Source organism: Mobula hypostoma, chromosome 10 (assembly GCF_963921235.1).
Source record: "Mobula hypostoma chromosome 10, sMobHyp1.1, whole genome shotgun sequence".
NCBI classification, from domain to species: domain Eukaryota; kingdom Metazoa; phylum Chordata; class Chondrichthyes; order Myliobatiformes; family Myliobatidae; genus Mobula; species Mobula hypostoma.
The window spans coordinates 48,502,165-48,565,670 of NC_086106.1; the positions used below are offsets into that span (position 1 = coordinate 48,502,165).

The 63,506-nt window shown below is 43.8% G+C and overlaps 1 pseudogene; it reads left to right on the forward strand.

The window, feature by feature from the left end:
• The first annotated feature begins 43,983 nt into the window (after window positions 1-43,983).
• Window positions 43,984-44,856, forward strand: LOC134352533 (sin3 histone deacetylase corepressor complex component SDS3-like; annotated as a pseudogene).
• Window positions 44,857-63,506: the final 18,650 nt, after the last annotated feature.

Below are 63,506 nucleotides of genomic sequence, written 5' to 3' on the forward strand. Positions count from 1 at the left end.
CACCGTGGTTGGTCCCAGACGGCAGGTCGAGGTGGTCAGAGGGGATCGAATGGTGAAAAGAGGATCGTTTCTAGAGCTCCAACTGTTTGTGCACGAAGAGGTTGAACTTGGATAAGTTTGGCACCTTTTATTTTACTTTTATATTTGATCTCTATTAATTATATAGTTCCAGTAATATCTATAAATTGTAATCAATTAATTGTATGTGGTGTATTGTCTGTTATTTGGCGGGGTGGAGTACATCACACAGCATCCACACAAACTTAATTACCCAGTTTGGCGGGGCTGAGGGCCGCTTTCCCTAGACGAAAGCGAGCTGAGCGAGCCTGAGGCTTACCAGGGTGACTACCTATATATGTGTGTAAAGGTGCCAGACAAAGGGTATAGCTGCAAGGCAGTGGAGGTTTAAGACTGGAGTTTTCCTTCTCCCAGATGAGCTGCTAACCATGACTGATGAGCCCCATCTGCCGAGCAACAGGTTTTAAAGCACCTGTAACACACTTTTGCTCCTTCTCCTGTCAGCAGAAACGGTTTCACCAGGCTTAGTAGCTAAGCCAGGAGTTGAACTTAGTCCACTGTCCGCCAGAGAAAGCAGGACTGAACACCTACCCTCTGTCCACCAGAGAAAGCAGGATCTCCCAGTGGCCACACGTTTTAATTCCACGTCCCATTCCCATTCTAATATGTCTATCCACGGCCTCCTCTACTATAAAGATGAAACCACACTCAGGTTGGAGAAACAACACCTTATATTCCATCTGGGTAGCCTCCAACCTGATGGCATGAACATTGACTTCTCTAACTTCTGTTAATGCCCCACCTCCCCCTCGTACCCCATCTGTTATTTATTTATATACGCACATTCTTTCTCTCACTCTCTCTCTCCTTTTTCTCCCTCTGTCCCTCTGACTATACCCCTTGCCCATCCTCTGGGTTCCCCCCCACCTCTTCTTTCTCCCTGGGCCTCCTGTCCCATGATCCTCTCATATCCCCTTTGCCAATCACCTGTCCAGCTCTTGGCTCTATCCCTCCCCCTCCTGTCTTCTCCTATCATTTTGGATCTCCCCCTCCCCTTTCAAATCTCTTACTAACTCTTCCTTCAGTTAGTCCTGACAAAGGGTGTCGGCCAGAAACGTCAACTGTACCTCTTCCTAGAGATGCTGCCTGGCCTGCTGCGTTCACCAGCAGCTTTGATGTGTGTTAGTTGAACTTAGTTGTCAGTGGCCATTTGAGATGCAATTGGGAGCATTTAATAGGTATTGGGAGCTTGTCCCCACTACTACCCTAAAGAACCCAGAGAGCTTGGTTTTGTACATCTATGCCCACTTCCTTCGGATGTGCGGTAGTGAACATTCTAACAAGCTGCATCACTGTTTGGTGCAGAAACTGCAACGTGGCAGACAGGAAAGCTCTACAATGGGCAGTCAAACTATCCATTGCATCACCGGCACCAGTATATCCACTATCAAGGAGTTGTATACAGAAAGGGCCAGTAACATCATGAAGGATCCCACCCACCCTGCTCATAGACACTTTGTCCCATTCCCATCAGGGAGGAGGCTATGTAACTCCACGCCAAGACCACCTGACTGAAAAACAGTTACTTTCCCCAAACAGCTACCTCCACCCATTAACCCACTACTTTATCATTTCCTGGCAGAGTCATCTTATATACTGACACTTTGTGCTGGTGTCATTTTATGGACATATAATCAATCTACGCATACAAACTATCTGATATATTTATACATATTGTGTTGAATTATTATTATTATTATTATTGTCTCCTTTGTCTTTCTGTGTTTCTTTTTGAGCTCATCGGATCTGGAGTAACACTTATTTCGTTCTCCTTTACATTTCTGTACTGGAAATAATAGTCAACAATCTTGAATTGTTGAATTATATAGAACCTTACCAAAGCAATTTGAAAGTCCCCTTACACCTCATTGGCTGCATAACCCTTTTCAACATTATCTGTTATCTCATTAAAATATTCTGTCGACTTGGTTCAATATAATTTGCCTTTAAAAAAAATCTGTATTGTTGGCAGCAACACTGAATCAGAAACAAAATAGACCAGCATATGTACAACACATTTCTTGTCTTTTTCAGTACTTCTCAAGTCACTTTATTGTAAAAGAAGCTGATCTGTAGAAATGTAAGAAATGGCACAATTGACACACAAGTTCCCACAGTAGCACATGACAATGACCATGTAAGCGCCCTTTGAACTTGTGCATGATCTACTCACTACTATTTTAAGTAGTGCATGTGTTTTCTATCCCACTGAAATCGCTGATGACTCTTCAAGCTAAGATCCATGTGAAAGACTTATCTCTGGTATTGGGGCTAGATTGTCACCCTGGATTTTTGTGCTTAAATGAGACTTTCTGACTCAGAGATGAGATTGGTGCTGACTCAGCTACAGTTAATACAGTTAATGTCATGTTACAGTTAATGCACTGCAGTGTTACAGGGGCGATTACATTTCAGAAGTACTGAACTGGTGCAAAATGAATGAAATGATGTTATACAGAATTGAGTCTTTTTTTGTGCTTGTTAATCCACTTGACTAGGTGTAAACTATTGAGCAATTTCAAAGGCAAAGGAGATATCCTGAATACTTTTCCTTCAATTTCTCACTGGCAATGTTTTCTTCCACTTTGTCTTAGAAGGAGATGCAAATTATATTAACATTGCTATTAGCACCCTCTTATTGGTGTGGTATGTGAATAAAGTCGTAATCTCCATTTATTGTAATAGTTAGCAGCATTTAAGTATTAAACATTTATGCATGTAAATAAGTTGGTAGATATGGTCAACTGATGATATTAATAATTGAAGTTACAATAATATTTCAAATGTGTCACCACAATTCAGCATTACCCAGCTATTTGTAATTTAATTTTTAAATTAATTGTTCGAGATTGATATAAAGTTGGTTGGATTGGGTTACAATTAGACTCCTTATATGGCTAAGAAATTAACAGATCTGTTGGATATGTTAAAGGTCCTATTCATTTAGCCTTTTGAGTTGCTGCCACATGATTGACTGATTAAATATTTGGATTGATAAGCAGGTGCACAGGTGTACCTAATAAAGTGGCCTCTGAATGTAAGTGAGATAGATTTAGCTATAGTTCTCTCCAACAGTTTTATGTGAGGAGGCTGAATGCTCTCCAGCAGGTTAACTCTGAATGGAGAGATATTGGAAGTGTACAGCTCCCAACCAGTACTTAAACCACCAGCCACAGGAGCAGAATTATGTCATTTATCCCACTGCTCTGCCACTCAATCATAAATCATTTATTTTACCTTCCCCACCCCATCCCCCTGGCTTCTTCCTGCAACCTTTGACAATAGAAGTAATCAAGGACCTATCAGTATATCAATACCTTTATATCTATGGAGGGAAATGGACAATTAACATTTCAGTCTGAGGAACTTCTGAATGAGTGACAAGAGCTTACCAAGAGCCTGCCCAGCCAATTTTCTGACGAAGGGTCTCGGCCCAAAACGTCGACTGTATCTCTTCCTAGAGATGTTGCCTGGTCTGCTGCGCTCACCAGCATTTTTTGTGTGTGTTGCTTGAATTTCCAGCATCTGCAGATTTCCTCGTGTTACAAAAGTACACATAGACTAAGATGTTAACTGTCCTGGGCTAGCACCAGTGGGATCAACAGTTGATCTGCCACCCATCTTCAGGAGAGAGAGATAAGTAAGACAATGGAGCAGCATTTGGAAATGTTAATGAAGAGACGAGAGAGTTTAATGGAAGGAGACACCGGTCTGAGTATTGTCAAGACCGGCTCCTTTTGAACCCTGAACCGTTTGAAGTGTGATGGACAGGCGATACCCCAGCAGGGAGATAAAAAGGGGCAGGTTAGCTAAGACACCACACACGACACCACAAGGTAACAAGACCCTGGAAGCGGTGCGCCCCCACAAGTCGGTGGGAGTTTTGGTGTCTGGTCGCGGGACCAGCCATAGACGCACAGGGTGGAAAGATACGGTCGGCGGGAACCTGGTGTGTGTCCGCCCTTGCCTGGGTGCCGGGTTCACCGCTGAAGAATGATCGTATCTGAAACGGAGGGGTCACAGTCGGTGACCTCAGAAGACGTTACAAAGGGCTCGCCCGAAAGCTAACTGCGAGGAATATCGAAGGTCTGTTTGGAATCTGACTTGCATATTCATTCGCTCTCCCTCTCTCTCCAACGGCACGACGGCGGTTACTGCGAACTGAGCTAAACTGAACTCTGTCACTTGTGATTGATCATCTTACCCCTAGACTGCAATAGAGCTCGATTGACCCTATTATCCTAGTTCTGTGTACATGTGTGTTTATTCATTGCTAACCTGTTGCATTTATATCCTTACTATTAGAGTACTGTGTTGCTTATTTCTTTAATAAAACTTTCTTAGTTCCAGTAATCCAGACTCCAACTGAGTGGTCCATTTCTGCTGGTTTGGCAACCCAGTTACGGGGTACATAACATAAGTGGGGGCTCGTCCGGGATTTCGAACACTAAATTTGGGACGGGGTAAATTGATTGGGGTAAAATTCACGAAAGAAAGAAAAGGAAAACAGCAGAAATGGAGGTTGAGGAATTTCTAAAGGCGCCGACCTTGGAGGCATTGGAGGATGCCAGGAAAGCGGAATTGGCAGCTGTGGCCAAACGGTTGAATCTTGTTAAGGGGAAGTCGACAATGAGGAGAGAGGAGATACACAGAGCTATCGTAGAGCACTATGTATCTAAAGGTGTGTTTCCCCAAGGGGAGCTGGAGGTGATATCTATTGAAAAACCTGGTGGAGACGCAGTACAGGTGCAGCTTGAAAAACTGAGACTCGAGCACGAGTTCCGTGTACGGCAGCTAGAACACAAAGAGAAACAGTTAGAACGGCAAGAGAGAGAGAGACAGTTAGAACGGCAAGAGAAAGAGAGGCAGTTGGAGCGAGAAGAGAGGCAAAGGGAAAGGGAATTCGAGCTGGAGAGGTTAAAGATGATGGGAGAGCAGGGGCCCATGCCGAACCAAGGTGGAGGATTCAGGGCGACCCAGGAGGTTAGGCTGGTTCCCCCATTTGACGATACCGATGTGGATCGGTACTTTCTCCATTTCGAAAAAGTTGCTGCAAGTCAGGACTGGCCGAGGGATAAGTGGGCTGTTTTGCTTCAGAGCGTACTAAAAGGGAAAGCCCAACAAGCTTACTCGGCTTTGTCTGCGGAAGATGCCCAGAGGTATGAGGTGGTGAAAGAGGCCATCCTCAGGATTTATGAGTTGGTCCCGGAGGCATACCGGCAGAGGTTCCGGAATGCGAGGAAACAGTGGGACCGCACGTATTTAGAGTTTGCCCGTGAGATGCAGACATATTGTGAGCATTGGTGTGCCTCGAAGGGGGTAAATGGGGATTATGACAGACTGCTACAGCTGTTCCTGATTGAGCAGTTTAAAGGTTGTGTCCCTGAGGGTATGAGACCCTACCTAGATGAGAAAGAGGCAGCCACGTTAGCCGCAACTGCTAAGTTAGCGGATGAGTACGCGTTGACGCATAAAATGAAGTTTGCCCCGAGTAAAGGCTACCAGAAGGGTAGTCAGGATGGCGGGGAGAGTCCGCCAGAAAAGTCAGAAAATAAGCCGGGGACTAGTGAGAAGGATAAGGTAGACCGGGAGCAGTCTGGTAGGAAGTCTCCTGGGGTCGTCTGTTATAATTGTGGGAAAGCCGGACACTTTGCGTCCAGGTGCTTTGCCCCAAAGAAGGAGACGGGAAAAGGAAAAACGGCGGTTCTGACTGGCTGTATTGAGCTGGTAAACAAACCGCTAGGAGAGGAAAGGTCTGCCAAAGTTCAGGAAGGGCGCGAGAGGTTTATCTCGGCCGGATTGGTGTCGGTGAAGGAGGGGTTAAACCCAGTTCCAGTACGGATTTGGAGAGACACGGGAGCGTGTCAGTCATTGATATTAAAGGGTGTGTTAGACTTTAGTTCAGAGAGCGAGACTGGGAAAGTCAGGGTCATAAAAGGCATTGGAAAAGGGACTGAGGCAGTCCCTTTGCACCAGATACACCTACAAAGCAACTTGGTCTCTGGACTAGTCACGATCGAGGTGAGGCCCGAATTACTGATGAAAGGCGTGGAAGTCTTGCTCGGTAATGACCTCGCCGGGGGAATTGTGTTCTCGGCAGTGAGATTGACAGGTCAGCCTGCCAGCATTGAGGCCCCGCCCATGGACTCACAGGTTCATCCCATTTGCGCAGTGACTCGCTGTATGTCCAGAGAGACTGCTGAGACGTTTCTACCAGCCTTGTACGAGGAGGGGGTAGAAAGTGAAAAGAAGGAGTGTAATGAAACAGGAGGAAGTGGGGAAATTAAGGTAGATTTATCATTAGAAAAGAAAGACTTTATACAGGCACAGGAGCAAGACGAGGAAACAACTCTCTGTGAAACAGAATTAGGAAGGGAGCCAGTGAATTATGGTGTGAAGGGGGAGGTGCTAAGGAAGGAAGGGAGACCAAGTACCGCAGATGAGGAATGGGGGGTGGTGCAAAAGAGTTATGGGGATGAGATTTTTAACCTGGCCCACAAGGTACCCCTCGGTGGACATTTTGAGGTGCTGAAGGAAACAGTCGGCAGAGCCATAAGAGAGTTTTTCTGGCTGCACAGGAGGAAGGATGTTATTGATTATTGCAGACGTGAACTGAGACGGTCACAGGCTTTTGATATGCTAACAAACCTAGTCGGTGTTAGCGCGGAAATCAATGAAGCTAGGGTGCCACCTGATAAGGGGAAAAACCATTTTGAAAAGATGAGTATGGTACCGACCAGATGGGAGAAGGCTATTGTTTTGGCCAGCTCTGCTGATAAGGTCTCTCCCTTAATCCCCGAACAAAGCGACCCTTTAGGAGAGCTAATTAAACGGCTCGCACATGTGTGTTTGATTGTCCCGAGGCGATGCAAAGAACTGGGACATTGGGTGGTGTTTGTCACGCTAGGTCGGCCTAGTGAGCAACATTTCTATAGAATGAGTAATTCAGTGAAGGAAGGGCTAAAGAACACAGAAGTGTATATTGGCGATGTAATACGGCTGTCTGAAGCCAGCTTGATAGTGAACCTTGAAAAAAATGAGTTCGGCCACACGAAGGTCACTTATCTGGGAATTGTGGTAACACAGGGGCAGCAGGCAGCGATGCAAGCTAAGGTGCGGGCTATCTCTGACATCCCAACCCCGACAGACAAGAGGGCCCTCAGAAGGCTCTTGGAGATGGTGGGGTACTGTAGGAAGTTTTGTAATAACTTTGCAGGTACTACCCCTCCCCCTCCTACTAAGCCCTTGCGAAAGAAAACTAAGTCGGGATGGGACGACCCTTGTTATCGTGGTCCGGGACAAAACCCAATGAGAGGCTACACTGATCACAATTCATCAGTGTTTTCAGCCACTATGAAGTTTGCTAGGTTGGAGCCTGGTTTAGAGGATTATTAAAATAACACGTATAAAAGGGACAGAAAATGTGATTGCTGACTGTCTGTCAAGGTGTTGACAACTTAAAATTCTCTGTATTAGCCAAATAGCTGATGAAGATGTATATCTGTGTGTATCTAATAATGTATTTATGCTTATAATTTTTACCCCGGTAAAAATACTTAAAGGGGAGGGGTGTGACGAAAGAGGGTTACAAAAGTACATATAGACTAAGATGTTAACTGTCCTGTGCTAGCACCAGTGGGATCAACAGTTGATCTGCCACCTGTCTTCAGGAGAGAGAGATAAGTAAGACAATGGAGCAGCATTTGGAAATGTTAATGAAGAGACGAGAGAGTTTAACGGAAGGAGACACCGGTCTGAGTATTGTCAAGACCGGCTCCTTTTGAACCCTGAACTGTTTGAAGTGTGATGGACAGGCGATACCCCAGCAGGGGGATAAAAAGGGGCAGGTTCGCTAAGACACCACACACGACACCACGAGGTAACGAGACCCTGAAAGCGGTGCGCCCCCACAAGTCGGTGGGAGTTTTGGTGTCTGTTCGTGGGACCAGCCATAGACGCACAGGGTGGAAAGATACGGTCAGCGGGAACCTGGTGTGTGTCTGCCCTTGCCTGGGTGCTGGGTTCACTGCTGAAGAACGATCGTATCTGAAACGGAGGGGTCACGGTCAGTGACCTCAGAAGACATTACAAAGGGCTCGCCCGAAAGCTAACCGAGAGGAATATCGAAGGTCTGTTTGGAATCCGATTTGCATATTCGTTCGCTCTCCCTCTCTCTCCAACGGCACAACGGCGGTTACTGTGAACTGAACTAAACTGAACTATGTCACTTGTGATTGATCATCTTACCCCTAGACTGCGATAGAGCTTGATTGACCCTATTATCCTAGTTCTGTGTACATGTGTGTTTATTCATTGCTAACCTGTTGCATTTATATCCTTACTATTAGAGTACTGTGTTGCTTATTTCTTTAATAAAACTTTCTTAGTTCCAGTAATCCAGACTCCAACCGAGTGGTCCATTTCTGCTGGTTTGGCAACCTAGTTATGGGGTACGTAACACTACCCCTTAAACCTGGATAGTGCATGGACAAAATGATCTACTTCTAAAGATAAAATACACATCAAGACTAAATCTAAGCTCCCTAAGTTAATGAGGGAAAAATGCGAGGTCTTCTTTCTGAGTATTTGCTTTTAAAAAGATCAAATACTTAGAAGATTCATGAGCCTTGAAATTCGAACAGGTACAGCAAAGGAGCATCGAACTGAACTGTAGTACAATTGGTAGCTGAGAACAGTTTAATGGCCTGATTGTTTTTTTTCCAAGGCCACAGGAGGGAGGCTGGGGAGGAGAGTGGGTATGGCATTGGGTATTCCATGTCATACAACAGTCCAGCAACCATCTCCTGAAGCAGCCACTCTATTTTTTTTTTGGAGACTGCAGGCTTTGGAACCTGGAAGTACACAGAAACTGCTGAAAGAACTCTACGAGTCGAGCAGCATCGGCGGGAGGAAGGGAACCGTTGACATTTCGGGCTGAAACCCTGCATCATTACTGAGAGTGCAGAGGTGAGATGGTCCTCAAAGTGAAAAGGGGAGATGCAAGAAAGTATTCTGAGATGATTGGTGAACTGAGGAGGGGTGTAAAATGTCAAACAGGTAGTTCCATGAGGGAGTGGCAGGTGGATAACAGATGGAACAAACAAAGAGAGAAATGAAAAAGAAAGAAAAACAGATACAGCGTGGTGTGGGGGGGGGGTAGTGGAGTGTGAAGGTAGAAGAAGCTGCTGGAGAGAATTTAGCAAGAACACCAGTGCTGGCTCAGGTAAGTAAAGGAGATGAAAATGGGAACCATTAGGAGGCAATAGGAGAGGTGACTGCCAGTTCGAACCAAGTGGTTGGTGGAGGGGGAGGGGCATACAAGCGAGGGATAGACTGTGGGAGAATGAGTAGAGAAAAATGGGAGGATAAGAGGATTAGCAGGAAGGAAGAAAGGAAAAAGTGTGGAGGGGTTAAGAAAATTGGAAAACTCAACATGCATTGCCATTGGGTTGTTTCTCCTCTAGTTTGTGTGGGCTTCTTTCTGGCAGCCAGTCTTCTCAGCCTCCGTACATGCCACTCCCCTACTCCTCTTTATGTTGGGCATTCACGTCTTGACCCTCACTCCTGACGCAGGGTTTCTTTCCTCCCACTGATGTTCTCCGGGTAGATATTGTGCTTTTCTGATTTCTGTCATGCAGAGGAAAATAATTCAAGAATGTGCTCAAGGCTTCAATGAAAAGAAAAATTACATTCTTTTGACTCTTGGGAATCTTTGACTTTGAGAGGTCAAATTGGAGAAGGAGTATTCCAAATGATTTAGAGATCCACATGACCATGTTTCAGAGCACACAGAAGCCCTTCGTAAATGGTAGAAGGAGCAGACCTCTTCCAAAACCATCCACCCACCTATTCCATCAAGCATTTCCCATCCCATAGTTATATCAACTTCATTAGCCTCTATTAGAACCTACAAACCAGAGAAGAAGTTATCCTTGATTTGGAGGGACAGCCCAAGAACTGGAACTGCACAGACAATACTATTGATATTCCCTTCTCGAGGAGAGGAGCGTTCTCATTCTCTTTCTCATTAAGCAGAGAGCAATAGCAAGCACAGACATATATATTTGCACAGACTGAAGATGAGTCTTTCTGAAGTTTAGTCAGTGTTAGAAGGTACTGGGTCTATTTGTCTATCTGGATCTTATAGTCAACTCAAAGAGTTGCGACTACCTGAATGTGTTAATAGGGCATTGTCAGAATTTAACTATGGTCACAAGGAAAGTTCATATATTCCTAACTTGAAGCAACCCTCCCATCTTACAGATTTTAGCCAACACACAGATGGATATATGTCTTTTGGGGTCAAAGCCTTTACCTTGACCCAAAAATACGAAAACATCCAGTGTGGTTTTAGTGGGAGATTGGCAGGAGTCTTTCTAAAGTCTGGGATCCTGCTAATCTCCTGTTTTTTCCTCACTTGCTACAGCCCCGCTGTCTCATGATAATCAGAGCAAAGCTCTTTCCCACCATGTCTGCCACATTCAAGATCAAAGTCCAAAATGAATTTATTATCAAAGTACATATATGTCACCACATACAATCCTGAGATTCATTTTCTTGTCGGCATACTCAATAAATCCATAGAATAATAACCATAACAAGCAAATGCAAGGGAAGAGGATGAATAAGAGGTGAGGTGCAAGGCAAAGAGGAGGTAGTCAGTGAAAAAGGAAAGGAAGAAGCCTGCAGTAGTGATGAAGAGAGTTGTGTTCTGGATTCTGCAAATCCCTGTGGATCTCATTCTGCTGGAGGACGGTTTCCATGAAGAGGCAATGCATGCACTAATGTAAACACGAGGAAATCTGCAGATGCTGGAAATTCAAGCAACACACACAAAATGCTGGCGGAACGCAGCAGGCCAGGCAGCATCCATAGGAAGAAGCATAGTCGACATTTCAGGCCAAGACCCTTCGTCAGGACTCATGCACTAATGTTATGACTTTGGCAATAATCAGACAAGAATGATGATAACCAATTTCACCTTGCCTCACACTAGTTTCTGGCATCGACAATCCCCTAGAATTCCACTGCTAATCTTCCCATAAATATTTTGCAGAGTTCATCCATAGAGTACACACAAGATCTTCACTGAGACTACTCTCCATTTGTGAGTATGAATGCAGTTTCACTGACCGCAAAGGTTACTCTCTACAGCACTCTTTACTTGCACAAGTTTATATCATCCAGCATGTAGCAGATGTCCACGTCTCTTCCCAAGCCACTTCACCTCTCCACTTCGGCATTGTGGGAAAGAGCTTTGTTCTGATTATGAAGAGATGGTGGGACTGTAACAAATGGTGACAACATAGATGATTGGCAGGATCCTGAACTGAGATGAGCATCTGTGAGTAAAAGTTTTGACCCCTGAAAATGTATAACTCCTCGGTGTGATGTCTGACCCACAAAAAATGTGGAAGAACTCAGCAGGTCATGCCAAAATGTCAATTGCTTATTTCCTCCATGGATGCTGCCTGACCTGCTGAGTTCCTCTAGACTTCTGTGGGTGTTGCTCCAGATTTCGAGCATCCGCAGAATCTCTTGTGCCTCGTGTCCTGGCTGAAACCTTCCAGACAAGAAAGGTTTCCTCAGGTTTTAAAGCACCACGTGGACTTTTTGATGCAGTCTGTCTCTTCATGTTGCCAAGTCTCTGATGGTGGTCATCCCAATGTCCCCACTGGATCCAAGTAATGAAAGTTAGAACCAAACAAATCACCTTGCTGTACATTCACTGAAGACTAGACATGTACAATTATTGTGCATCGCCTTAGTAACTTCTGTGTTGTGCACCAGTTGTGAATGGTTGTTCCTTCAGACAGAGTAGATTGCAGAAGACATGCAGGAAATCACGAAGAGCCCAGGGCCTAAATTCCTCCCTGTATACTGTACTTTCATGCCATGTACCTCGCATGGCTAATCATTTGAGACATACATGTTCATAGTGGTTCCAAGATCTCCATGACATACAGTACCACTTGCTGAAGCTTGGCAGGTGCAGCATCACAGACTTAGTGCTCCTTGGTTACTAGCTGCCTGACAAAAAATATAAGTACCCTTGTTTCTCAGGATGCTTTCTGATTCTCAGTTTCCACAGGATTTTGCTCTTACAAAAAACTTCTCATCATTAGCAATATTTAAACTGATATAGTATTCACTGGACACATTTAAACAATCAAAATTACTATGTTATTGATCAATTTAACATGAAAACATTTGCAGACATGTCATTAAAAAGTGAGAAAAATATAATTTTCCACCACCACTGCTGGCTTTGAATGGTTATCATATAGAAATGACAAACACTGAGAAGTGACTCAAGGGATGGCTGATGAAAACATCATGTTTTGCACACAACTGTAATGCAATGACATCTTCATTTTAAAATGTCTTCTCTCTATATGTTCCACATTAATTCATTATCTATGCTGCTCACTCCATTAATTCTGCTAGTGTTATTACCAGAGTGTTGATGCACATTTCTGGAGCTGTGACAAGCATTTTGAAAGCTAATCTGACAGCTAATGACTTCATTAAGTGCTGGATACTAATTGGTTTACATCAGGGGCCTTCAAGTAATTGGTGTAAATAAATTAGCACCTGAGCATTAATAACCCTAGCCACCCATTTAAATCAATAATGCAGGTTACTCCTTTTTGAGCTGAAAGCAGCAATAGATGGACCATATACCAGCAGAATAAGCAATTAAAACACCACGCAGGCAGCCAAAAGGGAAATTCAACCAGGTTGGAATAGAATGTCAGTTTTGTTTAAAAATTCTATATTGTTTTAATTTGATAAATATTAAATTTAAAACAATCTGAATTGGATAAGAGATTTATGTGAACAAAATGTCAAAGAGGTGTCAATTGACTTCTGAAGCTTTACAAAAGAAAATATGAGTTTGGACATTTTCTGCTATTAAATGACAAAATTTAGAAATTTGACGAGTAACCTATTTTACCTATTGTGTGTAACTTTGAGTTTGGCTTGTGATGTCACTGGAAAATTAAAGCATTGCTTTTGTTCATGAAAGGCAAGCCTTCGAAATGTGCACATTGATCTGACAGGTCACTGTGAGATATTCACACTGCTGTTTCTTGAAATCAAACAAAAAATAAATAAACTGGAAGGACAAATGTTATTTGTTTCCATAAAATAAATAAGTAGACCTTTTCTTTAGCGTGCAGACCTTCAAGAAAGTGTCCCACCCCTTATGGTCATCAAAGGTTTCAATCTGCAGGAATTCCAAAGTAACGTCATAGGAATATGGTCATTGGTTAAAAGGAAGGGCAGGCCAGGCAACCAGAGGTACCCACTTCTCAAAACCAAATAAGCAAACATCTTGTTGAACCATAAAAGTCAATGTTCATCCCTGAACTAAACCCAAAGCGAGAGCTAGCTGTAATAATCCAGCAATGTTCTTTCTTGTTGTTGAGGAATCATCTGTTTCTGCATAGTGCTGAGGAATTGCCCAAGTTACTCGCAGTGCTGCGAAATCTGCTTTGACTTATTCCCTCCATTGGGGAGTTCGAGACCACATAACTGCAGGTCTTCTTACTCAAACATATTGAAAACTATTTTTATGTTCTCCCATGATGGGTTCACTAAATGTGAATGTAGTACGACTACATAAAACACATGCTTCATTTTATGACTTTCAATCATATACTTTGCACTAATATACAAGGGGTGATAAGTTCGTGGCCTAAGGTAGAAGGAGTCAATTTTAGAAAACCTAGCACATTTATTTCTCAACATAGTCCCCTCCTACATTTACACACTTAGTCCAGCGGTCGTGGAGCATACAGATCCCTTCTTTGTAGAAGTCGGTGTCTTGGACCTCCAGAAGTGGTCCACAGCAGGGGTGATTGATAAGTTTGTGCCCTAAGGTAGAAGGAGATGGGTTATTAACTTCAAACTTTTTGCATAATCAGTCAAAGAGTTGAACTGCATGTACATGTAACGAGAGCTGTATAACTCATCTCTTTCAACAAAGACGAAAGCTGATTAACAAATTTCATGATACATGCCGGTGATAATAAACCTGATTCTGATTCTGAATCAGAAGTAAGAATTGGAATATGGTTAAAAATGGGCTAAAATTGATACCTGTGCCCAGCTGGAACCTGAGAAGAGTTTATTCATCAATAGTAGCTTAATAGAAATCACTGTAACAGAACTGCATAACATCTTTGCTTGAGAAAGAGAGCGTGTGGGTCTGCGTGTTTGTTGCTGTCCATATATGCATAGTCTGTGATGAATATTTAATAAACTTAGACATAATGTCCAGAGTTTTTCTTGGTTCCTTTGTATTACTCTGTGAACTCTCCATGTTACTCCACACGGCACCAACACGGGCAATGAGGGTGGAATGAAATAGAATTAAAGCTCTCTAAACTAATGAAGTTGTTGGATTCTTTGAACACAGTTTCCTTATGGTAATACGATCAATTGGTAAATTGAGAACAACTATCAGTAACTTCAACATAAAGTCTTGAAGCGATTGGACTTGAGTTCAGATGAGCAAAGAAGAAACAAAGGGCGGTGCGAGCTGATCATCGAATCAAAGCACTGAAATCAAACCACAGGTATATGGTGACAACTCAGTCTCCAACCAGCTACTTCTCAATTTGATAAAGTATGTCCACTTCAGCTCTTATGTAGAATTGTGGAGATCTTCCTCAGGACAAGTAGTAATGCTGAAATCCTCAGCAAGGGCGAAACAAAGCCATACAGCAGCATAAAGAACCAACCTTACAAACAGAGAGGCTGCGGTATGTTTTTCACTTTGGTAAACTTCCGCACACCATGACACACAGATCTTGTCCTCAATGTGGACACTGCAGAATGATGTTAATCTTGCACCTTTAGGGATTATAAAAAGATACAAATTCAGGACCTGACACCAGGCAGAGATTACATGCCTTCTTATTAATTTTGAAGAGGATCTTTCAAATCTGTATACTTGGTACATTGCTGAAACAGGCATAATGGTCACATATACAGTATGTGCAACTTAACAGAGTTGAAGATTTGGTCGATGCTATTGAACTAGTGAGGCTATGCATATAAAATCCCACATTAAAGGAGATTGTTTCCAAACATGCAAAAAAATTTTGACAGGGTGCATCATGTCAGTGTGAGTTTGAGTCACACATGAGTTTGGTGTGGAAGGCGAGACAAAGAAGAAAAGTTGTAATGAAGTACACCGGTCCAAGAGATATGAAACATTTCAGCTGCAGTAAGAAAGTAGACACCATTTGGCAAACCAGAATAACGTCACCAAAGGAGGTTCTCAATGCAAGGGTATTACTTAAACAGAAAGTCACAAAGCAAAACAGCAGTGTGAAGAGCATAACTCAAATGAGTGGGTGGTCCACTGAAGAAGTGGAGTTTTGGGGCTTTGTCTCGAGAGGTTTTGGCAGTTGGACTGTGCAATCAAGTCAATCAAGATTTGAATAGCTCAGACTCAGCAGAAAGCAGTTGATTGGGCCATCTAGGTCAGGTGACCAAGAAGCTTGAAAAGCTCAATCAAATGAATAGAGAGGTAGCTCAAGCGGAGCGGCCAGTGAAGGAGTGGAGCTTTGAGGCTTTGGCTCAAGAGGCTTCAACGAGAAGAGGCAGAGGATGAGCTTGTTCCCAGTTAGGCTTTACAATGCCTCCTGAGATGGTGATGTGCCTCTCGTGTGAGATGTGGATACATACATGGAATTATGATGTAGTGGCCATTAACAGAGACTTGGCTGGCACCAGGGCAGGAATGGACTCTCAATATTCCTGGATTTCAGTGCTTTAAAAGGGATAGTGGGGGAGGGGGGCGGAAGGGGAGGAGGGATGGCATTACTGATCAGGGATACTATTACAGCTACAGAAAGGATGTGTAATGTAGCAGGATCCTCTTTTGAGTCAGTATGGGTGGAAGTCAGGAACAGGAAGGGAGCGATTACTCTATTGGGAGTATTCTATAGGCCCCCTGGTAGCAACAGAGACACCGAGGAGCAGACCGGGAGGCAGATTTTGGAAAGGTGCAAAAATAACAGGGTTGTTACCATGGGTGACTTTAACTTCCCTAATATTGATTTGCACCTGATTAGTTCTAATGGTTTAGACGGGGCAGGGTTTGTTAAGTGTGTCCAGAATGGATTCCTGTTACAGTATGTTGACAGGCCAACTAGGGGGAATGCCACACTAGATCTAGTATTAGGTAAAGAACTGGGTCAGGTCACAGATCTCTCAGTGGGTGAGCATCTGGGGGACAGTGACCACCGCTCCCTGGCCTTTAACATCATCATGGAAAAGGATAGAATCAGAGAGGACAGGAAAATTTTTAATTGGGGAAGGGCAAATTATGAGGCTATAAGGCCAGAACTTGCGGGTGTGAATTGAGATGATGTTTTTGCAGGGAAATGTACTATGGACATGTGGTCAATGTTTAGGGATCTCTTGCAGGATGTTAGGGATAAATTTGTCCCGGTAAGGAAGATAAAGAATGGTAGGGTGAAGGAACCATGAGTGACAAGTGAGGTGGAAAATCTAGTCAGGTGGGAGAAGGCAGCATACATGAGGTTTAGGAAGCAAGGATCAGACGGGTCTATTGAGGAATATAGGGTAGCAAGAAAGGAGTTTAAGAAGAGGCTGAGGAGAGCAAGAAGGGGGCATGAGAAGGCCTTGGTAAGTAGGGTAAAGGAAAACCCCCAAGGCATTCTTCAATTATGTGAAGAACAAAAGGATGACAGGAGTGAAGTTAGGACCCATTAGAGTTAAAGGTGGGAAGATGTGCCTGGAGGCTGTGGAAGTGAGCGAGGCCCTCAATGAATACTTCTCTTCGGTATTCACCAATGAGAAGGAACTTGATGATGGCGAGGACAATATGAGTGAGGGTGATGTTCTGGAGCATGTAGATATTAAGGGAGAGGAGGTATTGGAGTTGTTAAAATACATTAGGACGGTTAAGTCCCCGGGGCCTGACGGAATATTCCCCAGGCTGCTCCACAAAGTGAGGGAAGAGATTGCTGAGCCTCTGGCTAGGATTATTGTCCTCATTCTCCACGGGAATGGTACCGGAATATTGTCCCCTTGTTCAAAAAAGGTAGTAGGGATAGTCCGGGTAATTATAGAACAGTGAGCCTTACGTCTGTGGTGGGAAAGCTGTTGGAAGAAAATCTTAGAGATAGGATCTATGGGCATTTAGAGAATCATGGTCTGATCAAGGACAGTCAGCATGGCTTTGTGAAGGGCAGATCGTGTCTAACAAGCCTGATAGAGTTCTTTGAGGAGGTGACCAGGCATATAGATGAGGGTAGTGCAGTGGATGTTATCTATATGGATTTTAGTAAGGCATTTGACAAGGTTCCACACGGTAGGCTTATTCAGAAAGTCAGAAGGCATGGGATCCAGGGAAGTTTGGCCAGGTGGATTCAGAATTGGCTTGCCTGCAGAAGACAGAGGGTCGTGGTGGAGGGAGTATATTCTGATTGGAGGGTTGTGACTAGTGGTATCCCACAAGGATCAGTTCTGGGACCTCTACTTTTCATGATTTTTATTAACACCCTGGATGTCGGGGTAGAAGGGTGGATTGGCAAGTTTGCAGACGACACAAAGGTTGGTGGTGTTGTAGATAGATTGTCGAAGATTGCAGAGAGACACTGATAGGTTGCAGAAGTGGGCTGAGAAGTGGCAGATGGAGTTCAACCTGGAGAAGTGTGAGGTGGTACACTTTAGAAGGACAAACTCCAAGGCAGAGTACAAAGTAAATGGCAGGATACTTGGTAGTGTGGAGGAGCAGAGGGATCTGGGGGTACATGACCACAGATCCCTGAAAGTTGCCTCACAGGTTGATAGGGTAGTTAAGAAAGCTTATGGGGTTTTAGCTTTCATAAGTCGAGGGATAGAGTTTGAGTCGCGATGTAATGATGCCGCTCTATAAAACTCTGGTTAGGCCACACTTGGAGTACTGTGTCCAGTTCTGGTCGCCTCACTTTAGGAAGGATGTGGAAGCATTGCAAAGGGTACAGAGGAGATTTACCAGGATGCTGCCTGATTTAGAGAGTATGCATTATGATCAGAGATTAAGGGAGCTAGAGCTTTACTCTTTGGAGAAAAGGAGGATGAGGGGAGACGTGATAGAGGTGTACAAGATATTAAGAGGAATATATAGAGAGTGGATAGCCAGCGCCTCTTCCCCAGGGCTCAAGACAAGAGGACATGGCTTTAAGGTAAGGAGTGGGAAGTTCAAGGGGGATATTAGAAAAGGGTTTTTTACTCAGAGAGTGGTTGGTGCGTAGAATGCACTGCCTGAGTCAGTGGTGGAGGCAGATACACTAGTGAAGTTTAAGAAACTACTAGACAGGTATATGGAGGAATTTAAGGTGGGGGGTTATATGGGAGGCAGGGTTTGAGGGTCGGCACAACATTGTGGGCTGAAGGGCCTGTACTGTGCTGTACTATTCTATGTTCTGTGTTCTATGTTCCCAGCATCTGCAGGATCTCTTGTGTTTATCCCCATAAATCTCCTCTACACTCAGAATCAGAATCAGGTTTATTATCACCGGCATGTGACATGAAATTTGTTAGCAGCAGAGGTTCAATAATCTAGCAGAGAGAAAAATAAATAAATAAAATATAACATAATAATAACAAATAAACAAGTAACTCAATTACGTATATTGAATAGATTTAAAAAACGTGCAAAAACAATACTGTATATTAAAAAAAAGTAAGTTCGTGTCCAAGGGATCAGTGTCCATTTAGGAATTGGATGGCAGAGGGGAAGAAGCTATTCCTGAATCGCTGAGTGTGTGCCTTCAGGCTTCTGTACCTCCCACCTGTTGGTAACAGTGAGAAAAGGGCATGCCCTGGGTGCTGGAGGTTCTTAATAATGGATGCTGCCTTTCTGAGACACTGCTCCCTAAAGATGTCCTGAGTACTTTGTAGTCTGGTGCCCAAGATGGAGGTGACTAGATTTACAATCCTCTGTTGCTTCTCTCAGTCCTGTGCAGTAGCCCCTCCATACCAGACAGTGATGCAGCCTGTCAGAATGCTCTCCAAGGCAAAACTATAGAACCTTTTGAGCATATTTGTTGACATGCCCAATCTCTTCAAACTCCTAATAAAGTATAGCTGCTGTCTTGCCTTCTTTATGACTACATCAATATGTTGGGACCAGGTTAGATCCTCAGAGATCTTGACACCCAGGAACTTGAAGCTGCTCACTCTCTTCACTTCTGATCCCACTATGAGGATTGGTATGTGTTCCTTCGTCTTACCCTTCCTGAAGTCCACAATCAGCTCTTTCGTCTTACTGACGTTGAGTGCCAGGTTGTTGCTGTGGCACCACTCCACTAGTTGGCATATCTCACTCCTGTACACCCTCTCGTCACCACCTGAGATTCTACCAACAATGGTTGCATTGTCAGCAAATTTATAGATGGTATTTGAGCTATGCCGAGCCACACAGTCATGTGTATATAGAGAGTAGAGCATTGGGCTCAGCACACACCCCTGAGGTGCGACAGAGTTGATGGTCAGCGAGGAGGACATGTTATCACTAATCGGCACAGACTGTGGTCTAATGGAGAGGATCACTTCAGAGGGAGGTACAGAGGCCCAGGTTCTGCAACTTCTCAATCAGGATTCTGGGAATGATGGTATTAAATGCTGAGCTATAGTCGATGAACAGCATCCTGACATAGGTGTTGTGTTGTCCAGGTGGTTTAAAGCCATATGGAGAGCCATTGAGATTGTGTCTGCCGTTGACCTATTGTGGTGATAGGCAATGTACAATGGGCCCAGGTCCTTGCTGAGGCAGGAGTTCAGTCTAGTCATAACCAACCTCTTAAAGCATTTCATCACTGTCGATGTGAGTGCTACCGGGCGATAGTCATTAAGGCAGCCCACATTATTCTTCTTAGGGACTGGTATAATTGTTGCCCTTTTGAAGCAAGTGGGAACTTCTGCCCATAGCAGTGAGAGGTTGAAAATGTTCTTGAATACTCCCGCTAGTTGGTTGGCACAGTCCAGAATGTACAGTAAGTCTTTGTAGGCACACACTCATCCATGAAGTTTTTAATGAAGTCGGTAACAACTGCAGCATACTCATCCAGATTCGAAGATGAATCCCCGAATACAGTCCAGTCCACTGACTCAAAGTAGTCCTGTAGGCGCTCCTGTGCTTCCCTCTTCCATACCTTCTTGGTCCTTACTGCTGCTACTGTACAGCTAGGTGATCAGACTTCCCAAAGTGAGGGTGTGGAATAGCACAGTAGGCATTCTTGATGGTGGTGTAGCAATGGTCCAGTGTGTTGGTTCCTCTGGTATTGCAAGTGATCTGTTGATGGTAGTTGCTTAGTGATTTTTTCAGACTGGCCTTGTTAAAATCTCCCAAAACAATGGTGAAGGCGTTAGGTTGTGCTGTTTCATGCATGTTGATCCCATTACTCTGATCATCTAAAACCTGCCTGAGGTGGAATGTAAACTGCTACCAGAATGACCCCAGAGAACTCCTGTGGTCAGTAAAAAGGATGGCATTTTACTGCTAGATATTCCAGGTTTGGTGAGCAGAGTTGGGACAGCACTGATAATTTCAGTGATAATGATGAATGTGATCTCCTGAGCCACTGAATGCATGATAGAACTCAGAACCATTTTTGTTATGACTGTTCTTCCAGAGAAAATGGTCTGCAGGATTGGTAATTTCAAATTGAGCATTTGTGAAGCAAGATGGGGCAAAGATTGCTTCACATCTGTTTATGTCTTGAACACCTCTTTCATATCTGCCTCCACCTCCACTGCATACAGCACATTCCAGGTAACCACCACTATCTGTGTAAACATTTTGCCCCACTCATCTCCTTTGAATTTACACCCTCTCACCTTAAATATATGCCCTCTGGTATTAAATATTTCAACCCTGGGGAAAATATACCAGCTGTCTACTCTATTTATGCCTCTCATAATTTGTAAACCTCTCTCAGATCTCCTTTCAGCCCCTGTTGCTGTAAAGAAAGTAACCCATGTGTCAAGCCTCTCCTTACTGCACATGCACTCTAAACTAGGCAACGCTTCTGCACACATTTCCAATGCCTCTATATCTTTTCTGTAATAGGGTGACTAGAAATGAATACAATACTCCAGATGTAGCCCAGCTGAAATTTTGTAAAGCTGCAACATAACTTCCTGACTAGTCGGTTCCTCGACTAATAAAAGCAAGCATGCCATATGCCTTCTTTTTTACCCTATCAACCTAAGCAGCCACTTTCACTGAGTTATGGACTTGGTCACCAATACTGTTAAAGGTCTTGCCATTACATTTTATGTCACAAAATGCCCCCATCATCCCTCCTTCTTTAATCCCTCCCACTCTGTTGCGTCTACAACAGCAGAATGCTGGAATATTGAGCTGCCAGTCTTGCCCCTCCTCCAACCAAGTCTACCAATGTGTACGATATCATAATTCCAGGTGCTGATCTAGGTACAGAATGCCTTGGGATTTTCCTTAATACTAATTTGGAAGGACTTCTCATGGTTCCTCCTCTCCTAATCGCCTCTTGAGTTCTTTTCTGGCTTATTTATAACCTTCAAGGACGAGATTTGATTTTAACTTCCTAAAATCACTGGAGTATTGTGCAGACACAATAGGAGCGTTCCCATGCAAGTTCAACAAAGAGCTTGAAAAAGCAGCAAGATTTTCGGCGGGAGTATTGATTGGAGTACTGCGCAGATGAAACACAAGCATTCCCACACAGTTCTGACAAAGATTTTCGATGGGAAGCCCGGTCTCTATAAAAGAGAGGTACCCCCTAGTGGAGTGGTTATCATGGGAGTGGTCAAAGTCGGAGTAGTCTGAGGCACAGTTGTAAGGCTTTAATGAGAAAAAGCGGAGTCCAGGTAAGTTCATTCCTTTTTTCTTATTTAACTCGAGAGAGAATATGTCTACAGAGTCGGTGTAAGATGTGGGATTTCCAGGAGACTCCCAGTCTCCCCAGTGGCCACACCTGCACCAGGGGCATTGAGATGCATCTCCACAGAGACTGTGTTAAGGAATTGGACCTACAGCTCGATGACCTTCAGCTTGTTAGAGAAAGTAAGGCAGTGATAGACAGGAGCTAAAGGGAGGTAGTCATCCTGAGGCTACAGGAGAAAGATGAAAGGTGACTGACAGGAGAGGGAAGGAGGAATATCAGGTAGTGGAGAGCACCCATGCGGCTGTCCCCCTCAACAATGACTCCATTTTGACTACTGTTGGGGATAATGACCTACCTGGGGAAGCAGCCGTGCCTCTGGCATTGAGTCTGGCCCTGTGGCTCAGAAGAGTAGGGAACAGAAGAGGATGGCAGCAGTGATAGGGGTCTCTATAGTCAAGGGGACAGATAGGCAATTCTGTGGACACTGAAAGGAAACACAGATGATAGTTTGCCTCCCAGGTACCAGGGTCCGAGATGTTATGGACGCATTCACAATAACCTGAAAAGGGAGGGTGAGCAGCCAGAAGTTGTGGTACATATTGGTACCAATGACATAGGAAGAAAAAGGGAGGAGGTCCTTAAAAAAAGAATATAGGGAGTCAGGAAGGAAGCTGAGAAGCAGAACCTCAAGGGTAGTAACCTTGGAATTGCTGCCTGTGTCACGCAACAGTGAGGATAGGAATACAATGAGGTGCCAGATAAAGGCGTGGCTGAGCGGGGTCAGGGTTCAGATTTCTGGATAATTGGGACTTCTTCTGGGGCAAGTGGGACCTGTATAAAAGGAACGGATTGTACTTGAATCCAAGATAGACCAATATTCTTGTGGGCAGATTTACTAGAGCTGTTGGGAGTGGTTTAAACTAATATAGCAGGGGGGTGGGAACCAGGATGATAAAGCTGAGGATGAGCCAGCAGGTTTACAAGTAGATGATGGGTGTAACATGAATGTAAGGAAGGACAAATCAATGACTGGGTACAAATGCAGACAGAGCAAAGAGTTAAATCACACCATGGAGACAAAATTCAAAAGGGTGAAGAATGCAGGACTTAAGATACTGCATTTAAATACGTGTAGCATTTGGAATAAGGTGGACCAACTTGTGGCGTAATTAGAGATTGGTCGGTATGACATTGTGGGCATCAAAGAGTCGTGGCTGAACGAAGGCCATAGTTGGGAGCTTAACATCAAAAGATATGCTTTGTATCAAAACAACAGGCAGGAAGGCATAGGCAGTGGTGTGGCTCTGTTGGTAAGAGATGGAATAACATCTTTAGAAAGAGGTGACATAGGGTCAGAGAATGTTGAATCTTTGTGGGTGGAGTTAAGAAACTGCAAGGGTGAAAAAACATTATGGGAATCATATATAGGCCTCGAAATAGTAGCCAAGATATGGGGTTGAGATTGCAAAGGGAACTGGAAAAGACATGTAATGAGTGTAATGATACAATTGTAATGGGGGGACTTTAATATGCAAGGGGATTGGGAAAATCAGGTTGGTGTCCAATAACAAGAGTGGGAATTTGTTGAGTGCCTACGAGATGGCTTTTTAGAGCAGCTTGTGCTCGAGCCTACTCAGGGATAGGCTATCTTAGATTGGGTGTTGTGTAATAACCCAGATCTTATTAGAGAGCTTGATGTAAAGGAACCCGTAGAAGGCAGTGATCATAATATGATTGAATTCATACTGCAGTTTGAGAGGGAGAAGCTTAACTATCACAATGGAATAAAGGGAATTACAGAGGCATGAGGGAGGAGCTTGCCAGGTGGATTGGAGGAGAATACTGGTGGGATGACAGCAGAGCAGAGATGGCTGAAGTTTCTGGGAATAGTTCACAATGAGCAGGATAGAAATGTCCCACAGAGGAAGAAGTTCTCAAATGGCAGGGGTAGGCAACGATGGCTGACAATGGAAGTTAAGGACTGCATAAAAGACAAGGAAAGGGCACATAAGATAGCAAAAGTGAGTGGGAAGTTGGATGATTGGGAAGTTTTTAGAATCTAACAGAAGGCAACTAAAAAAGCTATAAGAAGAGAAAAGATTAAACTTGTTGGCAGACTAGCCAATAATTTAAAGCAGAATACTAAAAGTTTTTTTCAGTTATATAAAGAGAAAAGGGAGGTGTGAGCTGATATTGGACTACTGAGGTAGTATTGGGGAACAAAGAAATGGCAGATGAACTTAATGGGTACTTTGCATCTGTCTTTACTGTGGAAGACACTAGCAGTGTATCAGAGGTCTGTGAGTATCAGGGGGTAGTAATGAGTGCCATTGCTATTACAAAGGAAAATGTGCTAGGCAAACGGAAATATCTTAAGGTGGATAAGTCACCTGGACCAGATGGACTATATCCCAGAGTCCTGAGAGCTGTTGCTGAAGAGATAACAAATGTATTGGTCATTTATATGTCCACTGACATTCTTCCAGTTCGAAAGGATGCTCCAGGGCATATCGGGAGCCCCTGCGACCTCCCAATGTGTCATGAAGAAAATGGTGGGGGATATGATCATAATGATCAGCCATGATCATAATAAATGGCGGTGCAGGCTCGAAGGGCCGAATGGCCTACTCCTGCACCTATTTTCTATATTTCTATGTTTCTATGAACTTGCTTGAGGTATGGTGTCTCTGGATGACTTCATAGTGTTTGGGTCCACCTTGGAGGAACATAAAGTGAGGCTGCTGAAGGTGTTAGACCGCCTGAAAGCTGAAGGTTTAAACCTTCCCCTGGACAACTGACAGGTCTGCAAGACATTTGTCAGCTATCTTGGGCACATAATCTCATGAGATGAAGTAGCTATGGATCCGTCTAAGATAGAGGCGGTGTTCACATGGCCAGGGCAACAGACTGTGAGCACTTCGCGCTTATTCCTTGGGTTCTGTGGGTACTATCAGGGGTTCATGAAGAGCTACGTGAAAGTGAGTCACCCTTTAAATCAGCTTCTGTGTGGTTACCCTCCTTTGGGAAAGAAAGGGAGGAGGACAAAAGGAGAGGAGAGTGAAGAGTATCTTAGCCCTTCAGAGCCTTTTGGAGCGAGGTGGGATGAGAAATGTGAAGAGGCCTTTCAGTCGCTGAAGGAGCTGCTGACACAGGCACCGGTGCTGGTTGTTGCAGCCCCCCCAATTGCCACATGTACTTCATACGGATGCCAGCAGAGAGGGCTTTGGGCTTAGGGGGTGTCCTGTATCAGGATCAGGGCATCGGGTTGAGACCTGTTGCATTTGTCAGCCGGAGTCTGTCACTCTCTGAGAAAAACTGTCCCACGCACAAGTTGGAGTTTCTGGCGTTGAAATGAGCTGTGGTGGATAAGCTGAGTGACTACCTCTGTGGTGCCAAGTTTGAGGTGAGGACGAACAACAATCCCCTAACTTATATCCTGACCTGGGTGAAACTGATGCCACAGGCCATCGGTGGTAGGCAGTGTTGTCTGCCTGTGATTTCAGCCTGAAGTACCAGCTAGGAAGTAGGAACATTGATGCTGATGCTTTGTCCCGATGGGCGCATGAGGGACTGGACAGGGACGAGGAGTGGGAGAGCGTTCCTGCCCCTGGAATGGAAGCCATGTGCCAGTTTTCCATCATGGTGAAGGCAAGGGCAGGATCGAGCGGTGGATCAATTGGGAGCTTCTGATGACGTAATTCCACAAGCCTACTGTAACCTGACTGCTCTGAAGACATACCAGTTACTGGAATTGAATCCTGGAGAAGTGGCAGCTGCTCAGCGAGATGACCCGGGTATTGGTAACATCTGGTCAGCGATCGAAAAGGGAGACGTGGCCCAAGCGGAGAAGACAAGACACGCTGCGGTGCCTCCATTAATGAGAGAATGGCCCTGACTGGAGTTGAGGAACCCTCAGGACCAGCCTCTGTGTTACCAGCTGGTTCTGCCTGAGAAGTATCGGAGGACTGTATTGAAGTCATTTCATGATGATTCTGGACATTTGGGCCTATGGACTGCTCAGAGATCAGTTCCACTGACCCTAGATGAAGCCAGAGGCCGAAGAACATTGCAAGTTGTGCATTTGATGCAGACAGAGGGAGACGCTGCCAACGAGGACCACTCCATTGTTCCTCTTGTGCAGGGCTTCTTGACCTGGTGTGTATGGATTTCCTTTCAGTAGAGCCAGATGCCAGCAACATGGCAAATGTCTTAGTCATCACAGATCACTACACCAGATATGCACAAGCTTTCCCTACCAAGGATCAGAAGGTGTCCACCGTGGCCAAAGTGTTATGGGAGAAGAATTTCATTTATTACAGCCTCCCCAGGCAGATACATAGTGATCAGGGACGGGATTTCGAGAGCAGGCTCATCCATGAATTACTGAACATGCTTGGAGTCGGGAACTCAAGGACCACACCCTATCATCCACAGAGTGATCCCCAGCCCGAGAGGTTTAATTGGACCTTGCTGGACACGCTGAGAACTTTGGAAATCAGCAAGAAGACCAAGTGGAGTCAATATATTGGACATCTGGTCCACTGCTACAACTGTACCCGAAATGAAGCTACCAGAACTCACCATATTATCTGATGCTTGGGTGTGAGGCAAGGTTGTCCATTGACCTTTGTTTTGGGATTGGCGAGGAAGACCTACCACCAGAGACTTATCTGAAGTATGTGTCTGATATGAGAAGGGAGCTGAAAAAGGCTAATGAATTAGCTAAGGTCGTGGCTGCCAAGCAGAACCAAGTAAATAAGAGAAGGTTTGATGAAAAGGTTAGGTTTACTCAACTCATGCTGGGAGACCAAGTCCTCATAAGGAATTTGGGACTACCTGGGAAGCATAAATTGGCTGACCCCTGGGCAGCTATGCCCCCATGTGGTGGAGAGTCAGATGCCAAATGAACCTGTTTTCCAGGTGAAACCAGAGGATGGGAAAGGGCCTGTCAAGATTCTCCATCAGAACCACCTTCTACCTCTGGGACAAGAGGTGTGGGTTGACCCAGAGCCTGACCTGAACCCTGCACCTTGTAAGAGGACTCTGCAGCGATGCAGAGTGCCTGAAGGACCAATAACAGGAGAGATTAGACCAACCCCCGCCCCTGAATGGGATACGGACTCAGAGGATGAGGAAATGGGGGTGTGGTATAAGTTGCCTTTTGCTAACTCCCCACTGATTGAGGAAGAGATTCCCAATCCTTCTCATGCTGAGGCAGGTGAAATCAGGGGCTCTCTGTGGACAGACTGGGTTTCAGCTGGACCATGAAAGGGATGCAGTGGGACTCAGCCAAGGGACAGAGGAGTTCGAGTTGCAGGAGGGCACGAGTGATAGACCGGGGAGGCTTCGCCATGTAGACCAGAAGTATTCCAAAGAGTGTCTGAATTTGAAGAAGTAGATGTCGGGGTAAGGAGGTCTCAGAGAATCAGGAGACCACCGGACAGGCTGGCCACGTAACACTGGGAGAACAGGGTGTGGCACCTGTCGTCTTGGGGAACTATGTCACTGCCATTTACACCTGGCAAATTATCTTTATGTCATGAGGACATGACTAAATTTGGTGGAGGGAGAGTGTAACACCCTGGGAAAGGTTTTGCTGGTAATGTAATGGTCTTTCTGTAGAAGCAGTGTTTGGGTTATGGTTGTAGATAACAGGTGCCTTGGAATGTGAGCCGTCCAGTAAGGGGAGTGTGTTTTTGTGCTGTGTGCCTGACACTGGTGTGAGCTGGGTCTTTTGTTCGGTGGGAGATGAAGGGAGAAGATGCCGCAGAGAAGAGGTCGTAAGATTCGACCCGGAGCAGTGCCATGATTTGACAAAGCCCAGGGTGAGATCGAAGGAGGATCAGTGAAGGAGAAACTGTGAGCTCCAACTTGTGCACATTAGACTGTCTCATTAAAATGGGCCCTCTTCTTTTTTTTTGCTTTTTCGTTACTAACCCTTTAGTCAAATTAAGAATTATAAAGCTAAATCGTTTAATTGTATGCTGTGTACTTTTGTTATTTCATGGTACTGATTTGTAATGGGGTAATGAATCACACAGCATCCACACAAGCAGGGGTTTTGGGGTGGGCTCGCACCTCAATCTTGCACGTTTGGCGGGGCTGGAGATTGTCTTCCCTCGACTTACGCAGACGACAGAACCAGTGTGTTTCACATATATGTACTTTGATAATAAATTTACTTTGAACTAGAATGCCCTCTTAATTTGGCCTGCTCCAATTTAACACTCTCCCACAATGTCCATACCTATGTTTAGCCATCTTAAAACTGAAGGAGTTGAGATCACTTTTCCCAAATTGTTCTTAGTCATCTGTTCAGACTTATTACCGAAGATCAGGTCCAGAATAGCCCCCGCTTTTGGGAGTAATCTCTGGATTACCACCTTCAAGGTTGTGCTTTTCAGCTTCTTTCCTAACTCCCTATCCTCACTTGCACAGGACCTTTGACCCTTACTACCAATGTCATTGTGGCACGTGGCCAAGTGGTTAGGGTATTGGACTAGTGATCTGAAGGTCGTGGGTTCGAACCTCGGCCAAGGCAGCGTGTGTGCCCTTGAGCAATGCTCCAGTCTACCCAGCTGAGAATGGGTACTGGCAAAAATGCTAGGGGTTAACCTCGCGATAGACTGGCGTCCTATCCGGTGGGGCGGGTGGGGAGTCTTGTACTCTCAATCGCTTCACGCCATGGAAACCGGCATAACTGCCACAAGGCTCGTGACAGACTTTAATCTTTAAAACCAATGTCATTGACGATAATGTGTATCACGAACTCTGGATACTCCCCCCGAGAATATTCTGCCGATGCTCTAGGACATCCTTAGGGGAGGCAACCTACCATCTTGGCATCTCTTTTGTAGATGTTTGTTCTCATAACTATGGAGCCACCTTTCACTATTACACAACCTGACTTTACCCTTCCTCGTTGAGCCTCATAGTTAGCCACTAACCTGGCTGCTGCTGCTGATCCCTGATCATTTCCCCCAGCAGTATCCAGAGTATCAATATTGCTGCTGAGAGGAATGGACATCGAGGTATTCTGCATTATCTGTCTCTTCCTCTTACCTCTTATGATGCTCATCCAGCTATCTGCAGCCACCTCACTGAATCTCTTGTGTATGATTCTCTCAGAATCCTAGACAATCTTAAGTACATCCAACTCAGCTCCAGTCCCTTCATGCAGGCAGACAGGAGCTGTAGCTGGACACACTTCCTAAAGGTGGAATTATCTGGGACACTGGCAATCTCCCTGATCCCACACACCCTACAGAAGGAGCATATCACTTCCCTAGCTGATATCCCAGCTACTCTAATCGGAACCAAATTCTAAGGAAAACCTCACCCGCACCTACCTACTTAGCTTCCTCTCACCAAATCCCGGCACTTATACTCAACTACCACAGTTACAACTCAAAGACGGCCACTCCCACAAATGGCTGTTCACAAAAGGCCACACCTCTGGGGCTAGCTTTCCTTTTATACCTGGAAAAATAAACAAATGGACAAACCAGCTCTGAACTGAGCAACTACTTCCTCCCCCTCTGCTTTTTTGACTGCTGAAATGGAATCACTGATACTAATATAAAAAACATTTTATCATACTTCTCCATTGTCGTTCTTGCCCCACGGATACATAACATATGCTTGGCAGAACAACACCGAACACAACAAGCAACAAAACAGGCCCCGTTCTTCCCTCCCACCCCCTCACACACATGGACAGACTTCCAATCCCAGGACACACCTCCGAGCCCCCAGTCTCCAGGCTTTGGCCATTGGGATTCAACATATGTGCAGAGTGCTTTAGGGTTTTCCTGAGTCCTACTCGACAAGGCTTCTCAGCTTCCCTTCCAGCTCTCCTAAGTCTCCTCAAGCTCCTTCCTGGCTACCTTATATCTCTCAGGAGCCCAGTCTGATCCTTGCTTCCTAAACCTTAAGTATGCTCCTTTCTTCCTCTTGACTACATGGTCTATATCTCTTGTTAACCATAGTCCCTTCATCCTACCGTTCTTTTCTTGCCTCAGTGGGAAAAAACCGTCCAGAACCCCAGGCAAGTACTTCCGAAACAACCCCCAAATTTCCATTGTGCATTTCCTGAGTACATCTGTTCCCAATTTACACTCAAGTTCCTGCCTCTTAGCATCATGATCCGCACTCCCCCAATTAAATACCACGAACTAATGCTGGAAAAAGCTTACTGTGGAAGTTAGATCTAGAAGTGCTGCTCCTTCATTCAGGCACACACACAGGGTACAAATGTCATGAAAATTAACTTTTTGTAGTAAAACAGGACATTACAAGACAATGAGATAAGGAGAAACATAAGGCAACAAACATAAATTAATAAATTATACAGAAAAATGTGTGCAAATGAACAATATAAACAATGATATTAGTACAGGTTTGAGAGAGAGAGAAAAAATACTCTCTGAGGTAGAGTTAAGATTTTTCAGGTTTGTTGAAGATGGAAGAAGTTTTGCTAATCCCAATATTTAAAACACCTTTTGCTCTCACTACAGCACCGTGTCCTACACCACTCCCCACCTTCACAATGACACACATATTTTATCTCTTAGTTTGCCTCCCTCCCTCCACTACACAGAGCTCAAGCTTCTAAGAGTTGTGTAGTGCAAAAGTCAATCATTGTCTTCTTCCATTTAGTCAAAGAACAAAGACATGTTTCCTTTCATTTAAACAACTTTACTTTCAACATCTCCATTCAGTTCATGAGGGCCGCCACTTTTTATCCCCACAATCCTCCCCCCTGTGCACACGCCCATAACAGGAGAAGTGTGCATGCAGACTAAATAATTATGTAGTCCGTGTGAACAGAACTCAACAATCTCCCATCCTTCTATATATATATCCATTAGGATATGAGAATTAGTTCTAACCCTTGATATTGTAACAGTTTTTAAAGTATCAAATTCCTTCACTAAGTGCCTTTAACAGCACAAGAGCTGATGCACCCTTCTTTGTGAAAGTCAGCTAGCTACAAACAGGATAAAATCTGCAAATGCTGGAAATCCAAGCAACACACACAAAATGCTGGAGGAACTCAACAGGCCAGGCAGCAACAATGGATAAGAGTACAGTCAATGTTTCAGGCCGAGACCCTTCAGCAAGACTGGAGAAAAAAAGATGAGGAGTAGAGTTACAAGATGAGGGAGGGGAGAGAGAATCACAAGATGATGGGTGAAACTGGGAGAGAGATGGATGAAGTAAAGAGCTGGGAAGTTGATTGGTGAAAGAGATACAGGCCTGGAGAAGGGTGTATCTAACAGGAGAGAGCAGAAGGCCATGGAAGAAAGGAAAAGGGGGAGGAGCACCAGAGGGAGGCGATGGGCGGGCATGTAGATAAGGTGAGAGAGGGAAAAGGGGATGGAGACCAGTGGAGAGGGCAGGGGGGCATTACTGGAAGTTCGAGAAATCGATGTTCATGTCAACAGGTTGGAGGCTATCCAGTCGGAATATAAGATGTTGTTCTCCAGCCTGAGTGTGGCCTCATCACAACAGTGGAGGAGGCATATCGGAATGGGAATCGGAAGTAGAATTGAAATGGGTGGCCACTGGGAGATCCCACTTCTTCTAGTGGATGGAGCAGAGGTGCTCAACGAAGCAGTCTCCCAATCTACATCAGGTCTCACCGATAAACAGGAGGCCACACCGGGAGCACCAGACACAGTAGATGACCCCAACAGACTCACAGGTGAAGTGTCGCCTCACCTGGAAGGACTGTTTGGGGTCCTGAATGGTAGTGAGGGAGGAAGTGTAAGGGCAGGTGTTACACTTGTTCTGCTTGCAAGGATAAGTGCCGGGAGAGAGATCAGTGGGGAGCGACAAATAGACAAAGGAGTCCCATAGGGAGCGATCCCTGCTGAAAGCAGAAACTTCGGGTGTGGAGGGAGAAAGATGTGCTTGGTGGTGGGATCCCGTTGGAGATGGCGGAAGTTATGGAGAGTTATGTGCTGGATGCGGAGGCTGGTGGAGTGGTAGGTGAGGACAAGAGGAACCATATCCCTGGCAGGAGGATGGGGAGAAAGCAGATGTGCGAGGCTCCGAAGGACAGCGACGATCGGAGAACATCGTGTCACGGTCCGGTCCGTTAACTCCTCATTTCAGTTAATTTCCTTTTCCCCGTGTTCCACTGGGCTCCTTGATTAGGGCACCTGATCCTCGTTCGAACCCGCAGCATAAAAACTCTGGCTTTCATCTACTCGGTGTTGGTTCGTCACCTCAGCAGTGCGGCTATGCTCATTTTGGGCCGCCAGGAATGAGTCGAGTCGAGAGCCTATGGTCCACAGTTCCTGGGTTGAGTCGACAGCCTGTCGTCCGCTGTTCCTGAGTCCAGTCGAGAGTCTGTCGTCTGCAGTTCCTGGGTCGAGTTGAGAGCCTGTTGTCCGCAGTTCCTGGGTCGAGTCGAGAGCCTGTCATCTGCAGTTCCTGGGTTGAGTCGAGAGTCTGTCGTCTGCAGTTCCCAGGTCGAGTCGAGAGCCTGCCATCCAGCTGAGTTTTGCCAGCCCTTTGCCGCTTCACGTGCTACCCGGAGTCGAGATACAAATGGACTGTCGTTGTTTGTTTTTGTCGTCTTGTGTCCGGCTGAGTATTGCCAGAAGTTTACCGCTGCTCCAAGCTGCAATACGTATTATCTGTCGTTGTTTGTTGCTGTCGTCTTCTGTCCCGCTGAGTATTACAGGCTGTTTGTCGCTGCTCCGAGCCGCGATATGAATTGTCTGTCGTTGTTTGTTGTAGTCGTCTCCGTGTCCAAGTGCAAGTCCAAAGTCCGTGTCTGAGTCCAAGTTCCGAGCCCCGGCTCTGTCTCCAAGTCCAAGTCCTGGCTCGGTGTCCAAGTCAAGTCCAAGTCCAGGCTCCCAGTACAAGTCAACGTTCAAGTCCACATAAGAATCCTAACCCGCTCTCCGTGCCTGTGTCCTGCACTTTGGTCCGCTCCAGCCGCTGATTGTAACAGGTCGATGGTGGGCTGTCAACTTATTACTGAGCTCCAACTTTGCGCAACAGACTGTTTAGTAAGATTGGGCTCTTTTTTTTCTTTTTATTGTTTCTTTACTAACCATATAGTCAAAGTAAGAATTATAAAATTTAATCATTTAATCGCATATTATGTACTGTTTGTTATTTCAGGGTACTGATTTGCAATGGGGACACATCGCGCAGCATCCACCCAAACGAGATTTTTCTAAGTTTGGCCAGGCCGGGGGTTATCACCCCTATATTAATCTGCTAGCCGAAGCAGGAGTTACATGTGTGAAATGGAAGAGATGCAATTGAGGGCAGTGTTGATGGTGGAGGAAGGGAAGCCCCTTTCTTTGAAAAACGAGAACATCTCCTTCATTCTGGAATGAAAAGCCTCATCCTGAGAGCAGATGTGGCAGAGACAGAGGAATTGAGAGAATTCAGCTAGTTGTTCCTTTGTAGTTGACCATAGCACGTGATTAATTCTCTGTGCTTAGACAAATCTTTTGATGCTGCTTATCTCTAGACGAAGCCTCTTCTCTGTAACTGACTTGGTGGATTTGATGGCGTCATCCAAAGAGTAGTTGTCTGTGTCACAAGTTTTTTGTAGACTGTTCTTCTTTGGGAAAAGCTCAGAATAGCATGTGGCCAGATAAACAACATTGTTTACACCTTCAGACAATGCAAGGGATTTTTCTGCCAGGGTACTCCATACAACTCCTTGGATCCTTTTTGATTGTCAATAGAAAGGTGAAAATCTTTTCCCTTCCCCCATCAGTACAATAAAATCCCCCTCTTGGGTACCTCCGTTCCAAAGATTTACAAGTGAGGCGAGCCTCAGTGAGCCATCTTTTCCAAGCTGCTGAAATTTCAAGACTACTTTTCCAGATTGAGCTTGGCACTCTACCTTGCTTGCCTCACGTAAAGTTTGTAATTTTGTGCTGGATGCCAAGCTGCAAACATCAAATATGATGTTAGGTTGCTCTGCCTTGCCACCCATAGAATCTGACCTATCTTTTACCGGAATTGTCAGCTTCAGCTTCACTGAGGGGTGCATCCCGTTGTATGGCACTAGAGGATTCCATTCGAAGATTCCTTATGTAGCTTTCTTGGTGCAGATGTACTGTTCTGTCAACAGCAAGGATATCTATCCCTACATAGCAGAATCTGTCACGTTCCTTGCTTCCAACCTGAAAGGTTGACTTTAGCTGAGGGATAACTATTGTGGCAAAGTTTTGTGACCTTCCCCATATGAAGTCATATACATGACAGGCAAGTACTCCAATCTCATGACATTCTGAATCTTGCCAGTAAAAAACAGATGGATCCACTTATGACATCTTTCCACCTATTTTCAACTTTATTTCCTTGACTCTTTTGTACCAGTAGAGTGTTGCCTCTGCTAGGCCATACACACACTTTTTGAGATTCCACAGTGTTTCTTCACGTTTGGCTTCAGGTGGGGGTTGACTGTAAGTGTCATGTGACAGCTCCATTCTTTGTAAAAATGTGTATTTTATGTCCATGCAATGCAGTTGTCAATGCTTTTGATATATCAATACAAGAGGTGGTCGGAGAGACTCTGATGCATGTGTTGGTGAGTCTTTTTTAGATTTCCTTTATGTTTAGCCACCAGGCGTGCTTTTGGTGTAATGGGGTTTCTTTCAGAGCACACTCCCACCTTATTGACCCTGTCTTATGGCCAATGTCTCTGACTTCCTCAAACACTCCATTATTTCTCCAACTACTGATTTCATTGTGTTTTGTAGATTGAAACAACACCTACTTAATTACTGGGACATCTTCATCTTGACATTTTCAAGATGGTCCATCCGGATCTATCCTTGATTCAATATGAAGTCTGTCTACATGTGACATGTCAACTGGCCCTGCAGTGCCAGTGACCGTGACTGGTTCTAGGTAATTTAAGGTGTATCAACTTTTGTTGCTCCTTGTGGCTCTGCCGACTAGTAATAAGACTTCAGCCTTGTATGAGATACCAGTGATTTGGTCAACAAATCTCACAGTTTGTGCTGTTTTAAAACTGAAACTCCCACGTCGTCTTTGCACTTGTGATGATTTCTGTTCACGCAAATCTGTTGAGTTCCCAACTGCGCCCTCTTCCACACTGTCTATGCTACCATTGAACAACTCTCTTAGGGCCTTAGCTGCACTCTCCTCATCCCTTTCTGTGCTCTGTGTCTGTGTGCCTAGTAAGTGCTTTTCACTTTTTGTGTCATTCTCCATGGAGTTCTGATGGTCTTCAGCTTGTGCATCACATAGTCTGGAATGATGCACTGTCACATATGTACCTCCATGTCTCACAAATACCACAGCTCCATCCTGACCAATGACAACTCCAGGATCTTTCCATTCTGTACAGTCTGCTACTTTGTAATGCACTTTGTCCCTGTGTCATATTTGTCATTTGTAGGATGGACCTGCACCCTCAACGCTCTTCGAATTCCCTCTGGACACTCTGTTTCAGTGAAAGCCTTCCTTAATGCCTGTAGTGCTGAAATTTGTTTCCCAACCCTTTAGCTCCTTGTAGTGCAACTGGTCTGTCAACCAGTACAGAGGGAAGGTTTGGATTCTGGCCAAACACCAAATGAAGCACTAAAAACCAAGTACGTTGTGCATGGTATTCATCGCCATAAGGGCCCAGTCCAGGGCTGTGTTCCAATCAGAACCATTGTTTTTCTACACCTTTAGCATTATTTCAGTAAGCATTTGATTGTGTTGCTGCAGAACAATGTCGCTCCAGATATCCATTACTCCAAGGACTGTATGCCACATTTGTCTTTGCTTCAATGTTAAAGTTCTCTACCATATCTCTGAATTCATCATTGTTAAATTCACCACCGTTGTCACTGAATTTCCGAGGTGGGCCATGCACACTTGACCAGGAATGGATCGAGCTTTTTACCATCTCTGTGGGTCTCTTTGTGTTTACGATGCTACCAGCACTGAAACGTGTGAACTCATCAGTGATGTGGAGATACCACACTCCTTGCTCCAGTTCATGTAGGTCTATGACACCAGTTTCATTGTATTCAGATGCTAGTGGCAGACCAACCGTAGGCTTGGGTTTGGGCTTTCCAAACTTTTGTCATGTCTCACAGCTGTCAATTATCTCCTTTAGAATGGAAAAATAATCTGCATCTTTGTTTCCTGAAGTCGATCAATGGAAGCATGTCCAAACTGCTCGTGAAGTTTGAGCAGCAGTTTGTATTTCTCATCTGGGGGCATGTTCCCTGCGGCCATTAGAACTTCATTCCCACTGTGATTCTCAGTGATGCCTTTACCTAGAATGTTCACACAGTAGTGCCCAGAGCTGGTTAGCTCAAGAGACACTGGTGTTGAAACATCGTTGCTTGGTCATTCTCCATATCTAGTACTGTCCCTGCTTTCTTTAGGGAAGATTTATTCAGGGGTAACGGAATGTCAACTGGTACCAACTCTGTTTTGGTGTAATGTTTTATCTGTCCTATTTTTGCAGGAGTTTTCATTCTTTTGGTAGAATGTACAATCTTTCCGTCTCCAGATTTGAATACTTTGTTACTAGGTGTGTCTGTGATCACCAGTTTCTGCACTTCATTCTGGTTTAATTCACTCACATAGCTTCCAAGCCATTTTTCTCCACACACTGTGTGTGTGCACATTCTGTACCAATAACAGCAGATCCCAGAGATTCTATCATCAAAATCTCTGTCTCAGATGTCTCTGCATTTGTAAGTGATTCATTTGCAAACAGTGTGATATGACACTTTTCTACATCGTCAGATTTGTTATTTTCTTCTTCAGTTGGCCTAACTTTTTCATTCTGTACAGGCAGTTTCTTGCCCAGTGGTAAACACTTCGACATACCGCACATTTCCATCTCCTGCAGTACTTGTTTATTGGATTTGTGCCAGGTAATGCTACCCTTGTCTGATCCCTCTGAGATCTATGCTTGCTGTACTCTTGTCTCTGCTCTGCCACTTCCTGACTCAAACTAATTCCAACTGTTAACTTAGTGACATTTTCTCCAAAAATTCTCATCGGTACTGATTTCACAGAGGCAAATGTAAGTTCTGTACATGCAGTTAATGCTAGCTGTCTGTCCTTTATGTCTAGACACACAGTATCCAACAATTTAAAAGCTAAAAACTGCATCGGGAAGTTCCATTTTGTATTTAAGCATGTGACTGTACTTTTATTCAAAATCAATAATATTATCAGCCATATTTTTAGAATTGTCTCTGTAAATTTTGTCAAAGTCTGAATAGGCCTCATAAATACGATCCTTTTCTTCCTTCAAAACACAAGAGTCAAGTGAATTTATTAGAATATTCACACCATCATCTTTGTTCATGTCTTCCACTGAAATTCCCATCCCGGTCTCTCTCACTCTTCCCGAAAAGCCACACCACAGCTGCAAGGGCCTACTTGCTCCTTTCAAGCTCCGTAACACAAATCCATATTTCAATTTCATTTTTCCAGCTTTTATCAGGCTTGCTCTTGTCAAATGCCAACAGGATCCATGTTAACACTCAAACGACAAAGACAAATTTTTCTTTTGTTTAAACATCTTTACTTACAGCATCTCCATTCAATACAAGAGGGCTGCCATCTTTTACCCCCACAGCCTCCCCCCGCCATGCATGACCATAACAGGAAAGTGTGCATGCCTACATAGCTGAAATGAACAGCGGGAACATCTGCTGGAGCTGGGGCCCTTGCAAGTGCAAAATCTGACCCACATGAGGAAACCAGGGAGTCACCCAGCCCCATACCACCACACTGTTCATTTACGTGTGATGAGTGAAGTTTGCAAGGTGCTTGAGCGAGCTACAATTTCACGTGGTTGGAACAACAGCAAGGTCAGAGATGAGAGTACGGGACATTGGAGAGTTTGTGAAGAGATGGGATTCCAAGAAGCCTTGTCAGTAAATTATTTAAACTCAGCAGGATGCCTGAGAACACAGTGAGAAAGATCATGATTCTGATGTGAGTTGTACAACTGCTGAAGAGTTGAGAGAGAAGAAATACTTTCAGTGAATCTGGCACTGAGCCTGGTTCCGTGACATAGAAGGGAGAGAAGATGAGGAATGCAGTAATCATAGGGGATTCCATAGTAAGGGGAACAAACAGGAGGTTCTGTCAGCCTGATAGAGACACCCGCATGGTGTGTTGCCTCCAAGATGCCAGGGTACGGGATGTCTCATATCAGGTGCAGTGTATTCTGAAAGGAGGGGGTGAACAGCCAGAAGTCTTGGTACATGTTGGTACCAATGATATAGGTAGAAAAAGGGAGGAGGTCCTGAAGAGAGAATTCAGGGAGTTGGGTAGGAAGCTGAAAAGCAGGACCTCCAAGGTAGTAATCTCAGGATTGCTGATTGAGTCACGTGCTAATGAGGCACAGGATTAGCATGATCTGGCATATTAATGCATGGCTGAGAGACTGGTGTAGGGGGCAGGGTTTCGGGTTCCTGGATCACTGGGGCCTCTTCTGGGGGAGGTACGACCTGTACAAAAAGGACGAGTTACACCTGAACCCAAAGAGGTCCAACATCCTAGCAGTCAGGTTTAATAGAGCTCTTAAGAAGGGTTTAAACTAATTTGGCAGGAGGATGGGAACCAGAGTGACAGGGCTCAGGAAGGGGAAAACAGAAGTATATCAAGATAGTGTGCAACAGAGATAATAGAAAGGACAGGCAGGAAATGAGGCTTAATCATAGCCAGTAGGACGAGTTACAGGGCAATAGAGGTGTGGTGCAATTAAAACAGAAAGAAACAAATACTGGACTGAAAGTGTTATATTTGAATGCACGCAGCTTAAGAAATAAAATGGACGATCTTGAAATTCAGCTACAGATTGGCAAGTATGACATTGTGGCCATCTCTGAAATTTTGCTAAAGAATGCCTGCCATTGGGAGCTGAACGTCCAAGGTTATATGGTGTATCAGAAAGATAGGTTAGTAGGCAGAGGTGGTGGTGTGGACCTGTGTATAAGAAATAATATTAAATTATTAGAAAGGGATAACATAGGATCGCAAGGTGTAGAGTCTCTATGGGTTAAGTTAAGAAATGACAAGGGTAAAAGGACCCTAATGGCAGTTGTACACAGGCCTCCCAACAGCAGCCCAGATGTGGGTTGCAAATTACAGCAGGAGATAGAAAAGGTGTGTCAGACAGGCAATGTCATGATAACTGTTGGGGATTTTAACATGAAAGTGGATTGGAAAAACCAGGTCAGTACTAGACTTCAAGAGAGAGAATTTGTAGAATTCTAAGGGATGGCTTTTTAGAACAGCTTGTTGTTGAGCCCACTAGGAGATCGGCTGTGCTGGATTGGGTGTTGTGCAATGATCCAGAGGTGATTAGAGAGCTTAAGGTTAAGGGACCTTTGGGGAACAGTGATCACAATATGATCGAGTTCACTTTGAAATTTAAGAAGGAGAAACTAAATTCCAATGTGTTGGTATTTCAGTATGTACTGTATAGCCTACAGTATTATAAGGGACTACTTTATGTTTTAGTAACTTGTCGTTGAATGCACTATTAGGTGCATATTGAGCATGCCCTATTAGGCGCATATTGATCAGCACGTGTGTGCCGAGTTCAGTTTCTGCCAGTAAAGAACCATGAACCTTAGCTCCCATCTCCAGCGCGTTTTTATTAATAGCATTGTTGTGTAACCCGGCCACATTCACAACAAATTCGCGATGAGGTTAATGAATCTACATCGTATTGGAATGCCGTGTTTTAATTGATAACGACACTCAGAAGAAGAGCGCAAGGAACGAGCCAAGGAGCGGGAGAAGGAGACAGAGTGTGGCCATAAGACTGAAAGGAAGCGGGAGCACAGCCGGGGTCAGGAACGTTGAGAGACCAAGAGACACAGTGGGAGCCGCAGCATGTCCAGCTGAGACTACAGCCCGTGCTGACCCTCAAGGGTAGAGGATCTGCCTGCCTTAGAAGGGAGATAAAAAGGAGCTACACACACATCTGGATGGCTATGTCCACACTAGACCGGATAATTTTGAAAACACCGGTTTCTCGTGTAAACGATAGGCGTCCACATCAGACATTTTCAAAAATATCTCCATCCACATTAGAACAGATATTTGGGCGAATGTCCTCCTACTGGGCACGCGCAGGACACACAGAAAACAAGCAAAGAGGAAACGGTATACTTGGTGCACATTTGTCCAGTTACAGACTAGAAAAACTTAAAAGGAATTGCTGTTGGCTCTCGCGCAGGGGGACTTAAAACTAAAAAAAAACAAATACTGGAGCATATGGAGGCAACCGGTAGGGAGTTCACGGAGAGTATGACCCGGCTGATGACGAACATTGAAAAACTGACTAACTCTGTTGCATTAATAAAGTACCTTGTTAAATGTATAAAACATGTCTGCATCAGTGTTATCTTGTATTTCCATACAAAGTTACATTAGGCTGTTGCACATCCATTGTCAGAGAAGTACTTGCATAAATAGATAAACCACCTTCATACAAGCAAGGACAGAAAACAGGGCAAAGTGAGTATACTTATTTATTCAGTAAGCTATGGGTCAAAGTATTTGGTGAGTACATTTCTAACTCTTCTGGCTTCAGTCTCGTTGCCGTCTGTTCTGAAACTGTTAGGTTCTGCAAAGCGCAGAATCAAATATCGCTGTGATGATCGTACGCTCTAGTATCAATTGTTTGGCGACAATAAAGTAGTAATAATAAGAAGAAGAAGAAGAAAACAATGAAATGCCGCGCTGTCGCCATCTGTTCCGGCACGTCATGACAGCAGTTTTAAAAAGCTCCGTTTATCCCGTACGCGCTGCAACCGATATTAGGCGTTTTCAGATTTATTCACTCTGGAGACCGTTTCTGAAAATCTCCGTTTTCGGGAGATGAAAACACCATTTTAGTGTGGACAGAGGGTCAAAATGAAGAGAAAAAGAGAAAAAGCTTTGTTTTCAAAATTATCCGGCGTAGTGTCTACACTAAAACGGCATTTTCATCTCCCGAAAATGGAGATTTTCAGAAACGGTCTCCAGAGTGAATAAATCTGAAAACGCCTAATATCCGTTGCAGCGCGTACGGGGTAAACGGAGCTTTTTAAAACCGCTGTCATGACGTGCCAGAACAGATGGCGACAGCGCGGCATTTCATTGTTTTCTTATTATTAATATTATTATTACTACTTTATTATAACCATATGACAATTACAGCACAGAAACAGGCCATCTCATCCCTTCTAGTCTGTGCCAAACCCTTACCCTATCCTATTCCCACTGACCTGCATTCAGCCCATAACCCTCCATTCCTTTCCTGTCCATATATCTATCCAATTTAACTTTAAACGACAACATCGAACCTGCCTCAACCACTTCTGCTGGAAGCTCATTCCACACAGCTACCACTCTCTGAGTAAAGAAGTTCCCCCTTATGTTACCCCTAAACTTTTGTCCTCTAATTCTCAACCCATGCCCTCTTGTTTGAATCTTCCCCACTCTCAATGAAAAAAGTCTAACCACGTCAACTCTATCAATCCCCCTCATAATTTTAATCACCTCTATCAAGTCTCCCCTCAACCTTCTACGCTCCAAAGAATAAAGACCTAACTTGTTCAACCTTTCTCTGTAACTTAGGAGATGAAACCCAGGCAACATTTTAGTAAACCTCCTCTGTACTCTCTCAATTTTGTTGACATCTTTTCTATAATTCGGTGACCAGAACTGTACACAATACTCCAGATCTGGCCTTACCAATGCCTTATACAAATTCAACATTACATCCCAACTCCTATACTCAATGCTCTGATTATTAGAGACCAGCAAACCAAAAGCTTTCTTCACCACCCTATCCACATGAGATTCCATCTTCAGGGAACTATGCACCATTATTCCTAGATCCCTCTGTTCTAAAACATTCTTTAATGCCCTACCATTTACCATGTATGTCCTATTTTGATTAGTCCTACCAAAATGTAGCACTTCACATTTTTCAGCATTAAACTCCATCTGCCATCTTTCAGCCCACTCTTCCAACTGTCCTAAATCTCTCTGCAAGTTTTGAAAACCTACCTCATCATCCATAACACCACTTATCTTAGTATCATCTGCATACTTACTAATCCAATTTACCATCCCATCATCCAAATCATTAATGTATATGACAAACAACATTGGACCCAGTACAGATCCTTGAGGCACACGACTACACACCGTCCTCCAATCTGACGAACAGTTATCCACCACTACTCTCTGGCGGCTCCCATCTAGCCACTGCTGAACCCATTTTACTACTTCCATATTAATGCCTAACGATTGACCCTTCCTAACTAACCTTCCATGTGGAACCTTGTCAAAGGCCTTACTGAAGTCCATATAGACAACATCCACCATTTTACCCTCGTCAACTTTCTTAGTATCCTCATCAAAAAATTCAATAAGATTTGTCAAACATGACCTTCCACGCACAAATCCATGTTGACTGTTCCTAATCAGACCCTGTCTATCCAGAAAATTATATATACCATCTCTAAGAATACTTCCCGTCAATTTACCCACCACTGGACCCAAAGTGCTCCCCAACAAATACCTCCGTCACCTGCTCTGTTTCATTCCCTAACAGGGGATCTAACACTGCTCCTTCTCTAGTTGATACCTCTATGTATTGCTTCAAAAAATTATCCTGCACACATTTTACAAATTTTACCAATTTTACCTTTTACCAATTGTCGCCAAACAATTGATACAAGAGCATACAATCATCACAGCGATATTTGATTCTGCACTTCGCAGAACCTAACAATTTCAGAACAGATGGCAACGAGACTGAAGCCAGAAGAGTTAAAAATGTACTCACCAAATACTTTGACCCATAGCTTACTGAATAAATAAGTATATTTGTCCTGTTTTCTGCCCTTGCTTGTATGAAGGTGGTTTACTTATTTATGCAAGTACTTCTCTGACAATAGATGTGTAACAGCCTAATGTAACATTGTATGGAAATTCAAGTTAACACTGATGTAGCATATTCTATACATTTAACAAGGTGCTTTATAATGCAACAGAGTTAATCAGTTCTTCAATGTTTGTCGTCAGCCGGGTCATACTGTCCGTGAACTCCCTGTCAGTTGCCTCCATACGCTCCAGTATTTGTTTTTTTTTGTTTTAAGTCCTCCTGCATGAGAGCCAAGAGCAATTCCTTTTAATTTTCTTTTACTCTGTAACTGAGTGTTGAGGGATATGTTAGTGTGTGGCATGCACTGTGAAACCACACAGAAGAAGCTCCTGGGTGAAAAAGACCTTATGTTAGAGAAGGCGCTGAACATTGCAATATCAACAGAAACAGCGGCACAGGGTGTTTCAGAGATACAACAAAAATCTCTAGAATATGCTATGAATAAAATGTCACTGAACAGAAATGAAGGGAAGAAATGTTACCGTTGTGGGAACATGTCACATGACCCTGATGACTGTTGGTTTAAAGACAAAGAATGCAGAAACTGCGGTGAACAGGGCCACATTGGCAGAGTATGCAAAGCTAGTAAACAGCAGAAAAAGGACAAAATACAGAGAAACAAGAAACCCCAGAAAGGAAAACACAACAATGTATACAAAATGGAAGAAAGCAGTTCTGATGAAAATGAATTGTTTGTCTACAACTTCACAGCGTGAAAGAGACAGATGATCGAAGAGTAATAAGGATCACTCCACAAATGGCAGGCGTGAGACTGAAAATGGAGTTGGGTACAGGCTCAGCTTTAACAGTGATCTCCGTACACGACTGCAAACAACTGTTTTCTCACATACCTCTGAAACGAACTAAACCATTGCTAAAGACTGACACAGGACAGAAAGTGTGTCCCAAAGGTAAAATTAAAGTGACGGTGACCTATGGAGACAAAACACAGCAGCTGAACCTCTATGTACTGAAAAATGGAGGACCACCATTGCTGGACGTGAATGGCTCAGGAAAATTCAGTTGGATTGCTACACCATCAAGGCACTAGATGTGTCAACAAAGGAGAGCGGCTCAGCGGGGAAGATGTCCGCAGCTCTCCTCTTACCCATTGTCAACTATTACAACGATGAAGAGGAGCTAGACAGCGTCGATGATGAGGATGAACGCAGTATCCGTGGCCGCGACTCAGATGAAGATACAGAGGATGCAAAGGAGACAGATATTGCCGATAAGCAGGATGATGAAGACTACCTGGAAGTAAAAGAGCAGATGTACCAGGAGAAATTGACATCTCTCAAAAGACAGCTACAGCAGTTACAGGAAGGTACTTTGCAGGAGTATCAAAAAAGGATGGAGAAACTAGATCAACAATACAAGGAAAGAATACGAAGTGCAGAGCTTTTTCTGCAACTGGAGACAGAACAAGTGGAAAGGAATTATATTAAAGAGAAGAAAGCAGCAGTGAAGGAATTTGAAGATAAAAAGATTGAGTTAGAAGAAAAGAAAAAGATGATTTAGAATGAGAGGCTAACAATGGAACTCACAGGAGGTGAGGAGGTAAAGCCAATAATGACTAGGAAACTAAGGAGGAGACCTAATGACCCTGTTCCAATTACAGACAAAAGACGAAAACCTACACCTGCGCAGTTAAATTACTTGTCAACAGATGAACAGATAATGGAAGATCTGCGAACTCTCAACAAGCTTAAATCTCCAAAAAGACCAGCATCTCCGTCTTCTCCTGAGCATCTTCCCAGCATTCCTGTTGAATCACCAGCACAAAGATATGAAGCACAAATAGAAGACGGAAAGTTATATTACGATAAGAGATGGTATCATAAAGGTTAGGTTATCTATTTGGAATCTAAGGAGAATACAAAGACTGGCTGTGTAATTAGCTCAATTGGAACATATGAGGTATGGGTTATGAAGACATTGTCCCCGCTGCCCTTCTGAAGGATGTCTTTGACATAGCCGGTCCCAGCATCCTCCCTATTATCGACAGCTCCCTGGCCACTGGTACTGTCCCAACCTGCTTTAAGCACGCTATGATCCAGCCCCTCCTGAAAAATACCAACTAAAGCCCTACCTTACCGAGTAACTACAGACCTATTTCTAAACTTCCATTCCTGTCAAAGGTTCTCAAAAAGGTTATTCTTAGTCAATTGCTGCCCTACCTACACCAAAACAACATCTTGGAAGAATTTCAGTCAGGTTTTAAGGCTTATCATAGCACAGAGTCTGCCCTGCTGAAAGTGTACAATGATTTCCTCCTCTCTACCGACTCAGGTGACTCTGCTATCCTAATTCTTCTTGACTTCAGTGTAGCATTTGATACTGTGGATCATGCCATTTTAATGGACTGTCTCCAGTATGGGGTTGGTGTTGATGGCACTGCCTTGAACTGGTTCACATCCTACCTCAAAAATAGAACCTTCACCATCAACATAGGCAAATTTTCCTCTTCTCCAGCTAGTTTCTCCTGCAGGGTCCCACAAGGTTCCATCCTCGGTCCCATTCTTTTCTCTATATACATGCTTTCCCTCAGCCAAATCATTCAAAAACACGACATTTCCTTCCATTGTTATGCTGAGGACACACAGCTTTATCTCCCCTTGAAACCAAACGACCAGTCAAATCTAGTCAGCCTCATGAACTGCCTTGAGGACATAAAGTGCTGGATGGCACAAAACTTCCTACAGCTGAATGAAGGCAAGTCTGAGGTTGTCCTGTTTGGCCCCCTGACTCCATCAAAGTGATTACCAACAGTCTTGGTAACCTTGTCAAACCCCATGTCAAAAATCTTGCTGTGATATTTGATTTTGCCTTTAAGTTTGACAAGCAAGTTAATGCAGTAGTGAAAGCCATCTTTTTCCAGCTTCAGACTATTGCCAAAATCAAGTCGTTTCTCTCTTTCAAAGACCTTGAGAAAGTCATCCACACCCTTATATCCTCCCGCTTGGACTACTCCAATTCCCTGTATACTGGGATTAGTCAGTCGTCCTTGTCCCGCCAGGAATGAAAGGGTTACCATATGCCGAACATCTAGCAGCTCCTGGGCTTATTCCCTGGAGTTCAGGAGAATGAGGGGGGATCTCATAGAAACAGTCTGAGTGTTAAAAGGCCTGAACAGATTACATATGGCAAAGTTATTTCCCACGGTAGGGAAGCCTAGGACAAGAGGGCATGACTTCAGGATTGAAGGACGTCCATTTAGAAATGAGATACGGAGAAATTACTTTAGTCAGAGGGTGGTAAATCTGTGGAGTTTGTTGCCATGAGCGGCTGTGGAGGCCAAGTCATTAAGTGTATTTAAGGCAGAGATAGATAGGTTCTTGACTAGCCAGGGCATCAAAGGGTGTGGGGAGAAAGCAGGGGAGCGGGGATGACTGGAAGAATTGGATCAGCCCATGATTGAATGGCGGAGCAGACTCGATGGGCCAAATGGTCTACTACTGCTCCTATATCTTATGGTCTTGTGGTAATCCAGAGACAGATGTCACACCAGCACCTGTTGAATTTCTAGGATCAACAGCAGCACAGTTACGCAGAGTAATGGGAGTTGAATATCCAGTTCATTAAGTGTTATGAAACCAGTTTCACTCCTTCATTACTATTAAGAGGGGAATAAAGCAATGTATATGTAATTCCTCATGATGTCACTGAATGACATAATTGGTCATGTGAGCAATCTAGAGCCCAGTAATTGGATCCATTGTGTCTGTTTCTTCTGCAAATTGTATTTTTACCCAGGACCTTGTAAACAGTCACCAACAGGTAAAGTCATGTCTATCTGGTAAACACACCCTGTTGAACCTGACACTTTACTGGTGTCAATTACACACCTAACGGTGCCACGGGTTTCACACTGAACATTTCTTCCTCGGTTCTTGGTATTTATGAGTGCAACTCACTACTCTCATTAAACACTCACACTACAATCCCGACAACATCTTTCTACTTCGATACAATTGACCGGTAGAGCCGCTCCATCGCAGCTCCGGAGACCCCCAGCTCAATCCTGACCTCTGGTGCTGTCTGTTTGGAGTCTGCATGCTTTGTCTGTCATCACATGTTTTCCTGGTGGATGGTCCAGTTTTTTTCCCCACATCCCACAGACCAGTGGTTCTGTAAGCTATTTGGTTGATGTAAGTTTCACCTCGTGGTAGGTGGGTGGTAGGATCTGTGGGTGAGGAGGGGAGGATTGCTGATGGTAAAATTGATGAGAGTCAACATAGATTTAGTGGGCCAAAGGGCCTTTTTATGTGCTGTAGGACTCCAGATTCTGAGACGCTGCATCACTGTCTGGTATGAGGGAGGGACAGTGGCAGGGGGCAGGGGGGAACAATGGCACAGAATCGCAAGAATCTACAGAAAGTTGTAAAATTAGTCAGCTCCATCATGGGTACTAGCCTCCGTAGTATCCAAGACGTCTACAAGGAGTGGTGCCGCGGAAATTCAATGACCATTATTACAGACCCCCAAGGCCCATGACATGCCCTCTTCTCACTGTTACCATCAGGTAGGAGGTACAGAAGCCTGAAGGCACACACCCAGCATTTCAGGAACAGCTTCCCCTCTGCCATCTGATTTCTAAATGGACATTGAACCCAGGAACACTACCTCACTTCCTTTTCCTGTTTTTGCACTTCTTAAAAATTTAACTATTTAGTATACTTATTCTATACTTATATACATATACACACTTACTGTAATACATTTTTTCTATATTTATCATGTATTGCATTGTACTGCTGCCATCAAGTTAACAAATTTTATGATATTTGCCAGTGATATTAAACCTGATTCCGATTCTGGTTGCATCTTAGTATGAAATCCTCGGCAGATGAAGTGGCCTGATTTTCCAGTTCCAGAATTCATTGCAGCTTCCTCAAGCACCTTGCAAAGTTCACAAATTACACATAAATTAACAGAGAAGTGGTCTGGGGCTCGATGGCCTCTCTGGTACCCTCAGCATGGGTCAAGTAACGTGGTTGCAAGAGCCTCTTCTCCTGGAGGTATTTCCCACTGTCTTTGCCCAAATGGAGGAAGAAAATGAATATCCTTTGGACGATACCACTCCTGGAAGCTTGATCTCTGTGTAGTGGAGAGAGGGAGGCAAGCTAAAATCCCTGTGGCCTTGTGAGGATGGGGCGTGGTGTAGGAGATGGTGGTGTGTATAGGGAGAGCAGAAGGAGGTACAAATATCGGGATAGCAACATTCTTCCTCACTGTCAGAAGGCTCTTGAACAAACATGAAAAATCTTGACACTAAGTCGAACTGTATTTTTTCTCTTTCTCTCCCTCTGAAACCTGCACTAATGTCATTGTGTTTATGTTGTGATTCGTTTGCATACATTTATATTCTGTATAATTTGTTGAAGTCATAGTCATAGAAAAGCACAGCACAGAAACAGGACCTTCAGCTAATCGTGTCCATGTTGAACTGTTTAAACTGAACCCGGGCCATAGCCCTCCATACCCCTAATATCCATGTACCTATCCAAACTTCCCTTAAACGTTGAAATCGAGCTCGCATGCACCACTTGCACTGGCAGCTCATTCCACACTCTCATGACTCCCTAAGTGAAGAAGTTTCCCCTCATGTTCCCCTTAAACCTTTCACCTTTCACCCATGACCTCTAGTTGAAGTCCCACCTAACCTCAGTGGAAAACGCCCACTTGCATTTACACCATCTTTACACCTCATAATTTTGTATACCTATCAAATCTCCCCTCAGTCTTCTACTTTCCAAGAAATAAAGTCCCTGTCTATTCAAACTTTCCTTATAACTCAGCTCCTCCAGTCCCAGAAATATCCTTGTAAATTTTCTCTGTACTCTTTCAAACTTATTTACATCTTCCTCTTGGTAGGTGACCAAAACAGCACACAATACTCCAAAACACAAGATAACCTGCAGATGCGGGGATCAAAACAACACTCACAGCACGCTGGAGAAACTCAGCAGATCGGGCAGCATCAGTGGAAACGATGAGTCGACGTTTCAGGCTGGAACCATTCATCAGGACTGATCAAAGAAGGAGGAGGAAGAATTTGAAGAATGCTTGTAGGTTCAGTTGAAAGACCAGTAATTTGAAAGATAAAGGCGTGGGGGAGGGGAAGCAGGGACGTCATAGGCAGGAAAACAATGGGTAGTAGAAGAAGGAATTATCTTACTTATCCCTGTAAGCATAAGTGCTACACCTGTCCCTACACCTCCTCTCTTGCCACCATTCAGGGCCCCAAATAGTCCTTCTAGGTGAGGCAACACTTCACTTCTGAGTCTGTTGGGGTCATCTATTGCATCCGGTGCTCCCGGTGCGGCCTCCTCTACATCGGTGAAACCCGACGCAGATTGGGGGACCGCTTCGTCGAGCACCTCCACTCCGTCCGCCACAGCAGACAGGATCTCCCAGTAGCCACCCACTTCAACTCTGCTTCCCATTCCCATTCAGATATGTCCATACATGGCCTCCTCTACTGCCATGATGAGGCTAAACTCAGGTTGGAGGAGCAAAACCTCATATACCGTCTAGGTAGTCTCCAGCCCCTTGGTATGAACATAGAATTCTCCAACTTCTGGTAATTCCCTCCCCCTCCCTTCCTCTATCCCTATTTCACTCTGCCCCCTCCCCCAGCTGCCTATCACCTCCCTCATGGCTCCCCCTCCTTCTTCCACTACCCATTGTTTTCCTGCCTATGACGCCCCTGCTTCCCCTCCCCCACCCCTTTGCCTTTCAAATTACTGGTCTTTCAACTGAACCTACAAGCATTCTTCAAATCCTTCCCCTTCCTTCTTTGTTCCGTTCCTGATGAAGGGTTCCGGCCTGAAACGTCGACTCATCGTTTCCACTGATGCTGCCCGACCTGCGGAGTTCCACACAATACTCCAAATTAGGCCTCACCAATGTGTTATATAACTTCATCTCCTGTACTTCATACTTTGATATACGAATCCCAATGTGCCAAAAGTGTGACCCCATCAAGCTGTGATACCAATTTCAATGAATTATGGGGGACCTGCATTCCCAGATGCCATTGTTCCACTGCACTCCTCAGCGCCCTACCATTCACTGTGTAAGTCCTACCCTGACTGGTCCTACCGAAGTAATGCATTTGCATCTGTCTGCATTAAGTTCCAACTGCCATTTTTCAGCTCATGTTTCCAGCTGGTCCAGAATCCAATGCAAGCTCTGACAGTCTTCCTTGCTGTCTGCTACACCACTAACCTTGCTGTCATCTGCAAATTTGGTGATCCAGTTAACCACATTATCATTTAGATTGTTGATATAGATGACAAACAACAATGGACACGTTGGGCATTCCACTAGTCACAGGCCTCCAGGGAGGTAACCCTCTACTACCACTCTCTGGCTTCTCCCACAAAGCCAATGTCTAATCCAATTTACTACCTCATCTTGAATGCTGAGCAACTGAATCTTCTTGATCAATCTCCCATGCAGGACCTTGCTAAATGCCTTACCAAAGTCCATGTAGACAACATCCTTAACTTCATCAACTTTCCTGGTAACTTCCTCAAAATTCTGTAAGATTGGTTAGGTACAGCCCACCATGTACAGAGCCATGTTGACTAATCCAAGTCAGTCAATATCTATCCAGATATTCATTTATCCAGTTCCTTCCAATAACTTTCCCACTACTGATGGCAGGCTCACCAGCCTATAATTTCTTGGTTAATTTTTAGAGCCTTTCTTAAATAGCAGAACAACAATAGCTATCCTCCAAACCTCTGGCACTTCACCTGTCACTAAGGATGATTAAAATACTTCTGCTAGAGCCCCTGCAGTTTCTGCACTTGCCTCCCACAGGGTCTGAGGGAACACTTTGCTTGGCCTTTCTCCAATTTAGAATCTTAAACCATGATCCAGACCTGCTTTTTCCATATTTACTTTGAAACTAATGGCATTATGATCACTAGATGCAAAACGTTCCTCTACACAAACTTCTGTCACTTGCCCTGCCTCATTCCCTAAGAGGAGATCAAGTATCGTACACTCTCTTGTTGGAACTTTTATATTCCGATGAAGGAAACTTTTCTGAACATATTTGACAAACTCCATCCCAGCTAGTCCTTTTACAGTCCCAGTCAACATGTGAAAAGTTAAAATCACCTTCTATAACAACCTTATTTTTCCTGCAACAGCCTGCAATTGGGTGGTCTGTAATAGAACCCCATCAACGTGGTCTAACCTTTCTTTTCCTCAGTTCCACCCTTAAAACCTCATGAGACGAGTATTCTAGTCTATCCTGTCTGAGCACTGCTGTGATATTTTCTCTGCTAGTAACACCACCCCTCCCCCTTTAGTCTCTCCTGCTCTAGAATTGTTAATTTAGGCTTGTTCACTTATTTTCCTTCTTGCCTTATAATACTGCAGTGTTGCAAAAAGCTAATTATCATGACATTTATATCCTGTGTCTGCAGCAATACACTCGAACTTGATTGGTCATGTGTCTGAATGAAGGAGCAGTATTTCTAAGGATACCCTTCATAGGAAACTTTGAGCAACATTGCTTTAGGATGCAGTGCTCCCACTCCAATAGGATTGGGCGTTTGTCAGCCCTTACCATGCTTCAGATCCCTAGTGCACAGAGTGTTTCTCCTGACCTCCATCTTGTCTATCATCTCTGATGTCAGACTAGATGGTATCTCATACATTACCCCCATCCCCCTTCCAAGGTGAGTTTATTCTGTAATAACTGGGTGAGATTGCTGCACAGCACAAAATTTTCAGGAGTGCTAAACTAGATGTGATCCTATCAGGAACTTCATTCGCTCCACCTTATGCAATATCCAATTTATGAAGGTTCTGCACCAGATCACTCAGAAAGAGCATTCCACCTGCATGCTGCACCACCAAGCTCTTGGTCGATGCAGTCTAGTGCTCTTTCCTCCCCAGCCCATGATTCCTTTGTCATTTAACTGCCTATTCATCTTTCCCTCAAATATATTCAATGACTTCACCTCTTCAGTTCTTTGAGCAGAGAATTCCAAAGAGTGACAATCCTCTAAAAAAAGAAATTCCTCCTCACCTTCATCTAAGAAGGCCATTCCTTATTCTGAAACTATGTGTCCCCTAGCTTACTGGGGAAACATCCTCTTAATATCCATCTTATTAAACCCTACACATCTCCCTTAAGTTTATACATTACATTAGATCATCTCTCATTCCTTCCAAGTTCCAGTAAGTACAGCCCCATCCTGATTAGTCTTTCTTCTCGTGCCAGTGCCTTTATCCCAGGAATCAACTTGACAAACCTTCCAATACAATTAAAACCCTCCAAAAATATAATAACCGAAGCTGCATATGTAACTACAGATTTTGTCTTGTTGGCATCCTGAAATTAAACAAGAGCTTCTGCACTTTTAAATTCTTACCCTTGCAAAAAAGCCAACATTCATTTAGCCTTCCTAATCCCTAAACTGCTGGATTAGAGTTTCAAATGTATTTTTAGCCAATTTCACAAGGCTTTCCAAAGATCTGACTCAGCACGGTATTGAATAGGGATATCTAGCATACTGAAAAAGGAGATAAATCCAGTTTCCAGGAATCCATACTCCATGAAAATAATGAACTCATCCAGGTGGAGAGCTCACTGAAGACACAGAACCAACAAGCCTCAGACAGTCAGGATGCACAACCACTCCTCCCACCCCATCATCCTCAACACAGTTCCCTCACCCCCCAGGCTGTGTGCTGAGCCCACTGCTGTACACTCCGCTCACACATGACTGCATGGTCAAACACCAGTCATCACTGTGTCAAGTTCGCCAGTGACACAAAAGTGGTGGAGTTCATCACAACAGCCACGAGACAGCCTGCGGGGAGGAGGTGGAAGACCTCAAGGCTGGTGACGGACAAATAACCTCTTCTGCACTGCCAACAAGACAAAGGAGATGGGTAGTGACTTCAGGAGAAGGCACACCACTCACATCCCTCCTTACATCAGCAACACAGCAATGGAAACTGTGAGCGATTTCAAACGCTGGGAGTGCACATCTCACACAGCCTCACATTCCGCACAGTCAGGAAATCTCACCAATGGTCTACAAACTGCTGAAGAGAGCTGGACTGTGCACATCTATTCTAATAACATTCTATAGACGCACAATAGAGAGCATTCAACAAACTGCATCAATGCGTAGCATGGGAAATGCACCACAGCAGACTGTAAGGCTCTACAACAGGTGGTCGAATCTGCCTAATGCATCACCAGCACCAGTCTACTCGCGATCGAGGACAGATATACAGAAAAGGTGTCGGAAAAGACCCAGTAACATCATGAAGGATCCCACCCACCCTACCCATGGACTATTGGTCCCACTCCCATCGGGAGGAGACCATGCCAGGACAACAGACTCAAAAACAGTTACTTTGCCCAAGCAGTAAAGCTGACCAACACCTCCACCCAGTAACCCAGCCTACACATCCCCAACCACCACTGTACTTTATCATTTCCTGTTAGAGTCAGCTCACGTGCTGACACTCCTGCATCTGACATCACTTTATGGACATACAATCAATCTATGGATATAGAGTAGCTTATGTATTTACATTTTTTGTGTTTTTCATTATTATTCTGATACAACTGACTTTAGCTTCTCCCTCTCAAACTGAATCATATTATGATCACTACTTTCCAAGAGTTCCTTTACCAGCAGAAAATAGAGGATACAGCGCAGTCCATCACAGGTATCGCCCTCCCCACCACTGAGCGTATCGACATGAAATGCTGTCGCAGGGGAAAGCAGCATCCATTATCAGGGACTGTTACAAGGGTGTGTTGATGGCGGATCCAAATGCAAGACACAGACACTGAAGTACTAGGGACAGGACTAGGTTTATCGAGATAGCAAGGTGAGTAAGGAAGAAACGACGCTGGACAGGGACACAGGCCCTGGACGAGACTAGGATTCAGGGCCTGGGCTAGGACTTGGACTAGAAACATGGGACCCGGATGGGGAACTAGGAACGAGGAGCCTAGACTAGGAACTCGGAACTCCAAAACCAGAGCCTGGACAAGGACCTAGAACCTGGGTCTTGGTTGGGACTCGGAAGCGGAACCGGAACCCGGTCTAGGCTAGGACTCGGGACTAGGACCTTGGCAAGGACAGGACGAGGCTACAGGACAGGACAAGGTACCCCAGCGCCGGGCTGGGTGAGGAATTCCTGGACTGTGTGAGGAACTCCTGGGCTGGGTGAGGAACATGGACTGGAAGAGGCACCAGAACTGAATGAGGACACGAAGCTCAGACTTGAACAGGGCTGGATCACTGTGCCTGGACTAGGTCTTGAAACACAGGAACACGGAGCCTTGGACTTGAGCACAGGAACACAGAACGCAGAGCCGGGACCCCTCCTTGGAAACAGGACTTAGGGCCGGAGCTTTACATAGGGTCAGGACCCCTCCTTGGGAACAGGACCTAGGGCCGGGACTCTTCTTTGACATGGACACTAAACACGGGGACACAAAAAGATAGTTCCAAACTCAGCGATAGGTAGTTCCTTATCTTGGCGTGGCAAGGCTCCGGTCTCACTCCAGCAGTTGAACTTGACGGGGATACTGAGGAAGTTGCAGACGAAGATTGCAGGCGAGGTTTCAGACTGGGATTCGGATGGGAGGGGAGAGAGATGGAGTGACAGAGAGAGAAAACAGTCCAGCCCCCAATCCCTGGTTTGCAGAGGTATTTATGTCGAGCCCAAAACGAGAATCAGATGTCTCAGCAGAACTGGGGAAAACCGGAAGACCTGGAATAAGGATCGATGGACCAGACTGTGAATCGAAATGCGGGCTTCACGGACCGGACCATGATAGGGACCCTCGCCAGCAAAGTCATCTTCTCTTCTCACTGCTGCCGTCGGCAAGAGGGTACAGGAACCTCAGGACTCATGCCACCAGCTTCAGGAATGGTTATTACTCCTCAACCATCAGGCTCTTCAACCAAGGCGGATAATTTCACTTACTCCATCACTGAAATGTTTCCAAGACCCATGGACTCATTTTCAAGGACTCTTTATCTCATGTTCTCAATACTTATTGCTATTTATTTATCATTATTCTTTCTTTCTTTTTGTATTTGCACAGTTTCTTTTTTTTTGCACACTGGTTGAAAAAAGTTGGTGTGTTCTTTTATTGAACTTTGATCCTCAAGCTCCCAAGTCAAATCTGGTACATGATACAACAACCAACCCAGAATTGTCTTTTCCCAAATGGGTTCAACCTCAAGTTGCTCTGAAAAGCCATCTCATAGGCATTCTACAAATTCCCTCTCTTGGGATCCAACACCAACCTGATTTTCCCAATCTAGCAGCATATTGAAACCCCCTATAACTATTGTAGCATTGCCCTTATTAATTGCTTTTTCTATCTCCCATGGTAATTTATATCCCACATCCCAGCTACTGTTCAAAGGCCTGTATACAACTCACATCAGGGTCTTTTTATTCTTGCAGGTCTTTTTAACTCTACCCACAAGGATTCTACATCTTCTGATTTTATGTCACCTTTTTCCAAGGATTTGATTTCAGTGTTTACCAGCAGAGCCACCACACATCCCTCTGCCTACCTGCCTGTCCTTTCAATGCAAGATATATCCTTGGATGTTAAGCACTAAACTATGATCGTTCAGCCACGACTCAGTGGTGCCCACAACTTCACACCTGACAATCTCTAACTGCACCTCAAGACTATCTACATTATTTTGTATACTGTGTGTATTCAAATACAACACCTTCAGTCCCGTTTTCATCATTTTCTTTGATTTTGCTGTTACACTTCAACTCATCCCACTGACTTATCATCTGCCTGTCCTTCCTCACAGTATGACAGCAGATTGTATCATCTTGGATACCAACTGCCCCATCCTCATCCTCAGCCTTATCACTCTGGTTTCCAACCCCTGCCAAATTAAGATGGATAAAGTCAAACATGGCAAGTGGGAGTTGTCTAGATGAGCATTATGGTTGGCATGGATCAGTTTCTGTGCTGTATGAATCCATGACTCAATGACCTTGAATGAAACAGCTGCATTTTGCCATCCCTTTGACCTAAATCATTAAGAATCTCATCTGTACAAATAACTAGAACTAAGAAAATCAATGTAGTAACTGTTTTAATATAGGAAACAGAAGCAGAAGCCAAAATTAGTGGAGCTGTGAAAAATGTTGTCAAAGGATATTGCAGGATATAAATTATAGGCAGGGAAATGGCAGATGGAGTTTAATCCAAGCCAGTGTGATGGGTTGTACTTTGGAAATTCAAATGTACAGTATACAGTGCCTATAAAACATGTTCACCCCTAACCCCTGGAAGTTTTCATGTTTTATTGTTTTACAACATTGAATCACAATGAATTTAATTTAGCTTTTTTGACACTAATCAACAGAAAAAGACTCTTTTGTGTCAAAGTGAAAACAGATCTCTTCAAAGTGATCTAAATTAATTACAAATATAAAACACATATATTGATTGCATAAGAATTAACCCCCCCCCCCTTTAAGATGGCACACCAAATCACCACTGATACAGCCGACTGGTTTTAGAAGTCACGTAAATAGTTAAATGGAGATATGTTTTTGGAAACCTGTGTGTAGTCAAAGTGTTTCAAATGATTGTACTAAAAGTACACCTGTATCTGGAAGGTCCAGCTGCTGGCGAGTCAGTATCCTGGCAAAAACTACAAGATGAAGGCAAAAGAACACTCCAAACAAATCCGTGAAAAGTTTTTGAAAAGCACAAGTCAGAAGATGGATACAAGAAAATTTCCAAGTCACTGACTATCTCTTGAAGTACAGTTAAGTAAATCATCAAGAAATGGAACGCAAATGGAACAGCTGTAAATCTGCCGAGAGTAGGCCTTCCTCAAAAACTGAGTGATCATGCAAGGAGGGGACAAGTGAGGGAGGGAACCAAGACAACTCTAGAGGAGTTACAAGCTCCAGTGGATGAGATGGGAGAAACTGTGCATACAACTGTTGCCCGGGTGCTTCACCAGTTGCAGCTTTATGGGAGAATGTCAAAGAGAAAGCCACTGTTGAAAAAAACCCACATGAAATCTCAGTTAGAGTTTGCCAGAAGGCATGTGGGAGACTCTGAAGTCAGCTGGAAAAAGGTTCCATGGTCTGATGAAACCAAAATTGAGTTTTTTAGCCATCAGACTAAGGGCTATGTTTGGTGTAAGCCAAACATCAAATATCATCAAAAACACACCAACCCTATTTTGAAGTATGGTATGGCTGCATCTTGCAGTGGGGATGCTTCACTGCAGCGGGCTCTGGAAGGCTTGTGAAGGTGGAGGGTAAAATGGATGCAGCAAAATACAGGGAGATCCTGAAGGAAAACCTGATGCAGTCTGCAAAAGAACTGTGACTTGGGAGAAGACTTGTTTTTCAGCACGACAATGACCTCATCATACAACCAAAGCTACACAGGAATAGCATAAGAACAACTAAGTTAATATCCAGGAGTGGCCAAGTCAGAGTCCAGACCTCAATCCAATTGAGAATTTGTGGCTGGACTTGAAAAAGGCTGTTCCCTCACAATCCCCATGCAATCTGACAGAGCTTGAACAGCTTTGTAAAGAAGAATGGAGAAACATTGCAGTGTCCAGATGTGCAGAGCTGATAGAGACCTATCCACACAGACGCAAGGCTGTAATTGCAGCCAAAGGTGCGTCTACTAAATACTGAGTTGAAGGAGATGAATACTTATGCAATCAATTATTTTGTGTTTTATATTTGTAATTAACTTCGGCCACTTGGTAGAGATCTGTTTTCACTCTTTCTGTTGATCAGTGTCAAAAAAAACAAATTAAATCCACTGTGATTCAATGTTGAAAAACAATAAAACATGAAAACTTCCAAGGGCTCTGAATTCCTTTTATAGTCATTGTACAGTTATTGTCAGGATCCTTAACAGCTTTGATGTATAAAGGGATCTTAGGATCCAAGTCCATAGCTCCATGAAAGTGACAATACAAGCAGACAAGATTGTAAAGAAGGCAAATGACATTCTTACTAACATAAGTTGTGGCATTGAATATAGGCATCAAGAAGCCGTGTTGCAGCTGTATAGAACTTTAGTTCTGGTGCAGTTCTGGTTACCCCATTGTGGAAGGACATAGAGGCTTTGGAAATAATGCAGAGGACGTTTCCCAGGATGCTGTCGGGTTAGAGAGTACAGACAAGTGGAAGTTGAACAAATTGGTTGTGTTCTCTGAAGCATTGCAGGCTGAAGGGATACCTGATAGAAGTTTATAAAATCATGAGTGACATTGTTAATGTAGACAGTCAGGATAATTCTCCTAGGGTAGAAATGACAAATACTAAATGGCATAACTTTAAGGTAAGTGAAGGAACATTAAAAGGAGGTGTATGGGACATTATTTTTTAAATAACACAGGGAGCGGTAGGTGCCTGGAACATGCTATCAGGTAGAAGCAGATACAATTGAAGCTTTTCGATAGATATATGAATATACACGTAGAATATGAACAGGCAAAAGAGACTAGTTTATTTTGACATCATGTTCAGCATGAACCCAAGGGCCTGGTCCTGTTTTACAATTCTATGTTCTTTGGTCTAAGTAGGCTATTCAATAAAGTCAATAAAGCCTTTTTTCAGCTCCATTTAGCCCTGAATCTCTTACTATCCAAAAGTCTATCAATATCTGCCTTGGATATATTCAGTAAGTGGGCAGTCTCTGGTCACTTGTGCAGAGAATGCCAAAGACTTACCTTCTCAGGGGTGAAGAGATTTCTCAGCATCTCAGGCCTGGTTCCTAGTTCTAGACAATATAGCCAAGAGAAACAAACTCTTTGAGAATCTTCAAGCACATGAACGGGCACGAATTAAGAATTTGTAAACAGAAATCTAACAGAATATGTTTTAATAGGGTGAAGTTAGTGGGAAGCTCCAAGGTTTGGTGCTGAGACCCCAGCTGTTCAAAATCTATATCAAGGTTTTGCAATAAGGACCTGATGACATGAAACTAGGGGGCAAAACTGTGAGTATTCAGGAAGACATGAATAGGCTCATAGAACAAAATCTTGCACTAATAGCAGCAGAGCAAACTGGGGGTAGGAAAGTAAAATTTCTAAACTCAACACTACTTTATCACATCTTTTCTCAGCTGATTACTACAGCTGCCTAAACCAGGAATGTTATATGGGATACTTATATTGACGACAAATCACGCAGAAATGGAAATAGATGGGATTATAAAGAGCAAAAGGAAAGAGAAAATTAAAATGTTTCTTTTATAACAACAATGATTTAAGTTTCTTGCTGTCACCAGCAATGATTAGAATCTATAGGTTAGGGTTTCAGTTTGGTGGAAGCTGATCACGCCAGATTTTTTTGGCTGTGATCAGAGCTCAACAAGCTGCCCGCTGGACAAACTATAACTTGAACTGCCCTGGATATCGATCAAGTAAATGCACCACCTGATCCCATGGCACTTCCTTGAATGAAGAGTGCCTTGTGGAGATGCTCACCTGATGCATTCACTGGAGAAATAGGACAATTTGGACAGCATTAGACAGCAGAGCAGTATTAGGCCATTCAGCCCATCAAATCTGTTCTACCACTTGATCATGGCTGATCCACTTCCTTCTCAACCCTGTTCTCCTGCCTTCTTCCTGTAACCTTTCACACCCTGACTTATCAAGAACCTATCAACCTCCGCCTTCAATACACTCAATGACCTGGCCTCCACAGCTGCCTGTGGCAACAAATTCTGCAGATTCACCATCTTCTGGCTAAAGAAATTCCTTCTCATTTCCATTCTAGTCCTAGGTAACCCCCCCCCCAACTAGAGGAAACATTCTCTCTATATCCAGTCTATCTGGGCCTTTCAATATTCAATGGGTTTCAATGAGATTTCCTCTCATTCTTAAATTCCAGCGAGTACAGGCCCAGAGCCATCAAACATTCCTGATATGATAAGCCTTTCGTACTCGGAATTATTTCTGTGAGCCTCCTTTGAACCCTCTCCAGTGTCAGATAAGGGGCCCAAAACTACTCACAATACTCCAAGTGAGGCCTCATGAGTACCTTATAATGCCTCAATACTATATTCTCGTCCTCTCGAAATGAATGCCAAGATTGCATTTGTCTTCCTCACCACCAACTCAAACTGCAAGTTAACCTGTTGGGAATCCTACATGAAGACTCCAAAGTCCCTTTGCACCCCAGATTTTTGAATTTTCTTCCTGTTAAGAAAATAGTCTACATATATATCCCATATATAATTGTGATGAGCTATTGCTGGAAGCTGCTATCCAATTTATATTTCACTTCATCTTGAATGGGGGGGGGTAATTTTTACCCCACTGACAATTTTATTGACAGCTTGTTAGCCTGCTGAGCCAGTATGTCTGCCAACAATAGTTCTAACAGGGAAAAAATGGTGTCTGCTGAAGATCAGGCAGCAAGAACAAGATAATCCCTAATGCACAGTGACCTCCACTGGCTTGGAGGAGAAATATCAATTAAATATTACCACCTGCAGCACTTTAACAACATTGAATGCTGGCAGCTTCACCAGTTACCTTTCCTGAAAGTTCTGGGCCATTAGCTATTGGCCTTAGCAAGCAATGAAATAGGTAGATTGTGTTTGTTTTCTCTCATGGGCCCAGGGAACGAGGTGCTAGTCGTTTTGTCATTAGATATTACTCTTCAAAATTACACTCATTTTAAGCCCTTTAAAACACACAGTTCCAAACCTGAATCTAATTTAAAGCCTTAGTGAAAACAAGAAAATAAATCTGTACTTGTGTAACCCTCTGACTGTGGGCTTGTAATGAATACTGTGAATACAAGCTAACTACAACGTAACTTGACAATGCTTGAGGAATAATAATGAAAAGACCATTTCCAATAAATAAACACATATGATTCAGATAAACACAAACATACAAGAATGAATGTCCCTTTAAGTGAAAGTAGGACTGTTATTTGTATGAATACTGATACACCCATGCAAATTTACTGTTTGCCAGGAAGCGATAATTTAACTCTCACCTGTATAAATTTAAATTGAAATTGTATTGATAAACTATTTAAACTATAACAAACACAATAATACTATATAATACAAACTAAAGAAAAGGGCCCATTATATATATAAAAAAATATTAGTCTATATCGTGCACGTAATCATTGGAGCTCATTGTTATATAATCAATCCAGTTTGCTTCACTTCATTTACTAACAATACTGAACAATTCTGCCTGAAAACACAGTCCAAACGAAACAAATAAATATCCATGCAACGTCCAAGGACAAAGCATTGAACGTTCTCCAAGATCACATGATAACTAGCTAATTAAAAGTTATCTGCACATTCTCTGTGAGACTAAAGTCTGCGTGAGGATTTTCCAACAGCAGTACCTGTCCTTCCTAATGAGTTCATGGTCTTCAGCCCTGTTGGTTGTCTGTTTCCATTTTGCTTCTTTCTCCTACTTACCTCAAAACTCCCGCACTCTCTCCAGAAAAATGGTGACCCCCCCCCCCCATACCCCATATCCCTCTAGAATATTCCAGGGCATCTTATTGGACAAATTGTTAACAAGCCAAATCCTAACCCAACTTAATCAATTGAATTATTATTTTAAACAGCAAAAAATAAAGAAACACCTGATTGTATGATGTAATTTCAGGAACACATTGTATTCTGAGAAAATCTGCAGAAAATGAAATATCCAATGGCATAGCTGTATTAATACATGGTCTTAAACCAGGGTTTACAGTTGGAAGGGAGAAATGAAGAAAATCAAGTATTGTATTGTCTCCAATGTGGACCATTTTGCCAGAGTGTTAAACTGCAGATAGACCTACTGCACATTTCTGGTTTTGTTCAGATCATTGATGCATAACGTAAAACCATTTTTGTCTTTTACCCTTCCCTTATTGGGTGCCTGATGCATGTAGAAACCCATCTCCATATCTGTTCAGTGACTCTAATTTAAATGAAACTACAGTGGAAGAATCAGCATTTATACAAGCCTTAAGAACAAAAAGGCCTGCAGAGTTTCAGCTGGCACAGCCTCAGCCTTAGGGATTTGCAAGTGGGCACAGTCATGGGGCTGGAATTTAACTACCAGAAGCCATGTTGGTTGTCAGAACAGATCAGCAACATTTCCCACTGTTTGGTTGTTATCAGACCCATATCCCTTTCCTCTCTCTAAAGCTATTAATTTGAACACATATTTTGAATGCTTTGACTGAGTCCATATTCACTGATCAGTGAATTCCTTAAGGTAACAGTTTAAAATGCGAATTAATTACTCTAAGCTATACTTAGCCTAAGGCTTCTTCAAAACATAATCATCCCTGCTGGATGTCTAGTGATTTTGCATAATGAACTCAGTTTGGATCATGGAACAAATCTCTCTCTCACACACACACATACAAAAACATATACACATATGGATATTTCTACAAAGACTTAAATGAGGAGTAAGAGGTCTTAATGGGATCTGAGGAAGAATTTTTTCACCCAGTGTGGTTGGAATCCAAAATGCACTGCCAAGGAAGATGATGCAAGCTGGTACTCTCACGATGTTTAAGAAGAACCTGGATGAGACTTGAATCACCAAGACATAGCAGTCCACGAAGAGTTAGGTGAATGGAATTAGTCTAAATACTGGCATAGACATTGTGGGTCCAAGGTTCTGATTCTATGCTGTATGACTTGTCTTCTGTTTTTTGTTAACACTAAGCTTTGTAAATTGGTCTCAATCTGTGTTCCTGCCACAATAATTTCCTGACCATATTATCCGGATTACTGATTCATATCATGACAATGCAGCAAGAACCATAGTTGCATGTGAACTCCTCTGCGGTAAATTGCATTTGATGCTCAAAACTCACACAGAAAAAAACATTGTCGGCTGTGACTGGGGAACCCACATGACTGTTCCACTGAAGACTTGCTCATTTTTTAATGGCACTGGAATTCTCCCAATACTTGTGAAGTAGTACTGACCTCCTAATTTCAGTGCCATTAGAACAACACCACCACTGAGTGCTTAAATATAATTGGCATAGGGCCATAAATACAAGTTAATGTGCTTCATTCATTGCTTTGATAGCATTACAATTGTCCTGTTGTTTGTGATTTGAACCCAAGTCCCTGGATCTCTGAGGTAGTCGCTCTGCTAACTGAGCCACTGTGACACACAATTCAGAAAAAATATATTAGTGTGGGAGTTAATTGACAAGAGAACACACCACACACTGAGAAAGAAAGAAGAACAGGGATATCAGAGGAAGAGACATGAAGAAATGTATTATTAATAAAACCGATTGAGATTGAGTCTCCAGGACAAAGCTGCTGAAGCAGTAATATCGGTTGTATCTTGACCAACAGTATCTGATCATATGAAAATCCAACAAACCATAGGAAGCTGAAGTGTGGACAAACTGCACATCATTTGATGGCAAAGGTAAGAGGCACCACACAGCTTTCATCCATCCCTGTAGAGCAGCCCTCTGTGACACTTGGCATCAGTTTTCCAAGGTGAACAGAATGTGGCTGGCAAACAGAACTCCAGTGTATATTTTAAAAACGCAAACGACAGGAA